Source organism: Podarcis cretensis (assembly GCF_951804945.1).
Source record: "Podarcis cretensis genome assembly, chromosome: 6".
In the NCBI taxonomy this organism is placed as follows: domain Eukaryota; kingdom Metazoa; phylum Chordata; class Lepidosauria; order Squamata; family Lacertidae; genus Podarcis; species Podarcis cretensis.
Genome location: NC_137175.1, coordinates 13273661 through 13342363, shown reverse-complemented (window position 1 = coordinate 13342363; position 68703 = coordinate 13273661). Strand labels below are relative to the sequence as shown.

Below are 68703 nucleotides of genomic sequence, written 5' to 3'. Positions count from 1 at the left end.
TGTCAGATACAGATTTTTAAGGACATTCCTAAATACATTTTAGAGGTGAGAACATATTACAAGAGTTTAGTAGACCTGCTGAAGAAAAACACCATACCATTCAGATGGGAATTTCCACAAGGATTGTCCTTTAACTTCAATGGAAGGAAGATTAAAATAAAAACAATTCAGGACAAAGAACTATTTCTAGAGAAGTATCTGGAGGATTTGCAGAAAGGAACCGTGGAGGAGAGGGAACCACCCGATATAGCAAATTTGTCATTTGGACTTTCACTACCACCATCGGAGGAAGAGCAGAAGCTTGGAGCAGTTGGAGGAACAGCTACCTAAATACAAAATGTCTCTGCAACTCCTTAGTTGGAACTGTAATGGTTTGAACCTTCCTCGGAAAAGAAGACAGGTTTTTCACATTCTGAAGAAAGAACAATTAGACATAATATGTTTGCAAGAAACCCATATTGCCAGGATACACAGGAAATTATTAATAAATAAGAGACTCGGTCAAGAATTCATCTCATCAGACAAAGTAAAGAAAAGAGGTGTGGTGATCTATGCAAAGGAAAAGCTGGCTCCAAAATTAATATTTAAAGATGAACAAGGAAGATACCTGGCAATTGAAATACAAATTCAAGGAGAAAAGATATTAATTGTGGGAGTTTATGCCCCAAATGAAGGGAAGGCCGAATTCTTTAGGAAGTTGCATGAGACATTAGTTGACTTTTTAGACTATAAAATCCTAATGATGGGAGACATGAACGGAGTTGTTTCAACAAACATGGATAAAGCACAGAGACAAGTGATTTCAAAAGAAGGGAGACTACCAAAGATCTTTTTCGAAATGACTGAAACTATGGACTTGATTGATATTTGGAGAATAAAGAATCCTCTAGAGAGAGAGGGAACCTTCTTCTCTGAAGCAAAAATGACATGGACAAGAATAGACCAAATTTGGATTTCTAGTAGTCTGGCGTCAAGAACAAAAAAAGTAGAAATCTGCCCAAAAACGTGCTCCGACCACAATGCGGTCAAGATGGAGATGAAACTAACAACAACTGGTTCCTTTAGATGGAGAATGAATGACACCCTATTCAAGGATGAAGAGATCCATAAGAAGGCCCTTAAAACATTAAAAGATTATTTTGAGATCAACAGGAAAACAGATGTGGAAAAAAGAATAATCTGGGACGCAAGCAAAGCCGTGATGCGAGGTTTCCTAATTCAACAAAATTCTATTAAGAGGAAGCAACAAAATGAAAAGAAGGAAAAAATTTTAGAAAAAATAAAAGAAGGAGAGAAGAAGTTGAGGTCCAAACCAAAGTCTCATGAGATTTTGAGAGAAATAAAGTTTCATCAGATGCAATACATGGAACTTATGAACCAACAAATAGAATGGAAGATAAAGCAAATGAGACAAAAAACTTTTGAGTCAGCGGATAAATGTGGGAAACTTCTGTCATGGCAATTGAAAAAAAGGCAGAAAATGAACACGGTAACAAGTTTAGAAATGGATGGAAAGATTATCCACAAACCCAACGAGATCAACAATTGTTTTCAAAGCTTTTTTAAGAAATTGTACGCACAAGGGCCAACCAACGAGCAAGAAATAGAAGAATTCATTAGAAAATACGGTTTACCAAAAATCTCAGAACAAAGTAAAAGGATCTTAAATGAGGAAATAACAGAACAAGAAATAGAGGGTGCCATTCAAAATATGAAATTGGGAAAATCACCAGGACCAGATGGCCTGACGGCCAAATACTACAAAATGCTGAAAGAATGGCTGATACAACCATTGAAGGAAGTTTGCAATGAAATTTTAAAGGGGAAAAAGGCACCTGAATCGTGGAAAGAGGCTTTCATCTCACTTATACCGAAAACAGAGACTGAGAAGAACCAAGTTAAAAACTACCGCCCTATATCTTTACTCAATGTGGATTACAAAATTTTTGCAGACATTTTGGCAAAAAGATTGAAAAGAGTGTTGGCAGATGAGATTCATAAGGACCAAACAGGCTTTCTCCCAGGTAGACATATGTCAGACAATGTGAGGAACATTATAGACATTTTGGAGCTGCTGGACGTTGACATTAATAGGAAAGCAGTTTTGATTTTTGTGGACGCGGAGAAAGCCTTTGACAACATTTGTTGGACTTTTATGAAAAAGAATCTCCAAGGGATGGGGGTAGGACAAGGTTTTGAAAACGGTATAGGTGCAATATACTCTCAACAAAAGGCCAAATTAATTGTAAATAACGTGGTAACAGAAGAAATACCTATAGAAAAAGGTACACGACAGGGCTGCCCAATATCCCCTTTGCTTTTTATATCGGTCCTGGAGGTTTTGTTAAACATGATTAGAAAGGACCAGTTGGTTAAAGGAGTTCAGGTCGGAGTTAGACATTATAAATTAAGAGCATTTGCAGATGACCTAGTATTGACTTTGCAACAGCCAGACACTAGTACTAAAAGAGTATTAGAATTAATTGAAACATTTGGTCGAGTAGCAGGTTTTAAATTGAACAGACAAAAAACGAAAGTGTTGGAAAAAAATTTAACAATGGAAGAAAGAGAGAGTTTTCAGAATGAAACAGGTTTGGAAATTACAAAAAGGGTAAAATACCTGGGGGTAAACTTAACATCCAAGAATGTGAATTTATTTAAGGATAATTATGAAAAATGTTGGTCAGAAGTTAAAAAGGATTTGGAAATATGGTCAAGGCTGAAACTTTCCTTGTTAGGCCGAATTGCTACCATTAAGATGAATGTATTGCCTAGAATGCTGTTTTTATTCCAGACGTTGCAGATTGTGGACAAGATGGATTGTTTCAAGAAGTGGCAGAAAGACATATCAAAATTTGTCTGGCAGGGCAAAAAGCCCAGAATTAAATTTAAGATTTTAACTGATGCAAAGGATAGAGGGGGGTTTGCCCTGCCGGACTTAAGACTTTACTATGAATCAGCAGCTTTCTGCTGGTTGAAACACTGGCTACTTCTTGAGAATACTGACATTTTGGATCTGGAAGGGTATGACAATAGTTTTGGTTGGCATGCATATTTATGGTATGACAAGGTAAAGGTGTATAAAAGTTTTAAAAACCATATTGTAAGGAAAGCATTGTATAACGTTTGGATTAGATACAAAGACTTGTTGGAAAGTAAAACCCCTAGGTGGGTGTCACCAATGGAAGCTAGGGAAGTAAAAAAGCTTAATATGGATTCTAAATGGCCAAAATATCATGAGATCATAGATTATGATGGGGAAAGGGTGAAACTTCAGAGTTATGAGAAACTAAAACCTAAGGTTCGAGATTGGTTGCATTACCATCAGATAAATGAGACGTTTAAACAGGACAGGAAAATAGGATTTCAGAAAGAGAAGTCAAAATTAGAAACAGAATTGTTGGAACCCAATACTAAGAATTTATCAAGAATGTATAACTTGCTGTTAAAATGGAATACACAGGATGAAACGGTGAAATCTGCTATGATTAAATGGGCACAAGATATCGGTCATGATATTATGTTTGCTGACTGGGAACAGTTATGGACCACCGGTATTAAATTTACTGCATGTAATGCTTTAAAAGAAAATATTATGAAAATGATCTACCGGTGGTACATGACCCCAGTCAAGCTAGCAAAAATTTATCATTTGCCTAATAATAAGTGTTGGAAATGTAATGAGACTGAAGGCACTTTCTACCACCTTTGGTGGACCTGCCCAAAGGTTAAAGCTTTCTGGGAAATGATCTATAATGAAATTAAGAAGGTCCTTAAGTGGACTTTTCCTAAGAAACCAGAGGCATTCCTCTTGGGTATGGTGGGCCAAGTGGTGTTAAGGAAGGATAGGACTTTCTTTATGTATGCCACTACAGCAGCAAGAATTCTACTGGCAAAGTATTGGAAGACGCAAGAACTACCTACTCTGGAAGAATGGCAAACAAAGGTGATTGACTTTATGGGACTGGCTGAGATGACGGGCAGAATCCGGGACCAGGGGAAAGAGACAGTGGAAGAGGACTGGAAGAATTTCAAAATATATCTTAAAAATAACTGTAAAATTGAGGAATGTTAAGATGTCAGGGGGTAAGAAGTAAAGAATTGCAGCAGTAAACAAAAAAAAACTTAAGAAATATTTACGAAAAGGAACTAAGATAATGGACTTAAGGGTTGCTAAAGAATTTTTAAACAAGGATGCAGGGATGGGGAGGTATGGGGAAGTCAAAGAAAAAAGGTTATGAACCGATGAGTATGAAGTTATATTGTGTTACACTGTTCTTTATTTTATGTGTGGAAAATTAATAAAAATTATTATAAAAAAAAAAAAAAAAATGAAAACTTAAATTCCTGAGGTTTCAATGGCATAACAGCATCAACATTCTGTAAAACAAACTATTCCTTTAAAAATGTCTTGAGAGAAGGCGATTGTACAACTTTGCAGTGCAACATGTTCCACTGTCTTATCAGAATGGATTCCCCCCCCCCCCCACTGTGGTACAGTTCAGTCATAAGCTGTTAGAGCCTAATGAATTGCCTTTATTTTTATGTAGCTGACTGCCCATTTTTCTTCTTCTTCTGATATTAGTTTATCCCACACTCCTTGCAAAGAGATCAGGACTGCATGCATAGTTCCCCTCAAATTTACAACAAGGTAGGTTGGGCTAAGTTGGAGATAGCAAGCATTCCAAGGAGAAATCAACTAGTTTGTTTCATAGCTGAGCAGAAATGCGAATATAGGACTTCCTGATCCAAGTCTGACATTTTGTCTATAGTTATTCACAGCCCAAAGGGAACTGGCTAGAATAGAGTCAACCAGGTGGATTTCAATCTCTCTTCCAACCTTTTATGTTTTATTTAGAAATAATTCTACCTGAAGGAAACTTCATTTTGTCCCAAATCCCACTTTAAGAATTCTTCTTCAACACCCCACCTCAGAACACATGTGAAGCTCTCATTAACTTCTAGAGCCATGTAGTAGTTTTGGGTTCTTTTGAAACCCTGCTGATAATTTATTGATGCAATCTCTGGATCATGTTTCCAGCCCTGAGCAGCCCCTCCTAGCTTTTGTGGAGAAAGGATTGCTATTGAGCAGAGGGCTTTGTTTTTGTTACAAGAGATTAAGTGCATGCCTGCTGCAAAAAGGAAAACTGAAGAACTGTTCCAGAACATGCCCCAATAGTCAACAGAAAGTTATTATAACTGAAGTGTGATATGCCCCAGTTAATGTGAATAGCACATGTCTTATTTCACAATTCCTAGGCTGATCTTCTTTCTTGGTTGAGGGAAGAAAAGCATACAGGCTTCAGTGAGAATAGAACTTGGTTTAAACACTTCTCATCCTTGCATGCAAATTCTTCCCCCCGTTGTTCTTTCATGTTTACTCTTTTTTCGTTTTCATTACTCTGACATTATTTCAGTTTGAATGAACTCTGTTTTCTAGCTACCATTTAGGTATGTGAAGGCAGATGACTTCAAGGATTTGTTTTTTTCATAAATGTTTGGATTGATAAATTGAAAATATCCTTTGGCTACAGTTCCCCAAAGATGGTTAAGTTTATAATTCTCCTTAGCCACAAACTTGGTAGCTGACCTTAAGCAAGTCACTGACTGCATTCAGACATTGTGCTAAACGATGGATTGGTGTTTCCGGTGTGGAACATTAGGTGAAAGAAGCGTATGTATATTTACCAAGTTAGGCATTACTTTTCATTTCTGATGTCTAATCACTGAGAACATTAAGGAGTTTTTGCATATTTCAGTCATTCCCAGGAACACCTGTATCAAAACCTCCCTGGCTACCCTTTTTCTAAGCTGAAAATATCCTGTGTTTTGCTTATCTTATCAGTTTGTTTAGGAAGTGATCATCTCAGTCGTCCAAGAACCGCTGTACTAGTATATCATAGTATTTGCATATGTTTGTTCAAGTATTGTCTTATCTGCCTTGAGTTAGCATTGCCTTCTCCAAGGACTACAACGCGCAGCATAAGTAACCAGCACAAACATCTGGGAGGGTTACCGGGTTGGGCAAGGCTAGGTTGGAACATCCTTGGATTGTAGAATCTGAACAAGAGAAATGTTGGGGGGGTGGGGTTAGCCTGAAGGTACATTGTGTTTGGAACTGCTACATTTGCTGGTACATTGGGATAAAATTACAGGTGTTGGTTAACGAAACCAAAATTTGATTGAGTCTGGACTTCAGGAGTCAGTTGAGTATTTCCATTACTTATAAGTGCTTGGTTGTGCTCCAGCCAAAGTTGAGCACTTTAAATTCTTGCTGAAATCATAGGCGTACTGACCATTGTCTGAATTGTACCCATTCTTACAGATGGTGGAAAAACCTTGTTGATACTGAATTTTCTTATGCATCAATATCTAGGAATAGTACTTTTTATATTGCTGTTATACAGTTATCAGGGTAGCTTACGGCTGTTAAAAATAAAATAAGAATGCACCAGAACACTAGCAAAATCGTAAAGGTGCAGGGTAAAAGCAGTAGTAAACATTGATGATTCAAATTCCTGCATGTGGCAAAAGTCTGGGGAAATAAAAAGGTTTTCATATGGTGCTGAAAAGTGATTAAGGGTGGCAATCCTATACCTACTTACATGGAAGTAAAAACGTAAATGGACCGCTGACCATTAGGTCCAGTCGTGGCCGACTCTGGGATTGCGATGCTCATCTCGCTCTATAGGCCGAGGGAGCCGGCGTACAGCTTCCGGGTCATGTGGCCAGCATGACTAAGCCGCTTCTGGCGAACCAGAGCAGCGCTCGGAAATGCTGTTTATCTTCCCGCCGGAGCGGTACCTATTTATCTACTTGCACTTTGATGTGCTTTCGAACTGCTAGGTTGGCAGGAGCCGGGACCGAGCAACGGGAGCTCACCCCGTCGTGGGAATTTGAACCGCCGACCTTCTGATCGGCAAGTCCTTAAGCCCCATCAAATTCAGTAGGGTTTACTTCTGGATACCATGTATAGGATTATTCTGTGACGTAGGGGGCAGGTGAGCCTATCTGGGGTGAGACTTCTAAAAGTGGGGTTTCACAAAAGAGCAGGTCTTCTCCCTGTTGGCCACTTGACTCATCTCAAACAGCAGGGAAAGAAAAGCAGCTGCAGCTCTGAATACTGTCTCAGTGCCCAGGAAAATTGGTGTGGAATTAGACATTTCTTCAGGTCCCAAGCTGTGTAGGGCTTTAAAAGTAAATCCTGGCACTCAGAAGCACTCCAGTTCCTTAAGCACAGGTAAGATATAATCTGATGCATCGCTCCAGTTAGTTGCCTTGTGCTTGCTTTCCTTACTAACCTTTTGCAATCTGGTGCCCTTCAGATGTTCTTGGACTACAATTCCCATCAGTCACAGCCAACATGGCCTTGCTGGCTGGGGATGATGGGAGTTGTAGTCCAAAACATCTGGAGGGCACCAGGTCAGGGAAGGATGTTCTATATTAAATGCATTTTCTGGACAGCCCTTAAACAGGGAAGTCATAGAGGAAGCCCCAGAGGAAGCCTTATTGAGTAATTAACTGTTGAGTAGAGCAGCCCAGAGAAAATTGACGCAGACACCTTGGAGATCAACCATGATATAACAGGTTCAGCAACGTTTCTGTGCTTGGCCAGATTGCAAATGACAGTTGCACTATAGTTGGGTATAATCCTTAGGAAAACAGCTTCAGTTCTGAGTAAGTTTGTTGTATCAAGGCAGATGACACAGAACAGGGAAAGCTGGTGACCTCTACAGAGTTGACTCATTTTTGTTCAGTTTTTCAGGTGAATGGAAGGGCCATATTTGGCATAAATGTTCAGGGCAGGGGTGAATAAAATAGGTTGGTTCTTGTTGGCATTTATTGCCTGGTTGAGGAACATGGGAAGACACTGCCGGGGTGTGGAAAGAGATTATGGGACATTATAGCATTATAAGCACTCTTGAATTCTGAAGCCTCTGTGGCCACAACAGCCTCAATCACCCAGTGAAAACATTACATTCCTAACAAAGCCAGATCTTTGTGGCCACAACAGCCTCAATCACCCAGTGAAAACATTACATTCCTAACAAAGCCAGATCTTTAATTGAAAAATGCATTCATTACAGATGTCAAAGTTGCCTGGCTTTTCAGGGTGTGATACTATGGGCAGCATGACTTTGCCAGTGCAGCATCCTTCTTACTCATGCCCTTTTCTCCATCCGTTAAGGTTCTTGCCATCAACAGCTTCTACCATGCCCTGGGAGATGACAGCAGTCTAAGGAAGACCGTCCACAAGAGAAGCAGTCAGGTGGGGACTTGGTTAAGTTCTCCAGTAAGGTAAAGGTAAAGGTGACCACTGACCATTAGGTCCAGTCGTGACCGACTCTGGGGTTGCGGCGCTCATCTCGCTTTATTGGCCGAGGGAGCCGACGTACAGCTTCCGGGTCATGTGGCCAGCATGACTAAGCCGCTTCTGGCAAACCAGAGCAGCGCATGGAAATGCCGCTTACCTTCCCGCCGGAGTGGTACCTATCTACTTGTACTCTGACGTGCTTTCGAACTGCTAGGTTGGCAGGAGCAGGGACCGAGCAATGGGAGCTCACCCCGTTGCGGGGATTCGAACCGCTGACCTTCTGATTGGCAAGTCCTAGACTCTGTGGTTTAATGCACAGCACCACCCGTGTCCCAAGTTCTCCAGTAGATAACATTAAAAACCAGATAGACATTATCTGCAAATCTCTCTCTCTCTCTTTTTAGAATGGCTTGTGTGTCTGTTGATGGGGGAGGATAATTGAATCTGGGTCTATATTTTGATGAGGCTGGACAGATTTTAGATTCTGAGTCCTTAAGAAGTTATGTGCGTCCATATTCATCTAGTTATGGCATGTGTATGCAAGTCCCACTACAGGTCAATGAACAAAGGAGGAAGCTTATCTTCTGTTACTGAACTTATCAGTGTGGGGCCGAAGGATATATTTGGAACATTATTTTAAACTCCCTATATTTTAATTTTTGTTTTGAAAAAGAGGCACCTGCTACAGTGATGCACATAGGTGGCTGTAACATAACATAACTCTTTTCACTCCCAGGATCTGAAGCTGCTCGACAGTCTTCGTCCTTTGCGTCGCACCAAAAGGAGATGGGTTATTACCACCCTAGAACTTGAGGAGGAAGACAAGGGGCCGTTCCCAAAACGTGTCGGAGAGGTAAAAGCCAATGTGTAACGTGTTGGAAAGCCTTGCATATTTATAGTCTAGTATTTTGTGTTTCTGGCTGTGTTCTCCAAGGGCAATTTGCATCTGAGTCAAGCCTTCAACAGCTTGCGCCGTGATATGTTTGCTCATGTGGTGCAAGAACAGCCACAAACATTGTATGTGCACCTTAAAGTGTGTGCATGTTGGGAGTTTCTTCTGCCTGAGGGAGTTTCTTTTGCCCTTTGTCAACCCTTCAGGGGCCACATGCAGGTGGGGGTATGGTCTAAAGTGGACATAGACACCTTCTTGAGAGCCAGTGTGGTGTAGTGGTTAAGAGCGATAGACTCATAATCTGGGGAAAGGGGTTCGCGTCTCCGCTCCTCCACATGCAGCTGCTGGGTGACCTTGGGCCAGTCACACTTCTTTGAAGTCTCTCAGCCCCACTCACCTCACAGAGTGTTTGTTGTGGGGAAGGAAGGGAAAGGAGAATGTTAGCCGCTTTAAGACTCCTTCGGGTAGAGATAAAATGGGATATCAAATCCAAACTCTTCTTCTTCTAATTCTCTGGCCACATCTGCACCCTACATTTAAAGCATTCTGATCACATAGGATCACAGGAACTGTAGTTTAAGGGTGCCAAAAGCTGTTAGGAGACCCCTGTGCTCTGTTTTTAATTTCCAGAGTACCCTGGGAAGAGGAATTGATTGTTAAACCGATCAGGAAATTGTAGCCCAGTGAGGGGGAAGCCATGACTGCTACATGCATGGTGCAGATGTGGCCATTCTCTCTTTTTTTTTTAATAATAATTTTTATTAGTTTTCCAATTTTAAAACAAAACAACAGCAACAACATAAAAACGTCAACAAATACAAACAAACACACAAATATAAGTTCTTAATCTCATTTTCATAAATCTCCTTTCTCGGACTTCCCCATACCTCACCCTTTTTGCATCCTTATTTTACAGTTTTTCAGCAACCCTTTTAGCCAATTAAATTTAAATTTATTAAATTTCTCAATTTCACCTTAAGTCATCAAACATTTTCAGCTGTAATTCTGCATCTTCCTTCCCCTTGACATTTTAACACTGATCAATATTGTAACAGTTCTTAAGATAAGCTTTAAACTTCTTCCAGTCTTCCTCCACCGTCTCTTTCTCTTGGTCACGGATTCTGCCAGTCATTTCTGCCAATCCCATAAAGTCAATCACTTTCGTCTGCCATTCTTCCAGTGTGGGGAGTTCTTGTGTCTTCCAATACTTTGCTAGAAGGATCCTTGCTGCTGTAGTGGCGTACATAAAAAAAGTCCTATCCTTCCTTGACACCAATTGGCCGACCATGCCCAAGAGAAATGCCTCTGGTTTCTTGTGAAAAGTACATTTAAGTACCTTCTTAATTTCATTATAAATCATTTCCCAGAAGGCTTTAATCTTTGGGCAGGTCCACCAAAGGTGAAAGAAGGTACCTTCAGTTTCATTACATTTCCAACATTTATTATTGGGCAGATGATAAATCTTCGCAAGCTTGACTGGGGTCATGTACCACCTGTAAATCATTTTCATAATATTTTCTCTTAAGGCATTACATGCCGTAAATTTAATACCGGTGGTCCATAACTGTTCCCAGTCAGCAAACATAATGTCATGTCCAATGTCCTGTGCCCATTTAATCATAGCCGATTTAACTGTCTCATCTATTGTATTCCACTTCAGCAACAAATTGTACATTCTTGATACATTCTTAGTACTGGGTTCTAACAGTTCTGTTTCCAATTTCGATTTCTCCACCTGGAAGCCAATTTTCCTATCTTGTTTAAAGGTTTCCATTATTTGATAATAATGAAGCCAATCTCACACCTTGGGCTTTAATTTCTCAAAACTCTGTAGTTTAAATTCACCGCTTTCTTGTTCTAAAATTTCAGAATATTTTGGCCATTTGGATTCCATATTAAGTTTCTTCACCTCCTTAGCCTCCATAGGTGATAACCACCTAGGAGTTTTATTTTCCAACAAATCCTTGTACCGAATCCAAACATTATATAATGCTTTCCTAACAATATGGTTTTTAAAACCCTTGTGAACTTTAACCTTGTCGTACCATAAATATGCATGCCAACCAAACCTATTATCAAATCCTTCCAAATCCAGAATATCTGCATTCTCAAGAAGTAGCCAATCTTTCAACCAGCAGAAAGCTGCCGATTCATAGTACAGTCTCAAATCCGGCAGGGCAAACCCCCCTCTTTCTTTTACATCAGTAAGTATCTTAAATTTTATTCTGGGCTTTTTGCCCTGCCAGATAAATTTAGATATATCTTTCTGCCACTTCTTGAAACAATCCAGTTTATCCACAATTTGTAATGTCTGAAACAAAAATAACATTCTAGGCAATACATTCATTTTAATCACTGCAATTCGGCCTAACAAGGAAAGCTTCAAATTCGACCATATTTCTAGATCTTTCTTTACCTCTGTCCAACATTTATCATAATTGTCTTTAAATAAGTTCACATTTTTAGATGTCATGTTAATTCCCAAATATTTTACTTTCTTTGCCACCATTAACCCAGTTTCATTTTGGAATCTCTCTCTTTCAACATTTGTTAAGTTTTTTTCCAGAACTTTAGTTTTTTGTTTGTTCAACTTGAATCCTGCCACCTGGCCAAAGAATTGAATTAACTCTAAAACTCTTTTTGTACTAGTGTCTGGCTCTTGTAACGTCAATACTAGGTCATCTGCAAATGCCTTCAATTTATAGTGTTTAGCTCCGACCTGAACTCCTTTTACCAGCTGGTCCCCCCTGATCATGTTCAACAAAACCTCCAGGACTGATATAAAAAGTAATGGGGATATCGGGCACCCCTGCCGTGTCCCTTTTTCTATGGAGAGTTCATCAGTAACCACATTATTTACAATTAACTTAGCCTTTTGTTCAGAATATATTGCACTTATACCATTTTCAAACCTTTGGCCTACCCCCATCCCATGGAGATTCTTCTTCATGAACTTCCAAGAGATATTATCAAAGGCTTTCTCCGCGTCCACAAAAATCAGGACTGGCAGATGTGGCCATTCTCGGATGCACACCACATGCCCACAGAGGATGTTCACAGCTTCCCCACATCTGATCCTTGTAGATAAGCTGAGAAGACAGCTTGTACCCCCTCCCAAATCATTAGATCAATCATCTGAAGTGTGGGGAGGGAGTGACCCTCATCTCCTAGGCCAAGGTCACAGTGTGGATTGCTTTTAAATAAATGGAAATTGGGTCAGGGGCTGGCAAATCACCACCTTAAAGATGACCAAGAGTATCTGCACCCCACCCTGCAGAAGAATGTCAGTTGGAGTTACTAGGAAGCCTCCAAACCAAGGAAGACTCGGTTTGGCAAGTCTCTAAGTCCTCACTTTCATGCTTGTCACATGGATGACAGGCCCTATTGACGCTCAATGCAGGAGGAAGCTACAATTGGAAATTTCAAGCCTGTGCATGTTCATAATCTTCTTCTTTAAATATAAGTGTCACTGGCAATGTTTACTTATCTTCTGGGAGAAAATTTTTGTCTCCTCCCAGCAAAACACACATACACACAGTCTCTGGCACTTTCTTTAAAATATATCTTTGGAGGCAATTTTTAAAAACACTTTAGAAAATTCAGAGTTGTAACGGAGCAAAGAAGTAGCATATCTAATTGCATCTCTTAGTCTGTGCCACTTAAAAATTGCACGTATCTCATTTTTTAAAAAAATAGTTTCTATTAAGTTTTCAAGTTATACATCTCAAAATATGCATTTTACACAATACTATATATCCATCGACTTCCCTCCTTCTCCTTCCCATGGTTCATTTTACATGTCTATCATTCCTGCATATTTTACTGTAACCATTTTAGTCAGTTCCCCAATTTAAATCATTCAAATATTAATCACACTGTTGAATTTATCTTAATGCTGCCAGCGTCTTCAGCAGTGCACAGTTGTTTTCCAAATACTCAGCAAAAATTTTCCACTCCTCTTTAAATAGATGCTCTTTTTGCTCTCTTTTTCATGTGTTAAACCTGCTGGTTCTGCAAATTCTATCATCTTAAGTTGCCAGTGCTCCTTACTTGGGACCTCCCTTGCTTTCCATCTTTGGGCTAACAAAACTCTAGCTGCCATTGTTGCATACATATATATATATATTTTAAAAAATTGTAAGTTCTATGTCCGACTTCTATACTTTTGATTTCCCTTTCCCCCCTTATATTCTGAAGCAATATTTCCAATGACAAAATAAACAACATTGGAGATAAAGGGCAGCCTTGTCTATTCCCTTTTCTTATTTGGAATTTGCCTGAGAGATTTTTATTTACTAATATACTTGCAGATTGATCATTATAATTGCATGTACTCTCTTACAATAAAAGGACTGACTGTTCTGTGTCACCAAACTGTACCTCTTGGGATATTTTTTTGTTGTTAAAAAAAAGCCTTGAGGATTTCATTGCAATGGCATTGGCATCACTAAAACATCTGTGAGATGGCACAAGAATTATTATTATTTTTTTTAATAATTTTTATTCATTTTTCAGACAGATAATAAAAACAATATAGAACAATATAGCTTCAAAATCATCATTTCATACCCTTCTTTCCTTTGACTTCCCCATACCTCCCCATCCCTGCATCCTTGTTTAATGGTTCTTTAGCAACCCTTAGGTCCATTGTCTTAATTCCCTTTCATAAAGTTTCCTTTAGTTTTTTAAATGGCACAAGAATTAAGGCTGGGAAATCTTTCCTTAAGAATCATGCTGCTGATGGTGATAAATACTACTACTATTATTATTATTATTATTATTATTATTATTATTATTATTAAATCTTTTTTAAAAAAACACAAAAAAATCTACATTAGGGGTGGATCTACATACAGGAACCCCCCCCCTGCTATAAATAAGTCAGAAGTTAAATTGTTATAACAAAAGAAGAAGGAAAATCGCTTCAAATTTTTTTCTTGCTCTCTGGTGCCATGTGGTGCTGCATGTTTATAATGCATTCAAAAAGGTGTTTCTTGACTAATGTAGCTGAGTCCCTAGGATTATCAGAATAGTAAAATGTAGAAGAATCTTGCCATTAAAATATTACTCTGCTGATAAGATTAACCTTTAATCAACAGCCTGTTTTGCTTTGTAGCTCTTTAATGATGTATCACGCAAGCGTGATATAAATGTGAAATATTTAATCAGTGGACCTGGTGTGGATGAATATCCAGAGCCTGGACTGTTTTCTATCGAGGATGATGTGAATGGACATGTATCTGTGCACCGTTCCATTGATCGAGAGAGAAACCCTTCTTTCACGGTATTTACTTTACTTTTAACTTTTTTTCTTTTTAGAAGTCCATAGAACACATGAGCCAGTCGCTAATTTAATTTTCTTGCTGATTGTCCATCGTTCAGATACGTTTTGATGTTGCCGATAGGACGACGAATGAAATAGTGGATAGATCTTTACTCTTCAATGTTAAAATTAAGGATATAAATGATAATGCACCTGAGTTTTCTAAAAAGGAATTTAACATCACAATGAAAGAAAACCACGACAGAAGTGAGTATCCTGGACACTGTTGATAGCTTCGCTGTATATGATCCTTGTCAAGGACAGGGTTGCTCAAACTTTCTACTCCCAGAGCCCACTTGAGATAGCTGCAGATTACTGAAGCCAAACTGTCACAAAATGACAGAGCAGTGGCAGAGCCAGTCACAAAATGGTAGCCAGTGCAGACAGACTTTGGCATAATCAGCTGGCAATTACTGATATCATTTCTATTGCTATTTAATCCATCTTTGGAAACTGCCAAATTCTTTGGCACAGACAGCATTTTCTTTATGGCTCAGCTTTCCTTAAGCTAAGTACAGAAATTTGATCTGGAGCGATTTTGACTCGGTCTTCCCATTTTAGGAAGAATTTGCTGACCCAGAGAATCTAAGTAAAGAAGGCTTTTTATTTTATATTGTTCCTTTCCCCACCCCATGTGCCTCAAGCATTTTTACTCATCTCCTATAATTTCTTCTCCCATTTGCCTTTCATCCCTTCTATGGTCCTTTTACATTCCCTTCCTCCTCCTATAGCAGCTTTCATCTTTCTTATCCTCTATCTATCCATCTCATTTATTATCGTCATCACACCCTTTGTCCTACTGTCTAATTTTGTTGAATACCTCCTCTGCCCCTTTCTTCTCAGAAGTGGAAGACTTTCCATTCTTCACCACTCCACTTTTGCACCTCTCTGCTTCCCAGCCACCTTTACTCAAGATGGAGTTGCTGGCATTGGTGGAGCCTAAAGTCTAAGGCATGGCTAGGGGTTGCAGCAGGCAAACGAGAAGGCAATGAGCAGGCTGTGGCAAAAGCTGTTGGCTTTGCTCTGATTTTGGTAACAAATTTGCCCACGTGGGGAAATTGGCAAGAGGTGTTTGCTCTACTGATCAACTATACAAGTGCCAAGAATGGAAGTACAGTCATACCTTGGAAGTTGAACAAAATCCGTTCCAGAAATCTGTTCGACTTCCAAAACATTCAGAATTCAAGACGCAGCTTCCGATAGGCTGCAGGAAGCTCCTACAGCCAATCAGAACCCATGTCAGATGTTTGGGTTCCAAGGAACGTTTGCAAACCGGAACACTCACTTCTGGGTTTGTGGCTTTTGGGAGCCAAAACATTCGAGTCGCAAAGAGTTCAACTTTCAAGGTACAACTGTATAGTAAAGACACACTATAAAGGCAAAGGAACCCCTGACCATTAGGTCCAGTCGTGGCCGACTCTGGGGTTACGACGCTCATCTTGCTTTATTGGCCGAGGGAGCAGGCGTACAGCTTCCGGGTCATGTGGCCAGCATGACTAAGCCACTTCTGGAGAATCAGAGCAGCGCACGGAAACGCCATTTACCTTCCCACCAGAGCGGTACCTATTTATCTACTTGCATTTTGACATGCTTTTGAACTGCTAGGTTGGCAGGAGCAGGGACTGAGCAACGGGAGCTCACCCCGTCGTGGGGATTCGAAGTGCCGACCTTCTGATCGGCAAGTCCTAGGCTCTGTATTATTCCCTTGCTATAAACACTGCACCTTCCCCAATCATAGATGAACCAGTGTTCAATGCCACGGCCTATGACAAGGATGAAGAAGGCACTCCTAATTCTCTTGTGGAGCATTCTCTGGTTTTGCAGACACCTCGTACAAAAGAACCTATCTTCACCATTGATCCTTCAAGTGGCCTGATTCATGTCACGGGATGCTCAGATTATCAGGTATAGAACTTGTAAATAAAGCCTGTCTTCTTAAGCTCTGTCCCCCCCCCCCTTTGGGCATGTATAAACACTTGTGAAAATTATTTTGCCTTCAGTATGTCACTCTTTAAATCCACTGCCCTAGTATTTCCTCTACAAATTGCCTTTCAGCAGCCTAATCTTTGTAAAAAAAAATCCCATGCAAGGCAAACAAATGCAGGGTAAACAAATGGGCCATCAATGTTGGTGTTGGGTCAGGGAGAACTGGCTGAGCCTGATCCACTTAGCAATGAGTCACTGAGTGACCTTTTGCCTTCACTTTGCTCCAGTAGCAGATGGGTGGTGGTGGTGCAGTTGAGCTTACCTGACCACCTGATACTGAGTTGCTGCTTATTGGGAGGAAAAATGGAGGTGATGGGGAGGTCAGCATGGTGCAAATGTATCAGCAGGCTCCAGTTGCTGCATTTGCAGTGTGGGGGCTTCCCCAGAGCTCTGCCCTTCCCAGTAAGCAGCAGTGACTCAACAGCTGGGAGGTCAGGTAAGTGCCACCTGCTCAACATACCATCCGTTACTGCTCTGTCCTACATCACTGGTGCTGAGAGAATGAGATGAGGGGGTGGGGAACACCTCCACCACCATAGGGTCTAAATGCCATATTTATACAGAATTACGGTCCTGTGCAAATTACACCATGGAGCAAAAACATTTGAATTTACCCAAGGCCATGGACCTCAAAACTCATCTTTGAAGGCGGTCCACACAACATGCATGGGGGAAAAAATTGAATAAAGCTACAGTGGTGCCCCGCAAGACGAACACCTCGCAAGACAGAAAACCCGCTAGACAAAAGGGTTTTCCGTTTTGGAGGCGCTTCGCAAAACGAATTTCCCTATGGGCTTGCTTCACAAGACGAAAATGTCTTGCGAGTTTTTCCGACTTTTTCCCCCTCCCCCCCTTTTCCTGATCCGCTAAGCCGCTAAAAGCCGCTAAGCCGCTAATCGCGCTAATCCGCTAAGCTGTCAATGGGCTTGCTTCGCAAGACGAAAAAACCGCTAGACAAAGAGAATCGCGGAACGGATTCTTTTCGTCTTGCGAGGCACCACTGTAATAGGTATCTTAGCAGCAGAATAAATCCAAAGTTTCTGGTGGCTAATTGTGGCCATTTCAGGAAAGCTGGATTCTAACTTGGTCAGTCAGACCACGGGCCTTACGTTTTGCAAATGCATCTTTCCTCTTTGGAAAGTTTGCATGGCTTTGGAGTTATTGAATTCACACCAATATCATCTCGGACATATAGAGAGTGACGATGTTTTAATATTTTAACGTTTTCAAGGCGAACTCGGCTTTCAGACTTCTGGTCAAAGCTACAGACCATGGAAATCCACGGCTGTCATCAACAGCAACCATTAATATTGCTGTGGAAGATTCAAACAACAACGCACCATTGCTTGCTAAAGGAAGTGTAAGGACATATTGCTTGAGGGCTATTGTCAGGGTGGGAGACATGTCCCAGTTATGAAGTCAAAAGGTTTGCCTTTTTAAGAGCCCGCTTTAAGGCATTGTTTTCCGTCAGTGCTGACAGCCCTGCAGGTATACAGCCTAAGCAGAATGCTACTGCAAATTCTACAAAAATGTAATTATTTGGAATCTCTTTTATTGTTTGAATCAGAGTCACCCTGGTTCTTGGATATTCTTAAGTCATGCCCGGCTTTTCCCTGACCTCTAGGTTGGGGCTCTGTCATTACTGAGTCTATTTTTGTATGCCGCTTGGAGAATCAAAAATATGAAGAAGATTAGAAATGCTTCAAAATAAGTAATAAACATGCAGATGCCAAACTGTTTACAGGGTCAGCAGCATGTATACAAGCCCTGCTTCTGAAGTCATTCTGCATGTCATTGCCCGTGCGCTGACTTTCCCTAGTGTTGTGCCAGGAATTCAAGAATAGAACTCTCTGCATAATTGAGGACCACATTTTATCAATGCAACTTCTGCCTGCACAGTCCAATCCTGGGAGCAGATTCAATTAAATAGTTGCACTAGCAGGAACAGCAACAACAAATTTATTTATACCCTGCCCTTCTGGCTAGGTTTCACCAGCCACTCTGGGCAGCTCCCAAAAGAATATTAAAACCATGATAAAACATCAAACATTAAAAACTTCCCTAAACAGGGCTGCCTTCAGATGTCTTCTAAAAGTCAGATAGTTATTTCCTTGACATCTGATGGGAAAGCTCCACTGCCAAGAAGGCCCTCTGTCTGGTTCCCTGTAACCTCACATCTCGCAGTGAGGGAACCACCAGAAGGCCCTCAGAGCTGGACCTCAGAGTCCGGGCTGAACGATGGGGGTGGAGACGCAGTATAACATGCCCCACTTCCGCAGTGGGGTTTCCCCCCTGTCTCCACTTCCTATGCCTCAAAACAGCACACAGTGGGAAGATAGGGGAAATCATTTCACCAGGCAAGCAGGATTTCCTTGTCCTTAAAGAGGAACCTCCTTAGCAGTCCACTCTATCCTGGGTTATGTATCTTGGTCACATTGCAGTGTGACAGAAAATGGGAGGAAATGTTTGGAGCTGTCTTTTGTTCACTGAGATGCTCTATCTGTGTCTTCCAAGCATTATCTGAACATCCCAGAAGGCAAAACAGAAAACGGCATCCTTCGCCTCCAGGTGGAAGATAAAGATTTGCCCAACACACCTGCTTGGAGAGCCAAGTATAAGTTACTGGGAGGAGATGATACAGAGAATTTCAGCATTGAGACGGATCCTGATACCAATGAAGGGGTTTTAAGCATCACAAAGGTAACGTAGATGAACAAAGCTATTGACAGGATTTGAAGAATTGTTCCAAGCATAGAACTTTTATCAAGATTTGGGTAGCAGCACGTCATCATTTACAACCCTCCACCCCACCCTACTGGTTCTTGTGTATAGTTAGTCAGAATTTACTAATGGGAGATTGTGATGTTGTGGTTGCTCTGCATCTTTTCTTTTCAGCCTTTGGTTTACGACAAACATAACAAGAGGAGACTCGTGATTTCTGTGGAAAATGAAGAGCCCTTCTTTTTCTGTGAAGGCGGTCAGCTGCGGAGTTCTCCAGGCAACCAAGAAGCATATGTGAACATAAACATCATTGATGAGAACGATGCTCCTCAGTTCTATCCTCCTGCTCTTGTTCTGTGGAAGGAGGAAGGGATGATCCCTGGGAACACGATTGCACATTACACAGCCAAGGACCCAGACACAACACCACACATCATAAGGTGGGGAAGAACTGCTGGTCATTCTTGTACGCATGTCCCATATGAATGGGTCTTCCAAAGGAGCTTGCTTAGGGTTCCAGTTCAGAGAGAGTGAGGAGGAATAGATTCAAGAACCCATTGAACATTACACTTTGCCCAATCAAGTGTCCCATGACCGCCATTTTGCCAAGTGTGGTGTAGTGGTTAAGAGTGGTAGACTTGTATTCTGGTGAACCGAGTTCGATTCCCCGCTCCTCCACATGCAGCTGCTGGGTGACCTTGGGCTAGTCACACTTCTCTGAAGTCTCTCAGCCTCACTTGCCTCACAGAGTGTTTGTTGTGGGGGAGGAAGGGAAAGGCGATTGTTAGCTGCTTTGAGACTCCCTAGATTAGTGATAAAGTGGGATATCAAATCCAAACTCTTCTTCTACCTTTAAGCATGAGTAGTCTACCTGTTTGAGTGCTGTGTCAAAACCTTTCTTCAGATTTTTCAAATGTTTCATTCCCCTGTGAAGTTCGCTTCTGTTTTCCTGCTTCATTCATGGAGCACTTTAAAAATGTCCTTAACATTAAAAATAAATAAATTTGGACCTTACATTATTGTTGCGAGCTAACCGTGGGTATTTTGTATGTGGTCGCTATGCTCCCAAATTAAAAATATATTTGCAGAACAGTATACTTACCTGGCTGCTTATGCTTCCTGATCTGAAAAGAAGTCTGATGGGTGGAGTTACAACATGGGAGCATCAGCATCAGGATGTCTTCCCCTAGGGCAGGCATAGGCAAACTCCGGCCCTCCAGATGTTTGGGACTACAATTCCCATCATCCCTAGCTGACAGGACCAGTGGTCAGGGATGATGGGAATTGCAGTCCCAAACATCTGGAGGGCCGGAGTTTGCCTATGCCTGCCCTAGGGTATCATAGAAGTGGGAGATACTGGGGGAGAATGGTATCCACATGACTGAGATTGTTGCACACCCTGATTTTTGTTTCTGTAGCAATTGCAGTGTTTTTACTTTCAAAGAAGTTTTCTTTTTAAGAAAATGATAAACTGGTGCATGGCAAACAGCCTCCCTGCCTTCCATCTCTTATAGGAAAGCCCAGCTGTGGAGACCATGGGGATTTTAGGAGGCAGAGCACCCAGGAAGGCTGCAGAATGCAGACTACTGGAGAATGGATGCATTTTCTCTCCACGGCTGTTTGTTTTTCACCTAATGCTATGCCCATTCATCTTGCTGTCTGCTATTTAACATAGTTTACACAATTAATTCTGCCCTATTATTTATTTATTTAATTTGTATACCGCCCGTCACCCAAAGATCATAGGGCAGTTCGCAACATAGAAATACAAAATGGGGACTTGCGTACTTCACAAATTTAACATAATTAGCAACATTTTCACGCCATACATTTCAATGTAAAGGAAATGTCAAAACCATGCAAATAACCCCCCCCCCACCAAAAATTATGTATCGGTTGTAAGATTAAATAAAGACCCCCAATGATTATGTGAGCGAATAGCCACTGTATTTACTAGATCGAGTTCTGCGCTGGACATGGGACAAAAACACGAGCGGCAACAATTTTTGCTTCAGGCCGAATTCCCTGACACCCCTACTCGCAAAACCCTGGAGCCATTTTGGAAGTAAAGTCAATGCAACCAAAGCCTTCCACTCCCCCACGAGAATTTTACAGAAACTCTTCTTTCCACCTGACTTTTTTTTATATGAGTGCAGTTTCTTTTTCTTTACACTGTTGGAGAATGGTTGGAAAAGGAAGTGGAAGGAAATGTTCAGCATAGCGCAGCACTAAGTATACCCTTGATTTACAGTCCTTTGGAGGGTGGGAAAGCAAACCCTGCCTCATAGCTACTCTGGAGCCTTCATCGCTCATTTAAAAATAAAACCTTTTATTTCCTCTTTAAGGTACAAAATAGCTTCTGACCCAGGTGGCTGGATGACTGTTGACGAACACTCGGGGACCGTGACAAATGTGAAAACGCTAGATAGAGAATCTCCCCACGTGAACAACAGCATATACACCATTGTGATTCACGCCATTGACGACGGTAAGTAGCTCCTCAGACAATAACGGTGCGAGATGCAAAGTGTCCTAAGGCAGCTCTGGTTTAGCACTTAACACTCAGCTTTGAATATTTCTGGGCAGAAAATGAAAGCAACAGAATTATCCTGTGATGTCTAAAAATATGCTGAGAAGCTGTCTTAAAAATGCTTCCCAGTCATAGAGCTGTTTCTTGGGCCCCAGTGTAAACTCTGACCTAGATGATCCTTTCTTGAGAGTTTGCAAAACAGGTCCAGCTTGAATGATGTGGATGACCTGACATTTGCAACAGAGAAATAATAGTGTGGGAAGCGTTTGCTGAGGAGGTCAGATGCCGAAAGCCAGTGGGTGAAATCCATTTCTCATTCTGTGAGTTCCTTTCCTGCTCTGTAATATTTGCGCTCTCTTTTTTAGCATTGTGCTCATTTGTTCCCCCCCCCCTTAGGTGTTCCACCACAAACTGGCACAGGCACTATCCAACTTCACCTCTCTGACCTCAATGACAACGCTCCCATGTTAGTTACATCTTTGCTGGTGGTCTGCAGCGGAAAAGAAAAAGGCCCATTCCTTGTAAAAGCAGAAGACAAAGACTCTGATCTCTATGCAGAGCCCTTTACATTCCAGCTAGTAGAGACAAATGGGAACGTGCAAGACTCTTGGAAACTGGGGCAGAACTTTGGTAAGCTACCCTCCTACTGTGACATAGGGATTTTCCATGTTCTGCCCTGTACAGTGGTACCTTGATTCCCGAACGGCTTAGTTGTCGAGCAAATCGGCTCCCGAACGCCGCAAACCTGGAAGTAAGTGTTTCGGTTTGTGAATGTTTTTCGGAAGCCGAACATCCGACGCGGCTTCCACTTGAGTGCAGGAAGCTCCTGCAGCCAATCAGAATCCGTGCCTTGGTTTTTGATTGGTTTAGGGAGTCAAACGGACTCCCGGAATGAATTAAGTTTGAGAACCAAGGTACCACTGTACTCTTAACATGCAAAACTCTATAGTATCTCATATACTAAATTATGCAAATTGCATTGTCATTAAATTATTCCACCCCATTCATTTCAGTGCAAGGAAAACTCAGTGCAAATGGGGTTTTGTCTTGTACTGTATATGATGTTGATATTCTGTACATTGCTTTGACAGTCTTCAGATTAATAAAGCTATAGGAGACATTTTTTAAACAGGCAGAGTTCAGATAGGGGAGGAGACAAAAGTTTCTGGCCTTTCAGCAGAGCTAATGGGGCTGCAGGATAACTCCATCTCCTCTTCGACTATAAGCCTGATAGAATGGCAGGTGCTGTTAGATGTGGATTTTGACCTCCATGTTCTGGCCTGTTGTCTGCAGCTTTTCCTGACACCACAGGTTGTCTTGTAAGTACCATCTTCGTATTCGGAAATAAGTAGGGCTATTTTATCCAGCCCACAGCTTTATGGGCTTTTCAATGGAGGTGGTTCAAAGTTGATTTAAGTAGCTTTGAAAGGGGAGGGAGGTTTAAAAGTTTACCCGGCAGCTCCCAGAGTCTTTTACTGATAAAAGTTGGTAGATATTTTCATAGTTTGAGCCTTGAGGTTAATTTGATCATTAGAGCTCCTACTCACGCAACAGAGACTCAAGTTGAGACTTGACCCGGCGCCACAGGTTAATAAACTACCTATAAATGATAAGAGAAAGCATTTCTTCTGAAGTTTTCAGAGAAGGCTGGACAGCTAACCAAAGAATTGCCTAGAGGATTTGCAAGCAACCATTCAATTCTTAAGAACCTAAAAATGATTTAAATCTGGTTAATAATATTTGGAAGGGTTCAGCCTGCTCATCCTTGTCTGCATCATCACTATTGTCTCATTATCATCATGGTATTATTATAATTAGCAAAAAGAAATAATATAAGTATTCTCCCTCTTCCCCTCTCCCCCCACTTTAGATGACTCAGTCGAGCTGTTTATGTTGAAAAGCCTCCCTTCTGGCATTTATGAAGTGCCGCTCCACATTTTCGACAGGCAGGGGTTTTATGTGGAACAGACCCTCCATGTCGGTGTGTGTTCCTGCCAGGATGGGATCACATGTGAGCAGGAGTTGAAACTGGCTTCCATGTCGGTGGGTCTTGGAGCAGGAGCAGTCGCTGCAATCGTGGCTGGGTTCCTGTTACTGATTTGTGAGTGATGTTGTAAAATTTGCCTTTTGCTTACTGGCAGAAATAATGTACTCAGATCTTGTACAGAGAGAATGTAAACATGTTATCCTTGTTCATTAGTGACTGATTTTTTTTAGTGTGTGCTCTATTTCAATTCAAAGTGCATGCACACATAGATTAGTAGGGTGAGCTGCTTCTTTATGGGATTAAACCACTGAGCCTCTTGGGCTTGCTGATCAGAAGGTTGGCACTTTGAATCCACGTGATGGGGTGAGCTCCCGTTGCTCCGTCCCAACTTCTGCCAACCTAGCAGTTCAATAGCACAGCAGTGCAAGTAGATAAATAGGTACCGCTGCAGCAGGAAGGTAAACGGCATTTCCGTGTGCTCTGGTTTCTGTCACGGTGTCCTGTTGCACCAGAAGCGGTTTAGTCATGCTGGCCCCATGACCCAGAAAGTTGTCTGTGTGCAAATGCTGGCTCCCTCGGCCTGAAAAGTGAGGTGAGTGCCGCATCCCATAGTTGCCTTTGACTGGACTTAACCGTCCATGGGTCCTTTACCATTTACCTTGACCTGTTGAATTAATTAAGGGACGCAGGTGGTGCTGTGCGTTAAAACACAGAGCCTAGGACTTGCTGATCAGAAGGTTGGCGGTTTGAATCCCCGCGACAGGGTGAGCTCTCGTTGCTCGGTCCCTGCTCCTGCCAACCTAGCAGTTCGAAAGCACGTCAAAGTGCAAGTAGATAAATAGGTACCGCTCCGGCGGGAAGGTAAACAACGTTTCTGTGCGCTGCTCTGGTTCACCAGAAGCGGCTTAGTCATGCTGGCCACATGACCCGGAAGCAGTATGCCAGCTCCCTCGGCCAATAAAGCAAGATGAGCACCGCAACCCCAGAGTCAGCCACGACTGGACCTAATGGTCAGGGGTCACTTTACCTTTATTGAATCAATTAATTCAGGCAATTTCTATATGCATAAGATATAAATATATCTCTAAGCGGTGTACAACAAACTAGGTTGAGGGGATCCTAGGATGGATTTTCCCTCCCACTCATCCAAAAAAGTGTTAAAGCTCATCCTTTGTTTTTCATTTCCTTGTTATGCAGTGGGCTTAGCTCTCCTACTTTGGTGTTCCTCAACACCAGAATCGAAGAAAGGCCCTCCCTTCATTCCGTACGAAGAAGGCAACCAGACTCTCATCCACTACAATGAGGAGAGCCAACAAGCTTTGTCTCAGGTGGTAAATAATACCGCTATCCATTGTGTGGTTAGATGGAGAACAGCACAGGGCTCTTGCAGTTGTATAGAAGAGGGAGATTTTGCAACAGTAGCTTTCAACTCAGATATTAAATATATAGGGGCTCTGCTGTCTTTTGCACCTACCCACCTTGTACTCTCTCCCTATGATGTTCCAGGTGCAATGCTATTGGGTTTACTGTACAATCATCATACGCATGTGAGATGGAATTAGGCTGAATGGAATTTATTCCTATTGAGTTGTATAAGATGGTAGTCTTTGATTCTTTGGGACCAGAGAGCAGTGGAGACTTGGAGTGCCTTTGTAACATCTGCATTCCTTGCATATATACTAGCAGGACAATATAGGCAAGCAGGCACTCCTTCAACAGGCAGCAGATCCCCAGAGAACATTTGTGTTGACCTTTTCCAGGCAGGCACCCACAATTTTAGTAGTTCCAGCTAGATTCTTGTATTGCTGTCTGTCAATTCAGAACAGCTGCTTCACACGCAACCAACATGTAATAATGCATTTGATTTTGATTCCCATTTAGGATACACCCGATATGGGAGATCCTGCTACATCATCCACAGTCTATGCACAAATTTCCAAAGAGAAAACACAAACAATTAAGGTAACCACAGAACTCCTTGAGCTTTATTGAATGTATATTTAAAGGGCCTGTAATGGAACAGTACAGTTTCCTTGCCTGGTGTTGCTCTTGTTTGTCCTCCCCCATCTCTTTCTGTTGGGTATTAGGAGAGAAATTTATTTCAGTTTGCTTTTAAAGGGGAACTTGCCTAACTCACACTTTCCCCAACAATATATGAACTGTAAGGAAGCCATCCTTCTCTGAATTTTGCAATGCAGTTCTTAGGCCAAGTAATATGTACAAAAATGCATATACTAGGGCACAATTTTGCTTAAAAATACATTCCTTGCTGAAAATGACATACCAAAATGTATGCTATGGGGAAATTGCATCCATAAATGTGTATACTCAAATGCTCAAATGCACATGAGGGCTTTTACAAAAAAATTCGCAGACTGATGTGGTCGTGAATTTAAGATTGGAAAAATGAGAAACACTGAGAAACTAACTGCAGATCCACCCATCTCTAGCATAGTGTGCATACTGGAGTAACTGGAAAGCTATACAGGGGTCTCTGCCTTGCTGAAAGATAACTGCTCTGACCCTCAAGCTCTGTTTATTCAGCAAAAGTCTCTACTCTTGTAGGCTATTCTTAGAGGCAATTGTGTAGGTGAGTGGGAGTCTGCATCATGAAGGGCCTCCTGATCATCCTATGCAAAAGTTATTGGCTCCCCTTTCAGACCAGCTCACAGAGGTTGGCCATTAATCAGCAGGCCATTAATGCCAGAGGCAGGGATTGACCTGGATGTTGTCCAAGGCAATCACTCAGGGCTGAAATCTGCCTTGTATGTAGGGATTGAGCTCCTTCAAATTGTCCTTATATAGTGGTACCTCGGGTTAAGAACTTAATTTGTTCTGGTGGTCCATTCTTAACCTGAAACTGTTCTTAACCTGAGGTACCACTTTAGCTAATGGGGCCTCCTGCTGCTGGAGCACGATTTCTGTTCTCATACTGAAGCAAAGTTCTTAACCTGAGTTACTATTTCTGGATTAGTGGAGTCTGTAACCTGAAGCGTCTGTAACCTGAGGTACCACTGTATATGCTTGTTTGTTTATTGTCCGATGCTTTTAATGCCTTGATATTGGCTTGTGTCCCATGCTGCACCAGCAGGGCTTTGCTGGCACACAGGGCCGTCTTAAGCATATCCGGTGCCGTGGTGCAAAGATCCATCTGGCACCGCGCCCCCCCCCCCCCCATTTCCCAGAGTTGCTGACCTTTTTTTAGGGAGGATGGCGCTGCGGCACCCATCTTTGCTGGAGGGCAGCTCCTCCCGTGGGGAAGAGGGTGGAGGCTGGATGCAGGGGCTCTTGGTTCAGCTGGTCACTTCTTGCCATGGTGGCGGCTTCAGCGTGGCATGGCGGAGGCGGGCAAGGGCGGCAAGAGCCTTTTGACTGGCGCCCTCCAGAACTTGGCTCCCTGTGCCACTAGCCTCTATGGGTAAGGCGCCCCTGCTGGCACAAATGGAGTTTTGTTTCCCTTCTTTTCCCCATGTGCCTCAAAAATCTCCTCTGGAAGGTTTCCAACCACCTGGAGCTGATTTTGAGGGTGGAGTGCAGGAGGCAGGAGAAGGAGGGAAATTGACTCCATTGCACATGTGGAAGTCTTGTTATGTCAGCAGAGCTACAGCGCTGGATAGGGGCCAGTCATTTCTTTAGGCATTTTATTTCTTAGGGGCCAACTGGAGCGAGCACCTCACATTCACGGACATCCAGTCAAGTACATTATGAACAAAACCTACTTGTGAGTAAAATGTGTACGAAACCACAGTTGCTTAGGTATAAACAAATGTATGCAGTAGTTCACAGGTGCTAGATTTTGCTGTTGCTTTCAGTTTGCAATAATTTATTATCATCATCATTTTAGTTGTATGCTGCTTTTCCATGGTTAAAACCTTGGGTAGGCAAACTAAGGCCCGGGGGCCGGATCCAGCCCGATCGCCTTCTAAATCCGGCCCGCGGACGGTCCGAGAATCAGTGTGTTTCTACACAAGTAGAATGTGCCCTTTTATTTAAAATGCCTCTCTGGGTTATTTGTGGGGCACAGGAATTTGTTCAATTTCCCCCCTCAAAAATATAGTCTGACCCCTCACCAGGTCTGAGGGACAGTGGACCGGCCCCCTGCTGAAAAAGTTTGTTGACCCCTGGTTAAAACATTGCTGAAGGCGACTTACAGCATGACAAGATTTACATAATTATCAACATAACAAACGTCACCAACAATAAATAAAACACATCAGAAAGTACACAACCAAATGGAAAACAATTTCCACATAATTCATAAAATCTAAAATTAAGAATACAGCATTAATATCAACCACAATTTAAAATGACATAGATAAAAAATAAAAGCAGTTTAAAAAACAAAAACAGAGCCCTCTCTGCCCAGCAGCAGCAGCAGCAGCAGCAGCAGCAGCAGCAGAACTCCTTTGTGGAGCCTGTCAGGCCCTGCCCCAAGCCAGGTGGAGAGAACCAGGACAGGGCCGTGTTAAGTTGTGGGTGAATATATCAGACGACACAGCGATTCTTCAAACAGCTCTTGTTTATTCACAGGCCAGAACAGAACTGAACTGAAGGGTTCAGCCAGCCTGCTTATATAGAGCTCCACTACAATGCACCAGTAACAATTTTCTGTAACTATCCAATCACTGAACGTCACTTTCAATCCCTTATTTGCATATGTGAGTGAAAACTATCTACAGTATCCCCCGGCTGGCCCAGGGTGAGAACTTCAGTACATAACAGGCTGGGCCGTTCAGGGTCCCAGCAGGTCAGTCCTGGGCAGCAGTAACAGCGGCAGCCCAGCAACAGCGGCAGCAGTTCTTTATTATGTCCCCAACTTTACATTGCATTTCCTTTGCATTAAAATGAATGGGGTGGAATAATTAATGTCAATGTAATTTAGGGTTTTTATGTATTTAATTATGTAAATTACATAATTTCACCATATTTTTGCAGGAAATTGTTATTCATTTTATCCTTATACTGCTTTATATTTTTAAGAAGGAACCTACATTAAAACATCAAAGCATTCCAAAACAAAACATTACAGGAGATCTAATTTAAAATATGCATCTAAATATTGTTAACAGGAAACAAAAATATTACCTTAAATGTTTGTTTCACAGTAAGACATTACAAAGGAAGGCCAATTATAGAACACCTTAGAAAATGAATTGCAGAAGGACATAAGCAGCACTACATGCAATGAATATAGAAGAATACGTTGTTTGTTAGTTTATCGTTCAGAATATTGCTCAAGGTGGCTGACAATAAAAGGGAAATTTATCAAACTAGAGTAAAACACATTAAGCATATTAAAATACATGATAAAAATCACGCAGCACAGAGATGAACACCCCTTACAGCAAAGAGGAGCACTTGTCATAGCTACAAGCAGCAGAAAGGTTTGTAGCAATTGTGACTTTCATCTGTTCCCAGAAAATTACCAATATTCTATCACTGCAAAGTTGGGGGCAGGGATTTCAAATTGAAATGGGCTTCTGAAAGTCCCTCGCAGGCAAGGTCACCTGACAACATTGTGGCATTGCATAATTGACAGCTGGGTGGCTCCACACACTTGCCATACTTGGCTCACAAGGGTTGGGGGAGATGATGATGATAATGATAATTTATTTATATGCCACCCTCTGGCTGGGGTTCCCCAGCCACTCTGGGCGGCTTCCAACAAAATATTAAAATACAATAGTCTGATAAACATTAAAAGCTTCCCTAAACAGGACTGCCTTCAGATGTCTTCTGAAAGTCTGGTAGTTGTTTTTCTCTTTGACATCTGGTGGGAGGGCGTTCCACAGGGCGGGTGCCACTACTGAGAAGGCCCTCTGTCTGGTTTCCTGTAACTTGGCTTCTCGCAGTGAGGGAACCGCCAGAAGGCCCTTGGCGCTGGACCTCAGTATCCGGGCAGAATGATGGGGGTGGATACGCTCCTTCAGGTATACTGGACTGAGGCCGTTTAGGGCTTTAAAGGTCAGCACCAACACTTTGAATTGTGCTCAGAAATGGAGAAACTGACCCAGTGGGCAGAAAAGTTCTTCACTCCTGTTCTGTTCCATCTGTCCACACACCAGACGACAATGTGTTTTATGTGGCAATCATGTTTGCCACATGTTTGTATGCTAGTGTTCTTACTGCTGCAGGACTTGAGAGAGTGAGAGTGGTTTTATAGTGAACTATCCTGAGGCTTTCTGCAGTTTGATGTCCTAATGTGTTTCAAATATTCTAATTTTAAGGAGAGTGGTTTTAGCAAGATGCATGGAAATACATGGACTGCAATTGTATTTTTATTTTCTTTTAAAGGATGACCATAGAATGACCCAAGCAAAGCTGACAGCGCCTGGTGGAAGTATAGCTTTACCCATAACCATCCCAGAATATTTCCAGATGATCCCTGGCTGGCATCAGGTTAGATAAATCACAACAGGATCCTGCCCCACCCCCTGCACTTTTTATCTCTAATAACTCAAGATGTGTCACGTTACAAAAAATTGCTATCTCTAGATTTCATAGTTTCCGCTTACATTTGAAGAAATTCTGGATGGAATGTAAGCAAGTGATGGCTCTAAAATTCATTTTCTCTGCTTCAGCAGACAACCTTGCTCCCCCAAAACAGTAAGAAGCACTGGAAGAACCCACATGACCGGATGCTGGAAACATTGGCTGAAATCTTAAATCAGGTGAGAAACAGGAAGAGGCTGATCACTTCCCCTTCTCCAAGAACTATGAAATGCGGAATGAGTGGAATGAGTTTCGATAACGGCTCAAATTTGCTTTTGTTAATGCAGAAGTCCAAAGATCTTCTCCTGCCACCAAATTATTTTAAATTGGGGAGGGTCGAAAATCAATCTAGGGAGCTCCTAAATGCACAAAAGATACTCTACTACTGAGCTGTTGTCCTTCTCCCTGAATGTGCTGCAGATAACAAAGATTTATTTCATTAAGCAGGGCTGGCGAACCTTTGGTTCTCCAGGCCTGTTTTGAACTCCAGTTCCCATCAGCCCCAGCTACAGCATGGCCAATGGTCAGGAATGATGGAACTTGTAATCCAGCAATGTCTAGAGGGCCACAAATTTCTCATCCATGTAGTAGAGGCAGGAAGGTGCTCTTGTTTAGCTATCTAAACGCTCTTTTGCTCACGTTCTCTCCTCAGAAACTTAACCACGTCGCCGATCTAGAGGATAACGGGGTCTCTTACGCTCCTCATGTTTATGCAGAAGAAGGAATTTTGGAGAAAAGTGAATCCGTTCTCTCCCTACCAGTTGTGGATGATCACAGCCTACCTCTTGATTTCTTGGCTACTTTGGGGCCTAAGTTCACCACTCTTGACAAAATCTGCAGCAAGTGATTCCTTTAAAGCTGCCCTATGAGCAGCTGGGAATCCTCCCAGTTTAATTTGAAATGGAACTATCGATATGCCGTTCATAAAGGGATTTTTGCCAGCATTCATTCTGCTGAATTTTTATACTTGAATAAATGGATTCTTTTATTTTGCAATAAATACCATGTTTTTTAAAAATTTGATGTTGCATTGTGAGAAATGTTGTGCTTCCCATTGTCTTATCCAGAAAAATTACACGAAAGCTTAAGCTACCCTAAGCCAATTGTCCTCAACTTGGTGCTCTCCTGATGTTTTGGACTACAATTTCCACCATGTGTGTTGGCTGGGACTGTTGGCTGATGGAAGCTGTAGTCTACAATGTCTGGAGGGCACCATGTTGGATGCTGCCCCACCAACTTGTCTGCTCTCTGCCAGCTCTGCCTGTCACTGAAGGTCCATGTTAATGTTGGAAAAACGCCTGGGAAGGCCACCACCTTCCCAAGAAGGTGGTCTCTCCGGTGGTCACCCTCTGGCTGTAAATCTTTCCCAGTCCAGAGAGACCAGTGATAAGCAACCCCTCCCTCCTGAGAGGAGCACGCTCGTCTTCTGGCATCTCATTGCAGAAGAAAAAGACAATCGTAGTTTTAAAACTACTTTATTTACAGTAGAATCCAGCGGCATGTCTGTGCTCTCTCAGCACCAGTACAGAACAGCAGCTCACACCATAACATCCTTCTGGGCCGTCTAGAGGGGCTGGGAGCTGGGGGCACTGTTATACAGTGGTTTCGCTCCTTCCTCCTTGGCCGTGTTCAGAAAGTGGTGGGGGGGGGATGAGTGTTCAGACCCCTGGGCTCTCACTTGTGGGGTGCCTCAGGGTTCTGTCCTCTCCCCCATGCTTTTCAACATCTACATGCAGCCGCTGGGAGAGATCATCAGGGGGTTTGGGCTGGGTGTTCATCAGTATGCGGATGATACCCAGCTCTACCTCTCTTTCAAATCAGAACCAGTGAAGGCAGTGACAGTCCTGTGTGTCTGGAAGCGGTTGGAGGATGGATGGCGGCTAACAGATTGAGAATGAATCCTGACAAGACAGAAGTACTGTTTCTGGGGGACAGGAGGCGGGCAGGTATGGAGGATTCCCTGGTCCTGAATAGGGTAACTGTGCCCCTGAAGGACCAGGTGCGCAGCCTGGGAGTCATTTTGAACTCACAGCTGTCCATGGAGGCACAGGTCAATTCTGTATCCAGGGCAGCTGTCTACCAACTCCACCTGGTACGCAGGCTGAGACCCTATCTGCCCGCGGACTGTCTCGCCAGAGTGGTGCATGCTCTAGTTATCTCCCGCTTGGACTACTGCAATGCGCTCTACGTGGGGCTACCTTTGAAGGTGACTCGGAAACTACAACTAATCCAGAATGCGGCAGCTAGACTGGTGACTGGTGACTGGGGGCAGCCGCCGAGACCACATAACACCGGTCTTGAAAGACCTACATTGGCTCCCAGTATGTTTCCGAGCACAATTCAAAGTGCTGGTGTTGACCTTTAAAGCCCTAAACGGCCTCGGCCCAGTATACCTGAAGGAGCGTCTCCACCCCCATCGTTCTGCCCGGACGCTGAGGTCCAGCGCCGAGGGCCTTCTGGCGGTTCCTTCATTGCGAGAAGCAAACCTACAGGGAACCAGGCAGAGGGCCTTCTCGGTCGTGGCGCCTGCCCTGTGGAACGCCCTCCCATCAGATGTCAAAGCGATAAATAACTACCTGACATTCAGAAGACATCTTAAGGCAGCCCTGTTCAGGGAAGTTTTTAATCTGTGATATTTTAGTGTATTTTTGGTTTTTATGGAAGCCGCCCAGAGTGGCTGGGGAAAACCAGCCAGATGCACGGGGTACAAATAATAAATTATTATTATTATTATTATAAAGTAACTTCTCCAGCAGTACAGTGGTGCCTCGCAAGACGAAAAGAATCCGTTCCACAATTCTCTTCGTCTAGCGGTTTTTTTGTCTTGCGAAGCAAGCCCATTGACGGCTTAGCGGATTAGCGCTATTGGCGGCTTAGCGGCTTTTAGCGGCTTTTAGCGGCTTATCAGCTTAGCGGATCAGCTGATAAGCGGCTTAGCGGCTTAGAAAAGGGGGGGAGGGAAAAAAAGTCGGAAAAACTCGCAAGACATTTTGTCTTGCGAAGCAACCCATAGAGAAATTCGTTTTGCGAAGCGCCTCCAAAACGGAAAACCCTTTCGTCTAGCGGGTTTTTCGTCTTGCGAGGCGTTCGTCTTGCGGGGCACCACTGTACTCCAACAGTACTGAGACTTTCTGTCTCACGCTCTCAGTCACTCACATGATATAAACAACCATAGTGCTACTTGCTGAGCAGCACGGTGAGATAAAAATCCTAACATCACCCCCCCCATTTTTAGGTAACCCTTGCTGCGAAAGCTAGTGCAGCACCAAGTGACATAAACAAACAGTTGTCATGCACGTAGTATACCCCTGCTGTACCAGTTCCATTTTTGGAACCACCTGCAACAGGTTTATGCCATGTTGCTGAAGCCAGCAGCGTAACTTAAACATGTTTTTTGGGTTGCACTGGGCAGCCATCAGATCTCCGAGCATTGCAAAATTCATTAGAAAGAAGGCTTTAAGAAAGAATAGGAAGGCACACTGATGCAAAGTCTACAAAGTACAGAAAAAGGGATGTTGGACATTCCTCTCTTGAAAATGATTCATGCCCTTGATCCTTTCCTCTAAACCAGGGATGGGGAGCCTGTGACCTTCCCCATGATGCCAGACTACAAATCCCATCAGCCGCAACAACATGGCCAATGGTCGGGGATAATCTGAGCTGTAGTTCAACGTGTGGAAGGCCACAGGTTCCCCATCACTGATGTAAGCAATGTATAACTGTAGTGGGGTTGACTCCATGTTCACAACAAGCCTACAATGGAGACAGAAGAACAATGACAATGGGGTTGGACTACATGACCATGGTACCCCTTCCAACTCTACAATTCTATGATTCTGAGACCTTCAATGGGTTACAGCAACAAAAAGGATTTTTTTGTTGTTGCGAAAGGCTAGCACCCAAAGCTATGATTAAAGCTATGGTTTTCCCCGGAGTGATGTATGGAAGTGAGAGCTGGACCATAAAGAAGGCTGATCGCCGAAGAATTGATGCTTTTGAATTGTGGTGCTGGAGGAGACTCTTGAGAGTCCCATGGACTGCAAGAAGATCAAACCTATCCACTCTTAAGGAAATCAGCCCTGAGTGCTCACTGGAAGGACAGATCCTGAAGGTGAGGCTCCAATACTTGGGCCACCTCATGAGAAGAGAAGACTCCCTGGAAAAGACCCTGGTGTTGGGAAAGATTGAGGGCACAAGGAGAAGGGGACGACAGGACAAGATGGTTGGATAGTGTTCTCGAATCTACCAACATGAATTTGACCAAACTGCGGGAGGCAGTGGAAGACAGGAGTGCCTGGAGTGCTTTGGTCCATGGGGTCAGGAAGAGTCGGACACGACTAAACGACTAAACAACAAAGCACCCAAAGGCTTGGCTGTTAAGAGTATGGAAAGACTGAGCAGAGAATATCTGTCTACAGTCAGTAGCTGCAGAGCTGTGGAAGGTTGAGGTCCTCTGTTAGTAGGGTTGCAGAGCCCCAGGGCTGACCTGAAGTCTCCAGATTTGCTTGGCTGCCCCAAGGTGGTTGGGAGAGGGCTTGAATCTTCAAGTGGACAGGCCTGCCTTTATTTATTTATTTTAAATTAAAGACTGTGTGCAGCTTGCAAGCTTCAGCCCAGCAGATTGTTGCATAGACTCTCGGGACCCTTAAATATCTGTGGCCTTGAATGGGTGGAATGTTTTAATCCTGTCTTTTATTAGAGTTTTGCATTTTTCTGTTTTGCCTGCCTCAACTAATGCACTCGTTTATATTTGGCAAGTTGCTCTGTGTTACCATGGTAAAAAAAGGCAACCAATAAGTTTAAATAATAAAAACAATAATATTCTATGACCTCGTGGATCCCTTCAGATATTCCAAGCACTGTTAAGCTACCATCTATCACAACATCCTACAAATTCTCAAAGATAGGGAATGAATGAATTCAAAGGCAGCTGAATTAATGAGACACTTTAAAAGAACGTTACATACTTCAGTCTTGCCTGAGTTTTTTTGTCAAAAACTATCCCTCGGCTATCTTTCCTTCACTTCCTGTGTTTTGTTTATCTTGACAACTTGTGTGGTGAGGTTTCTGGATCACTTCATCCCAAAGCTCTAAAAACAGCATGGGATGGGATTTGTGTGCATATAATACGTAGTCTTGTCAGCTTTCTGTTGGTACATCCCCAAAGTACGGAATGTGCTTGCAAGATACGAGTCAAGCACATTGTGTACACAGTCATTTCCTTCCACAAAATAAATTGCAATAAAATCATATTAAAATAAAGGTGATTTCCTCCCAGTTAAAGGATCCATGCATTTGCCTTGGGTTCAGTTTATTTTTTTTTATTTTATTTTTATGGTTCAGTTTAGAAGGGTTGGAAGAACCAAGGAGCAGAAATGATTATTTATGTATGCAACGACAGCAGCGCTGATACTACTGGCCCAGAGATGGAAAGAAGATAAAGTCCCAACCAGAGATGAATGGTTGATGAAGATGATGGACTACACCAAAATGGCAAAATTGACCAGGAAAATCAGAAACCAGGAAGAGAAGAACTTTAAGAAGGAATGGGGAAAAATGACAATGTATTTAAGAGAACACTGTAAACAACTAAAAACTTTGGCAGGATTTGAGTAATGCTTGTAATGTACAAAAAACTATGGTAAAAATGGATTATTTTTTAAATAGAGAAAATAAGAAGCAGCTGAAAAAAGATTGATAATGGCAACCATGGAAGGGCAGAGGGGTAGCAGGAATTGGGGAATCCTAAATGATGATGTTGATGTTTAATGTTTGAATTTAAATTTGCAATGTAAAACTCAATAAAAAATATTTGACAAAAAATAGAAGGGTTGGAAGAACATAAGAACAGTCCCAGCACCCTCTTCTTTTTCTGAGTTAATTTTTTTATTAAAGTTTTTTACATGATACAATAAGAAATAGTACATTCTTTTCTCACAGTAGCCAATACATATGCCCGTGGGAGGGCCTTGGTACTGAGAAATGATTTTCTTCTATCATTAGGGTTCTCACTAAGATTTTATACATGCTTGAATGGAGCTTTCTAAACAAAAATAAACATTACCTTAACAATGCTTTTGCTATGCTATGGAAGATGCAGGACTCCTTTGACTTTCGTTCAGGTCACTGGAAAAGCGCTGCTGTAATTTTTAGTAGCAGCTGAAAATGCAACAGTTGTGACCTAGCAGTGTGTTCTGCTGTCTCCTTGTGTCTGTTTCAGGTAGTACAATTTTGCAAACAGATGTCGTGCCTTGTATTAGAGAGGAATTATTTTCAAAGTCCCCCTCTTTTTCCACACCATTCATAAGCTCATAAATATTGTCTGCCACTCATTTAGGGGGAAAACAACAACCCCTGACTCCTAAACTATTAAAATCTTGAATATGTGGAAAAAAAGAAACCATTGAATGCCTTCCTCCCAAAGGAGGAAGGATGGGAGATAAAAATATAGCTAGCAAACCAGCAAAATAAATAACTAAACAACAACAAATTCTCTCTAAAAGAGACTTTGGGTGGTTGCATGATGACAAGAGGGAAATATCAGCATGTATCCCAAGCTATGCATGCAAAAGGACAGTGGCCATTTCAAGCACTGTTCCACTTGTACTAACATGCTTTTTAAAAAGAAATAGGAAGTACCATACAGTGGTATCTCAGGTTAAGAACTTAATTCATTCCGGAGGTCCGTTCTTAACCTGAAACTGTTCTTAACCTGAGGTACGATTTCTGTTCTCATCCTGAAGCAAAGTTCTTAACCCAAGGTACTAATTTCTGGGTTAGTGGAGTCTGTAACCTGAAGCGTATGTAACCCGAGGTACCACTGTACTATACATCACCAGAAATGATCCTCCTACAAAGACGCAATATGCTTAGCAGCCTCCAGGAGTCACTGAATGCCTTTAAAGGTAAAGGTAAAGGTACCCCTGCCCGTACGGGCCAGTCTTGACAGACTCTGGGGTTGTGCGCCCATCTCACTTAAGAGGCCAGGGGCCAGCGCTGTCCGGAGACACTTCCGGGTCACGTGGCCAGCGTGACAAAGCTGCATCTGGTGAGCCAGCGCAGCACATGGAAACGCCGTTTACCTTCCCGCCAGTAAGCGGTCCCTATTTATCTACTTGCACCCGGAGGTGCTTTCGAACTGCTAGGTTGGCAGGCGCTGGGACCGAGCAGCGGGAGCGCACCCCGCCGCAGGGATTCGAACCGCCGACCTTTCGATCGGCAAGCCCTAGGCGCTGAGGCTTTAACCCACAGCGCCACCTGCGTCTTTAAGTAGGTTTTAATCTACACCAACAAGCAGGCAATGGCATACCCTCCAACATTCCTCAGATGAAAATAGGGACATTTCTTTTTTTTCTTTTTAAAAAATTATTTGGTTTTTCAACTTAAAGATTTACAGAAATATATCAAAGATAAATCATAAAAACAAGATGCCAAGGAATCTCCTGGAATTCTCCCCTCTGTGGGTCCTATTATTAATCATTTCCTCCTGCATCTTTTATGATAATCCAAACCCTTCACCTCTTCATTGTGCCCAAAATTCACCATTAAACTGCAAGTGATATTTCAATCCTACTAACGATTTTAACTGTTTACAATGGTCTTTAAGTTATAAATCTTTCCCATTCCTTATTCCTATTTTGGTCTTCCCGATTTCTAACTCTTCTGGTCATTTTAGCTATTTCAGCGTAACTTCATCTGCCATTATTCTCTGGTGGGGACTTTATCTGCTTTCCATCTCTGGGCCAGTAACATCACATACATAAATAGTCTTTTTGGTATCTAGAATTCCTAAAAGGAAGGCTTCAGGTTTTTTTAAACAAAGGTTATTTTAAACATTTTTTTTTCCAACTCTGGAGCGACTAAAATGGTTCGGGGGATATGCGAGGAACAAGCTGGAATAGCTAAGCTTCTAAGAGAAGTGGCTCTACACAGAAATGGAAGGTTAAGCCTCATTGGGTCAGGGCCAAGGAAGGAATGCTTGCATCCTAGGTTTTACACCAAATACCTTCCTTGACAAGGAAGCATAGAAGTCCCAAGTTTAAGCCTGCCAAGGCCAGCAGCATGGAAGCCAAGCACCCAGGAAGAGAAGGGCTACCAAAGGACACATTGGTGAGAGCAACCTGGGATACAGGTGGAAGCAGGGAGATTATGATACTGGGCTTGATTAAGGATCCCCTTACACAGGCAGGAGGTCTGATGTGTCTTTGAAGTGCTTCCAATTGTGGAAACCTACAGTAGGGAGTCTGGATCCATTCCAAAGTTTAATGTGTGCTTCAGTTCCATGATAGCTTGAAGCGACACATCTAGGCTCATGCGGCAAAGATTATTATTCCTGGGCTATGGCTGTCAGTCTTTTGTGCCGGTGCAATCCAGCTGTGCTTCTCCCATCAGTATGTGCCAATCAGTATGTGCATCTTGACTAACTTGCTATCTGCCCTCAAGAGGGACCGAAAAAGAGAGTCCATTAATCTCAAGTGGGCTGAGAAACAAGGAACATCTGTTCCTACTTTTCCAGTGGCACCTGCCTCCAGGGAGCTAGGAGTGATGAGTTTAGTGCTCACCACTAGATACCCACTTGGAAAACAAGCTATTTTAGAGGTTTTCGAGAGACACGGTAATAAATAATTGGAATATCAGAAGGCAGAATGAAGGCTATGACTACCTAAACATGCACATTCCTAGCGCTAACCCAGGCGTGGGTTTCGTGAAGAGCCATAGTTATGTGGTGGAAGATCTGCTTTGTATTCAGGAAGACAGAAGATGCCGGTCAGTGTTGACAATATTGAGGTAGACAGAACTGCAGCCTGACTCAGTATAAGGCAGCTTCCTATGTCTCCAGAAAACAGACTCAGTCAGGTAGAGCATGAGACTCTTAATCTCAACGTCATGGGTTTGATCCCCACGTTGGGCAAAAGATTCCTGCATTGTACAGGGTTTTATTTATGATAATAAAATGACATTACTACACACCTCTTCAGATTTTCAATAGAACATACCTAGATGCTTCTGGTGTTACACACTATTGACAATATGATTTATTTTCACGATTCTCCTCACTGGGGCTGACAATGGAATCTTCTTAGATGCATTTGACAATGGCATTTATTTGAATACTGCATCTGAGGGTGGGAAGAGATAGCAAGAGGGGTGTCAGCTTATAGCTCCATCCCAGAAATTAAAAATAAATGCCATGGAGTGGGACTTATTGATCCAACCCAAAATATTTAAAAGCCTTTTTTTTTTTTTACCAAGAGTGTCGCTACATTATTTTGATTAATGTCGAGATATAATGGAGGTTGTGGGTACATCTGTGGGGAGAATAACACAGACATGTTCAGACATGCCCCAACACTCAATATTCTGTGGGCGGGGTTTATAATTCCACTCCCAGAATATTAAAAGCATGCTTTACCAAGACTGCCACTAGGGTCTTCTGATTGATGAAGAAGGGGCTTTTTTACCAGAGCTTTTATGGACTCTCGTGAAGTTGTGGCTCGAAATTCTACATCTGTGGGGAGAATAACACGAGCATGTTCAGACAGGCCCCAACACTCAAATATTAAAACAAAATATCAAAGCCTATTATTGGTTCAAAACATGATTAAAATCTGCAAAGAGAGGCATCATCTGCAAAGACTTATATCATTGCCTAACACAGGCACAGGCAACCTCGGCCCTCCAGATGTTTTGGGACTACAATTCCCATCATCCCTGACCACTGGCCCTGTTAGCTGGGGATGATGGGAGTTGTAGTCCCAAAACATCTGGAGGGCCGAGGTTGCCTGTGCCTGGCCTAACAGGTCAGAAGTGATCCTGTTTAGGGTTCCAGCAACAGCCTGGTGGGACCATGACACTCACCTGACCTCTGGTTAAATAAATAATAAATAAATAATAATAATAATAATAATAATAATAATAATAATAATAATTTATTATTTATACCCCCTCCATCTTGGCTGGGCTTCCCCTCTCCCCTTCTCCTTCCCTGTAAGCAGCAGCAATGTGACCAACAGGATGTCAGGGGAGCAGCGCCTGTTGGGGCATGTGCAGAGCGCCCATTCAGCACGCCAGCAGACTGTGCAAATGGAAAATCCAGAATGGGGGCGTCAGATAAAGATGCCAGACAGTTTGGGTAAGGTCAGTTCCTTTACGGACAGGTAGTCTGAAGGATAATGCAGTTCCTCAGCTTAGCACTTACGTACGTACATAAAATAATCCTACCTCAGTCTGTCCCAAGAGACAGCTTGCAGCAAAAGTCAGAAAAGGTCCTTCCAGCAGCACACTCCTTGAAGTGTGCCAACAAAGTTTAGGTTCTACCCAAGGGGCGGGACCCAAGGCAGACTTGTTCCAAACACAAGGGTATTTCTATTTTAAATTGTGCTGACTCACTCTCACAGGTTTGCTGACTCACACTTAACCAGCTGCAGGTGCAGGTGCAAGGCAAACAGACCTGAATTAACCTTTCCTTGTCCTTTTTCCCTGCATGCATAAACCCCCACACAGTAACAGTGTTGTTCTAGCCAGTCATGCTCACCTCTATAGGAAGAAAGGGTCTGAAGGTGGGCATTTAGTTAGAGGGAAGATTTGCCCTGCCCTTCCTCTAGGGCAGGCTTCCTCAACCTCGGCCCTCCAGATGTTTTTGGCCTACAACTCCCATGATCCCTAGCTAGCAGGGCCAGTGGTCAGGGATGATGAGAACTGTAGTCTCAAAACACCTGGAGGGCTGAGGTTGAGGAAGCCTGCTCTAGGGAGTTCAGGGAAGCCCACCTTTATTTTTAATCAATTAATGGCATGCATGCTTAATCATGATCACTGCAGATGTTGACAGCAGTCACAAAATAAAAGACGCCTGCTTCTTGGGAGAAAAGCAATGACAAACCTAGACAGCATCTTAAAAAGCAGAGACATCACCTTGCCAACAAAGGTCCATATAGTTAAAGCTATGGTTTTCCCAGTAGTGATGCATGGAAGTGAGAGCTGGACCATAAAAAAGGCTGATCACCAAAGAATTAACGCTTTTGAATTATGAAGGAAACTCTTGAGAGTCCCATAGACTGCAAGAAGATCAAACCTATCCATTCTGAAGGAAATCAGCCCTGAGTGCTCACTGGAAGGACAGATCTTGAAGCTGAGGCTCCAGTACTTTGGCCACCTCATGAGAAAAGACCCTGATGTTGGGAAAGATTGAGGTCACAAGGAGAAGGGGACAACAGAGGATGAGATGGTTGGACAGTCTTCTTGAAGCTACCAGCATGAGTTTGACCAAACTGTGGGAGGCAGTGGAATTCAGGTGTGCCTGGTGTGCTCTGGTCCATTATCAGTAATGATTGGCACTGGCTGGCACTGACTTCCCAGAGTTTTAGGCAAGAGTGTTCCCTACCAGAAGCTGCCAGCGATGGAAACTGTGACCAACATGTATTCCAGGGGTTGGCAAAGTTTTTGTGGCTTGGGCCGGTTCACAGTTCTGCAGATGCCGCGGTGGGCCAGAGTGTATAGGTGCGTGTGCATGTGCAAACACTATTTCCGGTGCTCCTTCTGGCACAGAGGAGGCATGCACATCTTCCCACTGGCCAGCGTCTCTGAAGGCGGTCCCCACTCTGCTCTGCACTGGTTTAACGCAGTGCACGGGAGCCGGCGGTGGGGGTCCCAAGTGGGCGGTGGAGGTCCATGGGCCGGTTAAACGACCCCCATGGGACGCTTGTGGCCCATGGGCCTTAGGTTGCCGACCCCTTATGTATTCTATCTGATAGAATATATGTGTTCCATTCAGAAGTCCTCAGTTTGATTCCTGGCACCTGCAGTCTGGCCCTGAACTGCAGCATTTCCCCGTAGGACATAGTAACCAAGAGGCACTTCATAATGCTAGGCCGCATCCTGCCACTGGAATCTAAAGGACAGAACACATTTGCTTGCCTTCTTACCTACCTGGACACATCTTTCTGAGGCAGCCGTAACCATTTTTGTTTGTGTTTTGTGTGTGTTTTGCTGCCACCTCCTGGTGGGACTCAGAGCCGATCTGAGAAGCACTTGGAAAATACACTCACCTATGCAAAGCCATTTTAAAAGTAAATATCATGTTTCAGGTGTCTTGCAAAGGCTGCTCTGCTTAATGAGGCACCAATATGCCTCTTGATACCAGTTGCTGGGGATCACAGGTGGGCCGAGTGCTGTTGATCTCAGTTCCTGCTTGCAGGATTTTTATAAGTAATTGGCTTGCAGTTCTATGTTGTTGTTGTTTAGTCGTTTAGTCGTGTCCGACTCTTCGTGACCCCATGGACCAGAGAACGCCAGGCACTCCTGTCCTCCACTGCCCCCCGCAGCTTGGTCAGACTCATGCTGGTAACCTCGAAAACACTATCCAACCATCTCGTCCTCTGTCTTCCCCTTCTCCTTGTGCCCTCCATCTTTCCCAACATCAGGGTCTTCTCCAGGGAGTCTTCTCTTCTCATGAGGTGGCCACTCATGAGGTGGCCATGAGGTGCAGTTCTATAGGTAACTGCAAACAGGATGCTTGACTAGATGGGCTTTTGGCCTGATCCAACTGCTTGTTTCCTTATAAAATTATGGAACGCCCCCTACACTCTAATGGATTCAATGAATTCAAATGGTAAGAAGGGGAATTTTGATCAAGAACTTCCTGGTAGCCTATACTGTTCAGCAGTGGAACGGACTGCCTCAGGAGAGTTTTTCACGAGACATTTTGAAGCAAAGGCTAGATGGTCAGGGATGTGGCAGGGGCACATTTCCCTGCATCAGCAAAGTGTTTGAACTAGATGACCTTTGAGGTACCTTCCTAATCTATGATTCTACCATTCTGGCTGCCCTGGGGTTTGCAGAATTTGTTGCCTCCTTGGGCCCATTAACAAGCGTCCACAATTGCTTTGAAAAGCAATCGAGAGCCATTGCGAGATAAGGACAACTGTGACTTTAAAGAAGAATGGGAACTTTTCACAAATTACGTAAAAAGACAACAAAATGAATTGGACTCCTTGGCAGGTTTTGAGTAAACATACACAAATTTATTGATTGATAGCATGGTAGACAGATAGTGTAAGGATTTGCATAATTTTATAACGTGCAGAGAATAATACATGTTGAGAAATTAGAGAGAGGAGCAGAGGGAAGTCTTTGGGGGGGAGGGGAGGGGAGGGAGGGTTTGGGGGGTGGGGAAAAAGGGGGGAAATAATGAATATGATATGTTTTGATAAGCTGTTATGTTGAAATTGCTAATAAAAATCTTTTTTTTTAAAAAAAGAAATAGAGAGCCAACACAATAGGTCAGAATCAAACATCTGTGAAGCTGATAGGAAGCTGCAGTTAGTAACTTCCAGATGATTTGCATGAAGCATATATAAGGAGCCCATCATCACGAACTTCCGTATAAATTGGGTCTGGGGCTCTGGTGCCAGGGCAACCATCCAAGCAAGCAACAGAAACGCAAGTGTCGCAACCAAGGATTTTCCTAGTGTTATCCATTGGAAAGGTCTGTTGCAATGCCGGTTTGTGACTGCCAGCCTGATCACACTCAATCCTATACTTTGGGCTTGGATTTGGAGTTGCATATCTAGCTCACAACACAGACCTCAATTGACCAGCTGTCCTAGGTGTGGGACTGAACCACTCTGCCTGTCAGCTATCCAATCAGCTTGCAATTATTGGCCAAGATAGAAACCCGTGTTTGAAATAACTCTCTCATTAGTCTCAATTTTCAGCACCAGCACACATGCAAAACAAATAAATAAATAAGAAATCACACACCCCCTTCAGCTGTCATTAGTATTTGGACATGCAGTGGCTGAGGAATGAGAAGCTGCCTTTTAAGAGTAGCAAAAGTTTCTCGCCAGAGTGGAGCTGAAAATTGAACATTGATGCAGACGACCTATTAAAAGCCTTCCCTCTCCTGCAGGCTGTGAAATGGCTTGAGGAAGACTGAAAGTGGTGGAAACCCTGGAATTAATGGGTCCTAACTTAACCTTTAAATTCAATGGGTCTGCTGTGAGTAAAACTTAGCTGAATGCCACCCTGAGTGGGGCTGCTGTGGTGGTGGTCCTGAGGAATGACAAGACTCGAGTTACTGCCAGACACAGGAGCCAAGGCAGCAAACTCAAGTTGGGAAGTTGGCATGGAAAGCTCTTGTGCCCGACTTAATGGAAACAGAACATCTTGGCATCTTCTGTGGTGGGGTCATCACCAAGTGGTGCATGGTTTAAAATATTCACTCCTTGGCCCAGCTCAGAACAAACTAAGATCTTAAACTGGAGAAAAATGGTGCTTCCAGACTAGGGATGTTGGAGGAATCCATGGAAAATAGACTATCAAACAAATTTCATTCTGTCTGAAGCCTGCCATCACGCCAAGCCACTTTTTCACCTTTCAGTGTTCCTCCTTTCTTGCTGTACTCAAACTTCTCCCTCTTGCATTCCTCCAGTGTGGTGTAGTGGTTAAGAGTGGTAGTCTCGTAATCTGGGGAACCGGGTTCGCGTCTCCGCTCCTCCACATGCAGCTGCTGGGTGACCTTGGGCCAGTCACACTTCTCTGAAGTCTCTCAGCCCCACTCACCTCACAGAGTGTTTGTTGTGGGGGAGAAAGGGAAAGGAGAATGTTAGCCGCTTGGAGACTCCTTAGGGTAGTGATAAAGCGGGATATCAAATCCACACTCTTCTTCTTCTTTCACCACAACGTATGAGTAAGATGAAGTATGTAGAGTCCTCAAACTTCTGCCATTGTTTCAAGCTACCACTGTTCCTCTCTTAGTGCCCCTCTCTTCTCACTCCCAAGCCATTGCTGCTGCTGTTATGCAACCTGCCTTCATTTCCCCCCCATACCCCGCCCTGACTTCATGCAAATCCAGGATTGTGAATGAGCAGTAGAAATCCTCCAATGGGGTTTGCCCAATCACATTCTTGCCTTTCTTTTATACATGGAGAAATGAGGTGAGAGAAAGACAGGGGACTCAACTGCCTGGTGATATACTAGCGCTACTGGGACTCCCTATGGCTTCTGCACAGCAGGAAAGGGTCAGTAGATTCACAGTCTTCTCTCTGGCTGGGAGCACTTAATTGAAATACTGTAGCCCATCAAAGACACTTAGCAAACCTGCCAGCCAGGAAAGTGTTTCGTTAATGCGGAGTTTGAGCGAAACCATACTTTCTCCATCCGTCTGCCACCCGCATGCCACTTATGCTGCCAACCTGCTATGTCTGTGCAAATACACACAAATAGTGCTGCTGTATTGGTAAAGAAAGATCACTTCTAGCACACACAAAGCTGCTAGGAAGAATTTTGTTTTGATGATGCATTCCCCCCCCCCACCAGAGATAGACAATCTGTGTGCTATCTCACTGCAGTGGGGGCAGTGGGGAAAGACAGTGGTGCCAGTACTTGGCCTGGCATGAGTTTGCCTGGGCTCACCAGGGTGATGTTGACTGCCACAACACCATTTCTTTCTCTTTCTTTCTTTCTTTCTTTCTTTCTTTCTTTCTTTCTTTCTTAATTATAGCCATGAGACAGCCAGTCAGGCATATTACATTGCTATCAACGCTCATTTTATTATACATGCAGGTCCTGCTTACCAAACACAATGCGTTCCCTCGAAATCATTCATTAGGTGAGCGGTCGCATAACATGCCGACAGTTTCCATCGATTCCTGTGTGAAAATTTCGAATGCATTCCAGACCATGGATTGGATTAGGGAAAATCGCTTTGCAAAAATGTGTGTGTGTGTGTATTAGGCAAAAGAACCTAAAATGTGTACCAGTATATTTCATGAGGACTTACAAAAGAGCACAAACTGATGTGAAATGCTGAGAACTGAACTGAAGGCTGGATATGGGTCTGTTATGAGGTGTTTTTTTGGGGGGTGTCAATCTGGATCATACCCTGGGTCCTTTTCAGTTCTTGGGATCCTATATCTGAGAGGGTAGAATGCAAACAGTGAAGAGTCAATGCTGCTGCAGGACTTTTGGTCATTTGCGTGGCAAATATTTATAGTTTGTGAATATACTTATGTATTAGTTATAAATGAAATATACGCAACAGCAACTTGTGCATGTAATAAGAAAATAGATCTTGGACTTCTTCAATAGTTGCAACCAAGTGTGCGAAAACATTAACAGCTGAATGCTATAAATTCAGACCATTCTACAAATGAGCCAGAAGATGGCAGACATTAGCTTGGAACAGAATAAATGCGGTGTTGGTAGTAGAAGAGTGATTATTTTGCTCAAGTTCAAGGTAGCGCTGTTTGTATACTTCTAAACAATATTCATTTCCAAAGCACTTTACCTGTGTTGTTTTCATCCAGTGCCCATTGTGCTCCTGCCTCCAGACATAACTTTGCAGGGTGTGTGTGTGTGTGTGGTCCTGAGATTGCTTGCATGTTTGTACACCTTGCTGAGAAATGTGTTCCGGTGTTTGTATCAGAGATGTAGAACGAATGGATGATGGATGGATGGGTGGATGGATGGATGGATGAATGAATGAATGAATGAAAGGGGAGAAAAAGAAAGAGAGAATGGATTCATGACCACTGCCAACATGATGTGACCCCAGCCACTTTCTCCCAGGGGAATGCTGGCCTCAGCCCCAAAATGGTTGCTCACAACTTCTGCAGCTAATAGTTGACTGGTCCACTGGGCTTGTCCAGGAAAGGCTGGGAATACCCCTTGCCCCAAACCCCAGAGAGCCACTACTGGTTACTGTAGACAGCGCTGAACTATATGGACCAATGGTGTGACCCTGTATAAGGCAGCTTCCTATATTTCCCAGATGGAGAATACATGATGGTCATTCTAGAATGATCTAGGAGTTGGTTCTGCAGCTCCACGTTCCTGCCCTTCCAGTTGGGTGCAGGAATTGTCTTTCTAAACACCAGCAACTTCACTTTATGCACCCTACTTTCTGGAGCCGTAGGGCGAAAGAGAAGGAGGAGAGGGATCATGTTATCTTCACAGCATGGGATCTAAGCTAAGCTGGGCAGTCAGCTGTTTGCTTTAATATCCTCCCCTCTTGCCATCTAAACTTTTGCTATCCTTATAATCTCTTGTGTCTTATTTTGGCCTTCCTTTTTGGAACGAGATCAGTGCTTAGAAACACGACGGCTGTGGCTCAGACGGGCGGCAAACCTCTCCGCTCAGCTTTGCCGAGGCGACTCAATCTTGACTTGGAGCAAATGCGCTAATCCACTCCCGTAGTCCTCTGCTGAGGCACAGCCAGCCAGTGTTGATGAACCACAGCAAATTGCAAAAGAAGCTAGGAGAAGGCCCACTGAGCTCATTTTCACTGGTGGCTTAAACAGGATTGGAACCCTCATCCCTGAGGAGGTGTTTGTTTAATTGGCTCTCCCAGCTCCTGGCTTCTCATTTCCCGAGCAGCAAACACAGGCAGCTGAACTCTTGATTCGGCAGAGCTTAATCCAGGCCACATGCTGTAGACCACGCAAGTGGGTGGATTGCCACGCTACTGTTACCTATGGCTTAGAAGCATACGGAATGCTGCAAACAGAAGGTCTTTATTCCAATGTTGCTTTTCCAATAATATCCAAACAGCTAGACTGAATCAGAACTGGTGGGGGTGGGGGAAGAGATATTTTAATATAAAGCAGAACACCACTGGGTTTGCTTATGGAGCCCATCTGTGGTTCTAGTAGGGCCCAGCCTCCTTGCACCATGTGAAATGAGATATTACGAATGCATTTGCACTAACGTCTTTTGCTGGAAAAGAGTCTCGCTGCTGCTTTTCTTTTATCCATAACCAGGAAAGCCACAACTGTGCAATTTTCCACTCATGATGTGCGGCTCGAATATGGGTCGTTGCAGATAAGTGTCCTAAGCAGGCGTCAGGTTGTCCTCGTTAGACCTACACAAAGAAAAACAAAGTGAAACAAATCTTCTACCTGGCAATGAGATGTGTAAGCCGATATGCTTGTGAGCCATCTGTGGATAATAGCATGCATGGAATGCCAACAAATGGGAAGCTGGAAGTATCCTTGGAAATAAAGGGTATCTCTATCACACACACCCTCGGTGCTAGCTGCTTTAAAAACCACGGCCACTTGCCTTTCCCACAAATATGTTGTTGTTGTTGTTTAGTCGTTTAGTCGTGTCCGACTCTTCGTGACCCCATGGACAAGAGCATGCCAGGCACTCCTGTCTTCCACTGCCTCCCGCAGTTTGGTCAAACTCCTGCTGGTAGCTTCGAGAACACTGTCCAACCATCTCGTCCTCTGTCGTCCCCTTCTCCTTGTGCCCTCCATCTTTCCCAACATCAGGGTCTTTTCCAGGGAGTCTTCTCGTCTCACGAGGTGCCCAAGGTATTGGAGCCTCTCCCTCAAAGATAAAGAGGAGCAAAGGCCATATGAAAGCCTGTGCGGGCCTACTCCCAGGTAAGCCCCACTGAATTCAGTTCTAACAGTGGCTAAACAGATATGTTTTGGAAGGAGAGGAGCACAAGAGCTCTCTCTCTTCCCAGGGTTCTCAGAAACTTGTATTCGGAATCAACTGCCTCCAACATTGGGTTAGTAGACACAATCAGCTTTATCATCCATGGATTTGCCCAAACCTCTTTTTAAAGCCATTCAAGCTGGTATCCACCAGTGCTTTTTTTTTCTGGGGGGGATGCAGGGGTATGCATACCCCTAAACATTTTGTGAATCTAATGCAAGAAGAAACTAAAAATTTTAATTTTTTTAGTTTCTTCTCTAGCACGGTGAATCGTCAGTTCCATTGCTACCCCCGATGGCGGCCTCATTTCCTGTCACGGTGTTTCCTGAGTCTCAGACGGAAGCGAGCATTTAATGTGTGACATAGGAGTTGGAATCTAGCACGGTGATTGGTCAATTTCGTTGTTACCACCTCTGATGGCGGCTTCATTTCCTTTCCTGGTGATTTTCTTGAGTCAAAATGACAGTACCCCAAAACATTTTTTTTAGAAAAAAAGCACCGGTAGCTACCCATAGTTTCACCGTGAGGTGTGTGGAATAGTGATGATGATGATGATGATATGAAGTAGTGCTTTCTTTTGCTTGTCTCGAGTCTTCCAACACTCACCTTCATTGGATGCCCACAAGTTCTACTGGACAAATTTAATGATATTTGGAATTTGTTTTTATGAATACCGTATTAGATTAAGGTCTGGTTAACTACAATAACTAGCCCCACCACCCCCGCTCTTTTGTAATATACACAATATCTTCTGTTCTGTTTTGCTGTGGGTTAAAGCCTCAGCGCCTAGGGCTTGCCGATCGAAAGGTCGGCGGTTCGAATCCCTGCGGCGGGGTGCGCTCCCGCTGCTCGGTCCCAGCGCCTGCCAACCTAGCAGTTCGAAAGCACCTCCGGGTGCAAGTAGATAAATAGGGACCGCTTACCAGCGGGAAGGTAAACGGCGTTTCCGTGTGCGGCTCTGGCTCTGGCTCTGGCTCTGGCCAGAGCAGCGATGTCACGCTGGCCACGTGACCCGGAAGTGTCTCCGGACAGCGCTGGCCCCTGGCCTCTTAAGTGAGATGGGCGCACAACCCCAGAGTCTGTCAAGACTGGCCCGTATGGGCAGGGGTACCTTTACCTTTACCTTACTGTTTCTTGTTTCTTCTTGTGCGTGTGTCTTACTCTGTGAACTTGTGATTTTGTACTTTTTATTTTTCAATAAAGAATATAAAATAAAACAAAAAGTTACAGTGTTAACTCTATCCAGTTTCTCCATGACATGTATACTTTCAGGCATTCCTATCATGTCACCTCTTGGTCACTTTTTCTCTAAACTAAAAAGTCCCAAAGGCTGCAAATTTTCCTCATTGGAGAGTTGCCACACCCCTTAGCTAATTTTGGTTGCCCTTTCCTGAACCAGTTCTAACTCTACAATAACCTTTTTGGGGCAAGGTGACCAGAACTTTACAGAGTATTCCACCACAGGTTTGTAGAATGGCATTATGATACTGGCAGTATTATTTTCAATTCCTTTCCTAAAGGTCCCAAGCATAGAATCTTGGAGTTGCAAGGGATCCCAAGAGTCATCTTCTCATAGTCTGAAAACAAACACAAACAGAACCCTTTCTAGCCCAGAATCCTGGCCAACTAGGCACCTCCAGGAAACTGCCCAGCGACTTTGTGGCCAGCGTGAGGCTCCTTACCCATGATGCACTGCTCACTCTCTAGTCAAGGCAGGCAACCGATGCTTGGGTCAGAGAGAAGCCCGCCTGTCTCTTAGCAACCACACAGCCCTCTTCTAGGAGGCCTCCTGACGAACGGATATGCACTGTGCAAATGTGAGATGGAAGTATTGATTTTAGGTGTTCGTGGAATATTAATGTTTATGAATCAAATAAAACCAAGCACAGAGATTTCATTCCCGCCCCCCTTTCCAAACGAGCTGAATATATATTAAGAATGTCGGTTTTCTTTTAAAAAACACCTGATTTGATTTGCTGTCCTAGAGAAGAGCAGCAGTTGCTGTGGGGAAGGTGTGAGCGACCTGTTTGTTACCACTGGGTGGGGTTCAGAAAAATCTCTTAAAGAGGAGATGCCTCCCAAGTGTCCCGGTTTCCCATTTTCTTTTTTTTGAAGATAACCTTTATTGATTTTATGATTACATACTACAGTGGTACCTCGGGTTACATACGCTTCAGGTTACATACGCTTCAGGTTACAGACTTCGCTAACCCAGAAATAGTGCTTCAGGTTAAGAACTTTGCTTCAAGTTGAGAACAGAAGTCGTGCTCCGGCTGCGCAGCGCCGGCAGGAGGCCCCATTAGCTAAAGTGGTGCTTCAGGTTAAGATCAGTTTCAGGTTAAGAACGGACCTCCGGAACGAATTAAGTACTTAACCCGAGGTATTACTATATACAGCCAATGCAATTCTGGGCTGCATCAATAGGAGTATAGCATCTAGATCAAGGGAAGTAATAGTGCCACTGTATTCTGCTCTGGTCAGACCTCACCTGGAGTACTGTGTCCAGTTCTGGGCACCACAGTTCAAGAAGGACACTGACAAACTGGAACGTGTCCAGAGGAGGGCAACCAAAATTGTCAAAGGCCTGGAAACGATGCCTTATGAGGAATGGCTAAGGGAGCTGGGCATGTTTAGCCTGGAGAAGAGGAGGTTAAGGGGTGATATGATAGCCATGTTCAAATATATAAAAGGATGTCACATAGAGGAGGGAGAAAGGTTGTTTTCTGCTGCTCCAGAGAAGCGGACACGGAGCAATGGTTCCAAACTACAAGAAAGAAGATTCCACCTAAACATTAGGAAGAACTTCCTGACAGTAAGAGCTGTTCGACAGTGGAATTTGCTGCCAAGGAGTGTGGTGGAGTCTCCTCCTTTGGAGGTCTTTAAGCAGAGGCTTGACAACCATATGTCAGGAGTGCTCTGATGGTGTTTCCTGCTTGGCAGGGGGTTGGACTCGATGGCCCTTGTGGTCTCTTCCAACTCTATGATTCTATGATTCTATGACATATACACATTACTTTTCATTTACATTTACATTTACTCCTAAGAGTTGACTTCCCTCCTTCCTTCTTCTGGCTTTTTTATGTCGTCTCTAAGTTTTTCGCATTGTCTTTATGCATTTTGTATATTGTTCTTCTTTCAACTTTATCCGTACAGTGTCTATATACAAATAAATCTTTCTGTATATACACATCTTGTTTTTTGTCTATATTCATTTACAGATACAATTAATTACCTTGATTGCATTTTACATTTTAATTCATATTGTCATTTAACATCCGATAAAGTTTCTTTTAATTTCCCATTATGAGGTTTATTTCCATTCTACTGATTTCACTATTTCACCTTATACTATGTATAACATAAATTTTCCCCATTCTTTTTGAAATATTTCATCGCCCTGTTGTCAAATTTTCCCTGTTAATTTGGCTATTTCTGCATATTCCATGACCTTGTACTGCCACTCTTCTACTGTTGGCAATTGTTGTTGTTTCCACACCTGAGCCAGCAGTAACCTCATCGCTGTTGCACATAGGAACCAAGTGTCCTGATTTTCCAGTGACAATCCCAGAAATATGAATGCCATCCTGGCTTCTTATTTGATCCCGGAATGCCACTGAGCCATGGGGAGAAAAATGAGCTGGCGCTTGTCCTAGTCGACTGTGGTTGTTAAGTTGTGGGTGAACATATCAGACCACACAGTGATTCTTCAAACAGCTCTTGTTTATTCACAGGCCCGGACAGAACTGAACGGAAGGGTTCAGTCAGCCTGCTTATATAGGGTGAGAACATCAGTACATAACAGTCACAAAATGTGCACTCTTGATGGATTCTCTTGAAAACATAGAACCAAATAAACATAGGTCTTATAAGTCTCTGAAAGTCTTTGTAGACTATGCAAGTCTCTGAAAAAAGCAATGGGTCAGATTCTTATCTGGTGAAAACAAGCCATAAAGTTCTGAGGGTCTTGCAGAGGGCAGGAAGAAAGAGAGAGTGGAGCGCAAGGAGTTTTCCTATTTTTTATTTTTTATTGGGAAAAATACTTTGTGCTTCTGTGCCTAATCTTGCCCCTTTCTAAAATTTGTTTATTGGTGTGTATTTTTCTTTTGGTAAATCTGCCAAAGAATAAGACAAAATAAAATCGGGATAAAAGGGTTTTCCTGGGCAAGATAAACAAATTTAATAAACAACAACAATAATGAGGAGGCTCAAATCAGTGCTGCCCTATAGTTCTAGTGACTTCAGCGCCCTTTGGCTTCCCTATTGATGGAATTTAATCCTTTCTGAATAGCGTCCGAAGGCCCCTGCAGAGTTCAAGGGCAGTTCATCTGCCTCACATACTGAGAAAGAGTTGCAGCGCTATTAACAGCCCTTTAGCTTCAAGCAGACTATTTCTGTATCATCTGAGAACAAGATGACCTGAGGGAAAGGAAAAAAGTGTGTTGTCTGTTGCTACGGAGATACTCTATTTGAAGAGATGAGGACATGGAATCGTGCACAGAGCTGGAGAGTTAACACTGTTTTGACCCCACATGATTTTTATTCTAATTGCCCAAGACCTAACACAGACTTGCTTTTAGTCATTAGGCACATCCCAGCACACCACACCAGCCCACGGGATGTTCCCAAATTCTGTGATGCCGTTCTCCGACCGAAAGTTGTGTCCAAAAATGTGTGCATTAGGGGAATTCATATTCAGTGGAATCTCACCCACTCCAGTGCATTATATTGCTTATGTATTATTATGTTTATATGCTGTTTTTTCTCCAAAGTGGCATTCCCGGTTCTCTTCTCATTTTATCCTCACAACAACCCTGTGAAGTAGTTTAGACTGAAAGACAGTGTCTGGCCCAAGGTCACCCAGTGAGTTTCATGGCTAAGTGGAGATTTCAACTCTGGTTTCCCAAGTCCTGTTCCAGCACTTTAACCATTGCACCATATTTTCACAAAAAACTGTTTGCTAAGAATTATATATTAGGCAAGACTGCATGCCCAAAACGTATTAGGAGATTAATTAGGAGATAAATCCTGGTAGTATTTTTTTTGGGGGGTGAGGTCTTTTTAATTAAAAAAATTGCAAACAGATGCAGAAATGTTGAGAACAAAATTTAGGATTGGGGAAATGAGAAATGAAAACTTTCTCCCATCCCTAGGACTGAAGTTTGAATGCAAAATATACCTTCCAGGAATGCATTGTGTTGCTAAAATGCACTTCCCTCCATTTGTGCCCCCTCTCCAATATTTTACCCCGCTGCTCCCACTGCACTGCTGATTACCATATGCATGGCCATGAGAGTGAAGGGGAAGACAGCTGGGATTTCTGACTCCCTTCTTCCCAGGAAGGATCAAAATGTTGGATTGAACCGTGACTCATTCCTAAGTGGCCACAAACTTTTAGCCTTTGTTCCCCTGGCATAATGGAGGGATTACAATTGAGTGATCTTTGCATGTGGAAGGTCCCAGGTCCAGTTCCTGCAATCTCCAGGTGTGATGGGAAATAAAAAAACCGCTTGGCTGAAAACAATGGCATACTCTCCAAGTGTCCTGATTTTCCAGAGACAGTCTCAGAATTATGAAAGCCAACCCGGCTTCTAATTTGATCCTGGAATGTCCCTATTTCCCCTGCCAGCACCTAGCTCAGGGTAGAGGATAATAATAATAAAATTTTTTATTTATACCCCACCCTCCCCAGCCAAGGCCGGGCTCAGGGCGGCTAACAAGCAATAATAAAAACAAGTTGAATGAATACAACTTAAAAACAAGATTAAAATACATTAAAATATTGAAACATTAAAATATTAAAATGCAGCCTCATCACAGGAGGAGAAAGGAAAAAGAAAAAAGAAAGAGGGGGAGGGAATCAAATTGGTTCCAAGCCAAAGGCCAGGTGGAACAACTCTGTCTTACAGGCCCTGCGGAAAGAAATCAGATCCTGCAGGGCCCTGGTCTCATGAGACAGAGCGTTCCACCAGGTCGGAGCCAGTGTTGAAAAGGCCCTGGCTCTGGTTGAGGCTAATTAACTTCCTTAGGGCCCAGGACCACTAGGGTGTTGCTATTTAACGACTTGAGGCTCTCCGTGGGGCATACCGGGAGAGGCGGTCCCGTAGGTACGAGGTTCCTAGGCCAGTGTTTCCCAACCTTGGGCCTCCAGCTGTTTTTGGACTACAATTCCCATCATCCCTTGCCACTGGTCTTGCTAGTCAGGGATGATGGGAGTTGTAGTTCAAAAACAGCTGGAGGCCCAAGGTTGGGAAACACTGTCCTAGGCCATGACGATGAGCCAACACTTGTCCTGAATGCCGGCGGCGGTGGCAGTGCTGGCTGCAAGGGAGTACCCTGAAGCCTTTCCATGGCCTCCCCATGGCTGCCACTCTTGGCCTCCTCCCTCGGGCAGCTCGTAATCAAAGCCCATAACCATGTTGGCTATTTGCAGATTAGTTGCACTGCAGAAGGCATGCTGGGGAGACCACACATTACAAGGAACGCAAAATAACTTTTGCTAGGTTTTAATAATAACAACAAAAATTCATTTTACACTAAATATATCAATAAGCATGACGCATCCCCCAGTACAGAGAGAGCTAGGTGCTGCTCTTTATATACAATACCCAACAGCTTAATTAACATAACTTAACAGCACCTGCTACAGTGGTGCCCCGCAAGACGAACGCCTCACAAGACGGAAAACCCGCTAGACAAAAGGGTTTTCCGTTTTGGAGGCGCTTCGCAAAACGAATTTCCCTATGGGCTTGCTTCACAAGACGAAAATGTCTTGCGAGTTCCTGCGGTTTCCCCCCCTTTCCCCCCTTTTTCTAAGCCGCTAAGCCGCTTATCAGCTCATCTGCTAAGCCGCTAAAAGCAGCTAAAAGCCGCTAAGCCGCTAATAGCGCTAATCATGCTAATCCGCTAAGCCGTCAATGGGCTTGCTTCACAAGACGAAAAAACCGCTAGACAAAGAGACTCACGGAACTGATTAATTTCGTCTTGCGAGGCACCACAGTATACTGCTTCACAGCTGTAAAACTAGGTCACTTTATTTGCTCTGGCCCTTAAAGAAATACGCATCTTCTGGAACAATAATGAACCTTCAAATTTAAAGAGACCATTCAACAGGAGAGGCTGCTGCCACGGAGGACCAGTCCCGTGTGATACGCCAGCTCTGAGAGGCAGGCAGAGGGCAGGGCTGCCCCAGCTGGGAAGAAAGTGGGAATGGAGCAGAGTTCAAGGATGGTCAGGGATGATGGGAGTTGTAGTTTGGGACATGTTCCTCACCCCTGTCTTATAATATAAGCCAAAAGCAATCTGACAGACTCCTGTTGGAAGTTGAAAATCAGTGCAGATGCCATTATTGCATAGGAATTTGCGGGTTGCTGAGGAATTTGTGAGCAACTGCTAAAACACTCCACCTCCTGTGTTTTGCTAAATTCTCCCATAAATGGTGTACAATTGTTTTGACATTTCAAACAGTAGAAAGTTATTCTGGATAGTTCCTGGATATCTCTCTCTTTTTTTGTCCTATCTGTTTTTCCAAATCCATTTACATTTTTTGAAGCATAATTCCCTAGGATTTGAAATTATTTCTGAATGCAGGAGGTGAGGGGGATAAAAAAAAGAGTTATCTTCTTCTAGCAGGAGAGGGTGCCAAGACCCCGCCATCGGAATGAGACTAGGTTACAGCAGGTGGAGAAGCACAAAGGAGAGGAAAGGAGAGCAGCAACACAAGAGGTTGACTGGCTTCTTGACGTTTGAATTATAGCAATTATCCTCCCACGCTATTATCACTCTGCAGCTCAGTCCTGCCACCCTTATTCACATAACTCCAAAATGAAGGTGGCTCTGAGCGGTGGATTCCCCCACCCCTTGCCTGGTTGAGAAATCCAGGATTAGAATCTCCCTATGATTTGGGGCCCCTACAGAGGATGAAAGTGGTTTTTCTGTGTGATATAATTGGATTTGTAGGAACAGCATGCAGCTGGGAGCACTTGAGGGCAGAGACTCTTTCACATACTCCATTGGCTGGGCGAATGCCGCATTTGAGGGGAGTCCAGGCAAAGGACGCTTCCTACCTAATGAGATCTGCTGGACTTAAATCACAGGGGTGGGTGGGTAGACAGTTTTGCTTTTGGTCATGTTCTTATTTTTTCCAGTCTGCAGGCCCTCACACAAAAAGTCATTAGCATGTTGTCTGAATATGCACATTTTTTTCTAAGCAATTTTTCCTAACATACACATTTGGGGGGCAAGTATTATTCTTTAACATTATACGTTTTTGTTTGTTATTTTCATGAATATATGCATTTTTTTTTGTATACACTTCCCCCCAATAAATGCATTTCTGCACACTTTTTCTTGGTCCACCGCAAAATTCAGAGAAGTGCAAATTTCAAAGGCTGAATGTGTTTCAGCTCATTGTCTTTTGGAACATGTGAATTACATAGGTAGGTTCACACTGACATGCAAATCAAACTGCAGTGGTGGGCAGAATCCAAACAGCACCAGGTAGCTGGAGAGACTACCATTTCAATTCTCCCAAATTCTCTTGCATTGCATCGTGGGAAATTAAAATGGGAGCTAGACCTGATTGGTGGATAGGATTATCCAGAATGAAACCCCCACCTCCACATGCCAGTATAGAGACTCCAGCCCAGAGTCATCCTTGAGAAGTATTCTGAGTTGAAATTCAAATTCAAATGTTATTGCAAAAAATATATACACCGGACTCACAGTTCAGCTAACAAAATACAAGTAAAGCCTATTTTTTGACTATGTTAAGAAATCTCATAGATTCATATTAACACTCATTGACTGCAGTGTCTGTGTGTTTTGGCTCAAGTCACAGAGGGGAGAAAAGACAAGGTAGAGACTAAAATAATGAATGTGAATGGTTAACATCATCACTTCAACAGTCAATCAATGAGACAGAAGCTAAAATGAATACACGTTTCAGCAGTAAGACAGTTCAGATTAGACATAAATGATGATGGTAGCTAAATAAATTGTATCAAAAACAATGTTGTGAAAAGCGATGAAAGTTGAACCCAACAGATCAGGGTCCCGGCAAATCTTATGTTTGCAGTCTTTCATGTTTTAATGTCTGTCCTGTGAGCTTCAGATGAAGGGCAGTACAGTGGTACCTCGGTTTAAGAACAGCCCTGTTTACAAACTATTCGGTATAACAACTCTGCAAAACCGTAAGTAGTGTTCCGGTTAGCGAACTTTACCTCGGTCTAAGAACGGAATCCAAATGGTGGAAGGGCACTGGCGGCGGGAGGCCTCATTAGGGAATGTGCCTCAGTTTAAGAATGGCTTCGGGTTAAGAACGTTTGTAACCATCAACCATGGTATCCTTCTGGAACGGCTGTCTGAGTTAGGAGTAGCTCCACTTTGCAGTGGTTTCGGTCCTACTTGGACGATCGTTTACAGAGAGTGATGCTTGGGGAGTGCTTTTCAGCCCCATGGAACCTTCCATGTGGGATTTCTTGGTGTTCAATTTCATCCCCTTTGCTATTTAACATCTACATTCAACCACTGAGTAGGGTTATCCGGAATACATTGTCAGCAATATGCCAATGGCACACAGCTCTACTTCTCTTTTACATCTGCAGGTGTGGCAGTAGAAGTGCTGGACCCGTGTCTTGCCTCAGTAATGGACTGCATGAGAGCCAATAAACTATGGCCTTTTAAACTGTGTGTTGTTGGGGTGGTGGGGAGGAGTTATTGTTTTACTCTGTTAATATGGTATATATTTTTGTGATTTTACATTGCAAACTACCCTGTGATCTTCGGATGAAGGGCAGTATAGAAATTAATGATGATGATGATGATAGATAATACCAGTTGCTGGCACTACAGGAGGGGACAGTTGCTCTTGTGCTCATCTTCTGCTCTCTGGTTTCCCCCAGGCATCTGGGACGCAGGCATCTAAACCACTGAGCCTCTTGGGCTTGCTGATCAGAAGGTTGGCGGTTCAAATCCCCACGATGGGGTGAGCTCCTGTTGCTCTGTCCCAGCTCCTGCCAACCTAGCAGTTTGAAAGCATGCCAGTGCAAGTAGATAAATAGGTACTGCTGTGGCAGGAAGGTAAATGACATTTCCGTGAGCTCTGGCTTCCATCACAGTGTCTTGTTGCACCAGAAACGGTTTAGTCATGCTGCCCACATGATGTGGAATGGTGTCTGTGGACGAATGCCGGCTCCCTCAGCCTGAAAGCGAGATGAGCGTTGCAACCCCAGAATCGCCTTTGACTGGACTTAACCATCCAGGGGTGAAGTGAAGGACATGAGGCAGGAGTTGATAATGCAGGTGAGCTGCGAGCGAGCTGCCGGCCAGCTCTGTTGAGGCTCCTTTTATTAACACAATATGCAAACCCAGGCAGATACATTTTGGGCTGTGACCTTTACACATCTTCCAGTCCCGAGATCGTGGGGTGGTACAAAGTTATTTTGGCATCTGTTTCCACCGTGTCATTTTCCCCTTGCACAATGTATGATGAAGGAGACAAAGGTCACAGACAGGACACAGCAGACTACTGAGATCGCTAAAGGTTAGACAGAGGGCAAGATGTTCAGATAGCTGTGGCTTTATCTGTGAGAGGGAGTGTGCCCTGCACCCCAAGGTCACGCGTGCAGGCAGCTGAGGCTGCCCGCGGGCAGGGAGTGTGCTCCGCACCCAGCGATCATTCCTATGCAGGGGTCCTTCTTGTGTGGGTGAGTTCAGGTGTGGCTTTGGAGCTCTTCACAGCAGCTCCCTCATGCCTTCCGGCTACTGACATGGGCAAGCAAATGGCCAGTAGCAGTCACAGGGAGAGTCGTGTGTGGTGCCTCCACTACGATGCAAGAAGACCAACGGTGGTGGCTGAAGCCCAGCACCAGGTGGAGACCCTTCTGGCACCTGAGACTTCCAGCAGTTGCCTGTTTGCCATGTGCTGCCTCTGAGCCTGCTAGGATGGAAGTGGTTTGTGTGCAGAAGAGACCAGGAAATAAATTATATGACAGCAGGAACCAAAGGGCAAACTCTTTGCAGCTTGGCCACTTTCCCCACTCCTTTCCTCCTTTTATTGTAGCCTTCGTTACTCATGTGAAGACTTGGGCAATTTTCAGCACCATTTATCAAAAAAAGGTGGGGAAAACTGCTGCTGGATTTTTTTTTTTTTTTGGTCTTGTTAATGGGAATTGCACAGATAATGCTCCACTGGAAATTTACTTCTCGAGTGCGATTTCAATTTAGCAGGTGGACCGAGGCTACAATCAGTGGCAACAGAGTTTCCTTCCTCCAGGAAAATTTGGAGGTCATCACTCGAGTCTTTGGTGTTGAATATATGATTGCATTATGTTCCCCAACAACAACAAAAGTGGAGAATAGGTTAGGAAATTGCAGGGTAAAGGAGCTAATGCATAACCCATTATAATGCTCGACTGCTGTACAGCCGAATGCCTCCTGTTTAATTATGAGGTGGTGAAATCAGCACAGTGTAGTGACATTAATCACTGAAGTAGTGGAGCATTTTTACTTGAAAAGGAGAAATTCTTCTTACGGGTAGATTAACCTTCACCTCCACGTCCTCCTTCGAATTCAGAATAATCTATGGCAGGGTTGAGGAGCTTTGGGGTCTTCTAGATGTTGCTGGACTGCAACTCCCAACATCCCTGATTATTGGCCATGCTGACTTGGGATGTTGGGAGCAAGAATCCAACAATATCCAGTGCACTACAGTTTCCCCATCATCACCCTCTGGGTTAACAGAGGAAGAGACTGTGAACCTTTGGTCTGGGTTCTTGTTTCAGCCCGACCACAGAACCTGTGTAGCGTAATAGTTAGAGTGTTGGACTATGACCTGGGAGAGCAGGGTTTGAACCCCCACTCAGCCATGAAGCTCACTGGGTGACCTTGGGCCAGTCAAAGTCTCTTAGCCTAACCTACCTCACAGGACTGTTGTGGGGATGAAATGGGGAGGAGGAGAACCATGTGACCACCTTGAGGTCCTCAGGGGAATAGAAAGGCATGTAATAAATAAATAATAAATAAAACAAAACTCGCCAGGTAGTTTTGGACAGGTAGAAGGTTTTACGGCATTACCGAGCCTCTTAAGCATGTCTACTCAGAAGTCGACCTCATGGAGTTCAACGGACTTTACTGCCCAATAAGTATAGTTTGAACTGCAACCCGAAATTGTTTTCACATCATTTTTTTAAAAAAAAATATCAAACTGCTTTGAGTTACTGCTTTGTGCTACACGCGAGTGCCATGGTTGAGAGATGCAGCACAGAAGGAAAATGGGCACACAGGACTATAAGATTTTATTGTTTTCGGTCAATGACAATGTAGGTTTTACAAAACGATGCGAGGAGAATCTAGAAGAAGCCTCACATATACAAGTGCCCACAGCTACCCACTCTCCAACATGAGAATATATCTATGTTTAGATTAAGGCTACCATATTTTTTTCAATGAATCTGGGGACACTTTTCAGTTTCAATGGATTTTGTATGGGGGTAAAGGGTAAAGGTACCCCTGACCGTTAGGTCCAGTTGCGGACGACTCTGGGGTTGCGGCGCTCATCTTGCTTTATTGGCTGAGGGAGCTGGCGTACAGCTTCCGGGTCATGTGGCCAGCATGACTAAGCTGCTTCTGACGAACCAGAGCAGCGCACGGAAACGTTATTTACCTTCCCGCCAGAGTGGTACCTATTTATCTACTTGCACTTTTGATGTGCTTTTGAACTGCTAGGTGTATGGGGACTGGTTTGTAAATCCGGGGACTGCCCCCGGGAAACGGGGACGTCTGATAACCTTAGTTTAGATCTAAATGCCTGCGCATGTTAAGACTATAGGCTGGCTGTTGCACTTGAGAGAGCAGCTTCACATCATCCTAGCCACCCACTAAAATCTTTCTTGGAAGTCATACTCTCCGTCCGACTGTTGGCATGTGGATTTTCTTCTCCTTTCGAGGGGATTGCGTTCTGGCAGTGGGTGGAGACAGAGGCAATGATGGACAGAGCGAGAGACGAACGTGTCATGGATTAACTGATCTGGAATAAATCTGCTCCTATTTTCACCATGGCTACCTCAGATTAGAATATTAATCCCAGGCAAGTGTACTCAGAAGCAAGCCCCACTGGGTGTGATGGGGTTACTTGCAGATGTGTATTTAACAGACAACTAGAGTTCTGGAAAGTAAGTGGCAGTAATTCCTTTCTGACTTTAGGGTGCAACACACACACACACACACACACACACACACACACGAAGCCTATCCATTTGTTCTTGGGCAGCTGGGGAAAAATTACATCATGTCCTCAAGCCACTTAACCAGCAGAATTTTTTCAGCCCTTTCCAGTTGCTTTGAGATAGAAAGAGGGAATTCATACTTAAAAATAAATAAATAAATAAATAAATAAGGAGGAAAAGAATGGGAAATAAGGAACTCTGATGAGGGTCGCTGGGCAGGGCCTTCTTGGTTGCTGCACCGAGACTGGGGAATGGCCTTGGCTCATTCTTTGTTGATATTCCAATGCTTAGCAAAGCCCATTCCTTTCAAAGGTCTCTTTCAAAGGATAACTTTTAGTTATCCCCCTCCACCCTTGTTTGCTGTGGGCGAGACTGCTTGCTCGCTGGTTATTTCTGCTCCTGCGTTTCTGATTTCACTGCTGCTCTCCGTGTTTTGTTTTACGAGACTCTTTTTATTGTATTGATTGATTGTTTTACATTTTTGTCGCTGTTGTTGCGCCATGCCTTGAGGGCCCTTTTCTTGAGAGGAGAAAGGCTAGCCTATATGTTTTCATTATATGAATAAATCGCATAAACATAAATGCACATGGCATTTTTAGTATTTCTTAGAGGGAGAAATGGCAGGCCCCTGACCCCAAGGCGATTAGAAGCTAAATCTGACCGTGTGGAAGGCAAGAGAAGGAGAGTCTGAGTCCAGGGTCGCAGGAGATGGATGTGAGTCCATGTAGCTACATTCTGGCTCCGTTCAGGACTATAAAATCACACGATGGAGATCACGTGAGGAGCAGGGGAGAGGAATGAGCCAGTTCACCCCACCCTCTCCACTGCATCTGTGCCTGGCTGCAGGTTCTAAATTGCATCTTAAAAAGCAGAGAAATCACCTTGCCAACAAAGGTAGAATAGAATAGAATAGAATAGAATAGAATAGAATAGAATAGAATCATAGAGTTGGAAGAGACCACAAGGGCCATCGAGTCCAACCCCCTGCCAAGCAGGAAACACCATCAGAGCACTCCTGACGTATGGTTGTCAAGCCTCTGCTTAAAGACCTCCAAAGAAGGAGACTCCACCACACTCCTTGGCAGCAAATTCCACTGTCGAACAGCTCTTACTGTCAGGAAGTTCTTCCTAATGTTTAGGTGGAATCTTCTTTCTTGTAGTTTGGATCCATTGCTCCGTGTCCGCTTCTCTGGAGCAGCAGAAAACAACCTTTCTCCCTCCTCTATGTGACATCCTTTTATATATTTGAACATGGCTATCATATCACCCCTTAACCTCCTCTTCTCCAGGCTAAACATGCCCAGCTCCCTTAGCCGTTCCTCATAAGGCATTGTTTCCAGGCCTTTGACCATTTTGGTTGCCCTCCTCTGGACACGTTCCAGCCCTCCCTGCAGATTCCTGAGACTGGGAGGTTGTGCATACCAAGGAGATGTCCCAACATCACTTTCCCAATCGTGTGAAAGACTGAAAGCTCAGTAGTAGAGTAGCGGATGTTGACAGTCACTCAAAAGCCATTGCCAATGTTTGCCAGTGTGTGTCTGGAAAAGGGGGAAAATATATACATACAACATTCATGACATTCGTCTGAGGTTGTTAACAATCGCTGAATTCAGGATATTTACGGTAACACATATATTGATCGGTATTACAAGGGGTTTGCAATATTCCATCAAGGTGAAATAATTCAAGCAGAAAGAGCATGCAGTGCTACAAGCCAAGGGTGCAATTGTGTTTATGCAGCACGCTATTGCTGTAATGCGGAAATTATTCAAGTCAGGAACAGCCTGGTGCTGAGTCTTTTGAAATGAAACCCCTGGGACGCTAAAAGGGCTAAAGGGCGACGGTTAGTTGTACTATGGCATCAATCAGTGGCTTTGCATTGCAGTTTTCTCACTTGTGAGATTGAAATAATAATAATTAAAAAAAAGGACCTTCGTCTCGTTTTCCAGGTCGGTGGCAATGCTGGATGTCCAGCAGGTGGTGCTCCTTACCTTGAAGATGCAAATCTCTTTTTCATTACTGGAAATCAAGGCGGTTTGTCTCAACTCTTGCAAAATTAACAGCTCCAAACAGGTAAATCATAAAAGCACGGATCAATTTAATTAGTGTCCTGTCAACATGGGCAGCCACCCTTTTTGATCTATGCCCATATGCTGGGATCTGACATGTTTTCCATAGTTATTCAAAGGTGTGGATTGCCAGGAACCTGAGCATCTGCCTGTCCTCCTTCTGATCTCTTAACTTGCAAAGCTAGTGGCTATGAGCAGTCAAGGCCAGTTTGCAGGCCCTTTTCCTTTTATATATGAACAGTCCTGACATGTGTCTACTTGCTTACAATGGGGATAAAAAGGGAAAGGGAAAGGGACCCCTGACCATTATGTCCAGTCGTGGATGACTCTGGGGTTGTGGTGCTCATCTCGCTTTATTAGCTGAGGGAGCCGGCATACAGCTTCCGGGTCATGACTAAGCCGCTTCTGGCGAACCAGAGCAGCGCATGGAAACGCCGTATACCTTCCCGCCGGAGCGGTACCTATTTATCTACTTGCACTTTGACATGCTTTTGAACTGCTAGGTTGGCCGGAGCAGGGACTGAGCAACGGGAGCTCACCCCGTCGCGGGGATTTGAACCACCAACCTTCTGATCTGCAAGTCCTAGGCTCTGTTGTTTAACCCACAGCGCCACCCGCATCCCCCTATGGGGGAATGGGGAACCACAATTTGAATACAGCTCATCAGGCTCTCAGGACTCTTCCTAGGCCACACCCCTTACCGACACTGCTCTGTGCCTTCTCTAAATGGCTCCTACGTCCATGGCTTGAAGCATAATGTTACTGAAGACCAGTTATTGGGGAGCACAAGTGCTGTTCTCATGTCATGCTTACAAGCTTCCACAGACAACTGGCTGGCTACAGTGAGAAATTGGAATAGAGGGGCCTTTGGCCTGATCCAGCTTACGGTCTTATATTCTTAAACTGACAGTATTATATTTGTGGAGTGATAGGGGAGAGGATGTTCAGTCTTCCCGGCTCCCTTGCTTCCCCATAAATTATCCATCCAAAAGCATGACTTTGACATCTGATGTTTCTTCTCAGCCAACACCTCATTCTGTGGCACTGGGGACCAGGACCCACAAAGTGCAGGTGAGGTGGTCAACTTGTTTGCAGGATAACAACAAAACAACAGCAACAACAAGATCACAAGATCTCAGCATAGTTCACAAGATAAAAGAAAATAAGAATGTACCACTTCACATGGCAGGAGGAGGTGCATTTGCAGACTGTATCATTTGAGATTGGGTGTGTGTGTTTGGGGGGACAACAGGACTGAAAGTTTCTACACTGGGGGGAGATCTATTATATATGTGGCATGTCAGAGAAAAGCAATGACAAACCTAGACAGCATCTTAAAAACCAGAGACATCACCTTGCCAACAAAGGTCAGTATAGTTCAAGCTATGGTTTTCCCAGTTGTGATGTATGGAAGTGAGAGCTGGACCATCAAGAAGGCTGATCGCCAAAGAATTGATGCTTTTGAATTATGGTGCTGGAGGAGACTCTTGAGAGTCCCATGGACTTCAAGAAGATCAAACCGATCCATTCTGAAGGAAATCAGCCCTGAGTGCTCACTGGAAGGACAGATCTTGAAGCTGAGGCTCCAGTACTTTGGCCACCTCATGAGAAGAGAAGACTCCCTGGAAAAGACCCTGATGCTGGGAAAGATTGAGGGCACAAGGAGAAGGGGACGACAGAGGACGAGATGGTTGGATAGTGTTCTCAAAGCAAAAACATGAGTTTGACCAAGTTGCGGGAGGCAGTGGAAGACAGGAATGCCTGGCGTGCTCTGGTTCATGGGGTCACGAAGAGTCGGACACGAATAAATGACTAAACAACAACAAGAATCCTTCTCATGGATATCTATTTTCTATGTGCAGAAAAATTTTCTTTTTGATATGGAAGAGCATTCAGTCAGGATGTAACCTCCCCCTCCCCCTCCATCCATGGTCTGAAGTGGTATGGTCCACAATCAGCTCTTCTCTATATATTCCAGACTCTGCTGCTACTTTGATCACTGTAGGACTGCCTGGGTCCTTATGTTCTTCAGGACCACCTGAGTCCTTATATCTCAGCAGAACCAGTCAGATAATCTGGAAGAGCTCTGCTAGCTGCCCCCCCCCCATGTTACAGAAACCCATCTGGTATACTCTGGAACTTGGGCATGTAGTGTTTCTGGTCCCATGTTGTTCCAGCAGAGATGCAACAGACACCCTCACATTGGGCTTTCATGCATCTCTTGGAGACCTTTTCATGCTGACAGCGCTATGCAGTATTCTTGATTTTAATGTTGGTTTTTGAATTTTTTAAAAGGTGCTGTATGTTTCACTGTATTGTTATACATTGTCCTGATAGGCTGGCAGTCTATACATAAATAAGCAGTGGATGTTTGGTGGCTAGGATGTTTGGCAACCAGAGCTCCCCACCACACTCCCTCTCTTCCTCCCGCGACACAAATTCTAATCCATCCTTGGCCAGAGGTTACTGAAAAGCTATGGTGGAAAAGGGTTTATTTACATCACCACTAGGTGTTGTGGAATATCACAGAAACATAGAATTGTAGACTTGGAAGGGGCCTTCAGGATCATCTGTTGAGTTTAACCACCTGAAATGCACATGGTCATTCTTGATCACTGGCCATGCTGCATGTGGCTGATAGAATTTGTAGTCCAAAAACTCCTTGAGGGCACCTGGTTGGAGATGTCTGGTCTACAGAAGATCATTTCTCTCCCCCTTTATCTCTCTCTTTTTTAATCTGCCTCTAAACAAACAAACAAAAGCACATGATTGTTGCAGAATTTTGAATGGAATCTGCCTGTCAAAATAATGAAAGTGAGAAAGCCTTTTTTTTTTTTTTTAAACCAGAGAGGTATATCATAATAATCGGAGCGTTATAGATGTCCCCTGTGCCTAAAGTGCTTTATCACAGCAATAAGTGCAGAAACATCAGCCGGAATGGCAGCCTACGTTGCTTCTCAAATCGCTCCATATACAACGATGCTGTTATAATACTGGGCAGGAAATCGCACCTCTGGCAAATCATAAATTCTCTCCAGGAGCCTTTCAGTTTTGTTACTCCCAATCTTTCAGGTTCTTTGTTGCTTTAAATGTTGCCCTTGGAAAAAATAATACATTTCAGGGGAGGCGGTAGGGCTCTTTTCTAGACATGTAGAGTCCTGTAATCACCAGGGCTGCATGTGTTCTATGCATCTGCGGAGACCTTTCCTTGCATTTGTGTGTGTGTGTGTGTGTGTGTGTGTGTGTGTGTTATTTAGGGATGGAGCAATCGGTCATTTTTTGTTTCTCTCTGTTTGTTTCTCTTCTAATTTCCCAAAATTTTTTTTTTGGGGGGGGTAGTGGTGGTGTGGCACACAAGGAACCACCAACTGTATTAAGGTAAAGGGACCCCTGACCATTAGGTCCAGTTGTGACTGACTCTGGAGTTGCGTGCTCATCTCGCTCTATAGGCCAAGGGAGCCGGCGTACAGCTTCTGGGTCATGTGGCCAGCATGACTAAGCCGCTTCTGGCGAACCAGAGCAGCACACGGAAACACCGTTTACCTTCCCTCCGGAGCGGCACCTATTTATCTACTTGCACTTTGACGTGCTTTCGAACTGCTAGGTGGACAGGAGCAGGGACCGAGCAACGGGAGCTCACCCCGTTGTGGGGATTCGAACCGCCGACCTTCTGATCAGCAAGTCCTAGGCTCTGTGGTTTAACCCACAGTGCCACCCGCGTCCCTCACCAACTGTATTATAAACACTCAAAGTCAAGGCACTACCAACTTAAGTTCAGTTCTCCATCGCTTCACATCACTTTGCAATTTCTTCCCCCCATGAAAATATGGAAGCTTTTTAGTGCATATGTCTTGCAACGTGCACATTTTTTTAATGCTATTTCCCCCGATACACATGTTAGCAAGCACTTTCCCCCTTGTTGTTGGCACCCATCTGTCTCAAGAGACAAGGGAGTGTGCCTCTGGGGGGTGAAGTCAAGCAGAGACTGGTACCTTGTAACTGCTGCTTCCCATGTTGTTTTTGCTGTGCTAGCAGCACCAACATGGCCGCCTGGGCAGCATGCGTGGCGGTCCTGGGCTGCCCAGACAACAAGACCCCCCTCTTGACCTCACTGATGTGGTCCAAAGGAAATCAGAGCAATATGTTTGGCACCAGCTTGGCTGCAGGAGTTGCTGGAAGGAGGCATATAATACTACTACTACTACTACTACTACTACTACTACTACTAATAATAATTTATTATTTGTACCCCGCCCATCTGGCTGGGTTTCCCTAGCCACTCTGGGCGGCTTCCATAGAAACCAAAAATACACTAAAATACCACAGATTAAAAACTTCCCTGAACAGGGCTGCCTTAAGATGTCTTCTGAATGTCAGGTAGTTATTTATCGCTTTGACATCTGATGGGGGGGGGGGCGTTCCACAGAGCGGGCGCCACTACCGAGAAGGCCCTCTGCCTGGTTCCCTGTAGCTTTGCTTCTCGCAATGAGGGAACCGCCAGAAGGCCCTCGGCGCTGGACCTCAGCGTCCGGGCAGAACGATGGGGGTGGAGACGCTCCTTCAGGTATACTGGGCCGAGGCCGTTTAGGGCTTTAAAGGTCAACACCAACACTTTGAATTGTGCTCGGAAATGTACTGGGAGCCAATGTAAGTCTTTCAAGACTCCATCCAACCATCTTCAGGATTATTCCACAAGGCAGCAAAGGTTTAGGACCAGAGTTTTCC

The 68703-nt window shown here is 43.7% G+C and overlaps 1 protein-coding gene across 3 annotated transcripts; it reads left to right on the top strand.

The window, feature by feature from the left end:
- Positions 1–8149: 8149 nt before the first annotated feature.
- On the top strand, positions 8150–33864 carry LOC307217594 (cadherin-like protein 26). 3 transcript variants are annotated; one of them, XM_079979121.1, is made up of 18 exons: positions 8150–8269; positions 9051–9167; positions 14323–14490; positions 14589–14736; positions 16268–16434; positions 17747–17875; positions 19030–19215; positions 19411–19676; positions 21582–21724; positions 22163–22396; positions 23637–23867; positions 24951–25084; positions 25635–25715; positions 27406–27474; positions 30048–30152; positions 30335–30424; positions 30898–31524; positions 33593–33864. In XM_079979121.1, exons 1-17 carry the CDS (start codon positions 8165–8167, stop codon positions 31090–31092), a joined length of 2568 nt encoding a protein of 855 aa, XP_079835247.1. In that variant the 5' UTR covers positions 8150–8164; the 3' UTR covers positions 31093–31524; positions 33593–33864. The 3 variants fall into 3 exon arrangements, with proteins under 3 accessions (XP_079835247.1, XP_079835248.1, XP_079835249.1); XM_079979122.1 differs by having other exon boundaries at positions 24951–25081; positions 33593–33863; XM_079979123.1 differs by lacking the exon at positions 30335–30424.
- The last annotated feature ends 34839 nt before the right edge of the window (positions 33865–68703 follow it).

Bases quoted from the DNA above. Each gene is read 5' to 3' on its own strand.
- LOC307217594 (XM_079979121.1), top strand. From the start codon at position 8,165: ATGCCCTTTTCTCCATCCGTTAAGGTTCTTGCCATCAACAGCTTCTAC. The intron at 14,491-14,588 runs GTATTTACTTTA...TCCATCGTTCAG, and splicing joins AGAGAAACCCTTCTTTCACG to ATACGTTTTGATGTTGCCGA. The intron at 17,876-19,029 runs GTAAGGACATAT...GTGTCTTCCAAG, and splicing joins CATTGCTTGCTAAAGGAAGT to CATTATCTGAACATCCCAGA.